The sequence below is a fragment of the Takifugu rubripes genome, chromosome 7, assembly GCF_901000725.2.
Source record: "Takifugu rubripes chromosome 7, fTakRub1.2, whole genome shotgun sequence".
Lineage (NCBI taxonomy): Eukaryota > Metazoa > Chordata > Actinopteri > Tetraodontiformes > Tetraodontidae > Takifugu > Takifugu rubripes.
The window spans coordinates 2847087-2915078 of record NC_042291.1 but is presented as its reverse complement, the minus strand read 5'-3'; the positions used below and the strand labels follow the sequence as shown (position 1 = coordinate 2915078).

Genomic DNA, 67992 nt, shown 5'->3' with positions numbered 1-67992 from the left:
GTCAGGTCAGCTATACAAGAGTGAGGAAAACTTGAATACAAATGTAATTAAATGCATCTTTCACACTCATTACAATGCTTGCTAAACAAGGAAACTGTTGCTGCAGTCAAACGTTTCTTACAATATCTATTATGTTGCAGATTATTTTAAACAAACTATTTAAACTTTCCACCCGGCCGACACCCTTGCTGGGATTGAGTAACAGATGGACCAACTGCTGAACAGTTAAAAAAGCCATATACCTGCAGATGACGAGTGGTGTCCAGGTTATCTCTGACTTTTATCTTTACTGCTTCTCATATGTTCCAGCTGATTACATTATCTTGAATATCTGGTAATATACTTGCACAACAGAATAGAAATGTAGGACTGTAATATATTAATTTAAATGACACTTTTCACTCACATCTAGGGGGGATGAGACCTTAGCTAGGTTTGGGCAGATAAATGATCCATTAAGAGGTTCATCAACCTTCCACTGTGATGTGGAAAATCCCAATAGAGAGAAACATTGCCATAAAACAATCCACCAGGATGAACATTCCTCAAACAAAAGTCTCCTCCTCACAATCCCTGAAGATCCCATCTCTCCTGCACGGATCAGGAGCCTCCCCCTCGGAATAACTGGTCCCTTCAGATGAAGGTAACGTTGTGGTGGATTTTATAAACGTAGGTTTTTTTGCATAAAGTATAGACATACATAGAACAACTGTTGACATTTTAATGTTGTTTTTACTGATGTATTTTTTTTTTAAAAATACCCACAAAACTAGGAAGAAAGCAGAGGACTGCGGAGCTCTGCAGGTCCTTGTGTATCCTTAGCTTAATCTGAGGAAATTAACACAATAAAATAACAACTCTGACATGAATAAAACATAGTTGCAACCTTACAGTTTAAAAAAAGAGTGGAAACATGAAACAGGCATACATCTCGATCTGCAGGATAAGAATTAATCATTTGAATTATTCTTTTATTTTATTAACGGTTGACTTCTAAAACACAGCTGATTATTGTACACGTGCAACAGCAGAGGGGGTGGAGGAAACAGCCAGTGACGTCAGTGGATCAGTGAGCTTTAGGGCAGAGTAGAGACACATATCAAGGTATCAGCTGCTAAGTCTATTTAAGAATACCGTGTATCCTGTTAGCACGGTTTGATGTAGGCTCTTCGCTAAAGGGTGCCCAGTAAAATGTTATTTTAACATATTTTATTTAAACCCAATGGGCAGATACATGTTTGGTGGAATTTTCCACGCTTCAATGGCAAAAACACGCTTTCCTTACAACTGTTGTCCCTTTAATTTCTATAGATAGCCATGTGTACACCTGTGAGACCACAATCTGAGCCCTTTGATCTGAGATTAATGACAGGAGTCCTGTATGGAGATTAAGATCTGCAGCAGCTCGAAGGCTCGCTGGAAAAGAAGTGGTTAAAACAACGAAACACAAATGGAAAGGTAAAGCTTTTAACCCGTGTAAATAAATACCTGCAAAAGCTGCACCAGCACCCCCAGACAAATGGGCGTGAAGGGTTTCCCCACCTGTGGTCCCGCTGAGCTTCCAGTGTTCCAATAACAGACCCTGACGTGTCATTTACACTATATATCAGTGTTTGCTGTCACATATACAAGTAGAATTAATCCTGCTGATCCCAAGACAACTTAATGTATCTGGCGCTTTGAGCGACGTATTCATATCTAAATATAGCCGGAAACATGTGGCGCTGACATCATTTCTGCATCTCACACAGGCAAATGTGGGAAAGATCTCCGCTTTAGCGTCTCTGTGGATTCTCCCGAAAGAGGGAAACAACATAATTAGATCAATAAATAGGAAGCACGCAGCTAACCCTTCCAGGGAACAGGGCGCACGCGGCAGGTCCACCGGACAGGCGTCACCCTCCTCCGCGTTCTGTGCAACGTGACCGCTGCAACGGTTCCCCGGTTACGTCGCAGGCGCGCGGCTTGGCTCCGCCCCCTTGTGTTCTGAAAGTGTGTCACTGGGTTAAAGTGGCTCGCGCTGCCGCGCGAAGGGGCGTGGCCAGCAAGTGGGTCACATGGGCGAACACACGCTCGAGAACATTTAGTTCTTTTGACGACCCGCAGTCACACACAACAAGGAGGAGTTCTCCCATTCACAACGCCCTTGTTCGGCGTCATGTTCCAATCTGCCCGGACGAAACTCTGATATGAGCTTCAGTAGCGTCGTTCGCCGCCTTACAGCTGCACCAGTTTAGAGAGGCTTTCCTGAGAGGTGGCAGATAATAAGCAGTGAAAACCGACTTTTTCCTCCCGCGGAGATGCCTGAAGACGTTGGAACAGCCAAAGCTGGTAAGATGACAGTTTTTGGTTTATTAGTGCGGTCTGCATGCAGGGCACAAACTCAACACACTCCTGTGACATGTCAGCTTTTTGTGAGGTTAAACAGCACTCGAGAGAATCAGGACAGGTCTACCTTTAAAGTGACCCATAATGTGAACAAGTCCCATCTTTTAGTGGGGGGAATAAAAGCTAAAGTACTGTGGTTGCACAAGTGTTTCCAGCCTGCAGTAACTGGGAGGTTGGTGTGTTCAGACCATCAGACTCCTGCTCAGCAGTGGTCTGTCCATCATTCCTGGGTTGAGCTCTTCCAGGAGGATCTTCCTGACTTGTCCTTAGTTAGATGAGACAGCAAAGCCACGGTCCACAGAGAGCTTCCAGAGCATCAGAGGGGTCTCACTGTTGGAGGGATCAGTCAGGAGAAGAGAAGAAAAGAGTTTCCAAGGCTTCAGATAGACCATGGACCTCAGTGAGGACATGTGGCTCCACAGGGACACGACCGAGAACTGGACGTCCCTCCAAAACCCATGAGGAGACCAGGAGAAAATGGGTCAGGGAGGCTTCCAGGAGGCCGACAGCAACATTAAAGGAGCTGCTGGAAGGTCCTGGAGGTGGGCTACATGTGACAAGAACCTCCAGGGTTCTTCATAGGTTTGGGCTGGGAGGGGGGGGGTGGAGGGGCAACACAGAAGCCTTTTCTGGTGAGGAACATCCACTACTGAAGATGAGGATATCCTCACAATCCAACAGGTTTATTGGAGCACCAGCCAGGATGTGATGTTAAAGGCTGAGTTCTGTAATAAAGTCAAAAGGTGCTTTAGGTATGTGTAACTTTAAGGGTGTGTGTATTTTTTATATTTTTTTAAAATTATATTTCCCCCTAAAACATTTTGTTTTTCAATCGGCTGACATGATTTCTCTTGGACCCATTTTGCTCGAGCAAGTGTGGAGACCTTCATGTCCTCTGTATGTAGGTGAAGCTTCACATCTTTCATACATATTTGACTGGTTCTGCTACTTTTGATGGAAGCAGTGGGGGAAGAACCCACCAGTCGGTCTCACTGAATGTGTCATAAAGGTAGAAAGAAGGACTGAACTCAGTGAATTACCTTCTACTTTTTATTTTAAATGTATTTTTCCCGTCGGGGAAACGCACATTTAACACGACAACGTGTGAAAAGTGGGGTCTTTTAAAGCGTATTCTGAAATGGGGTTAGCAGCGCCACCGCTGCCTTGGACACAACAACAATGTTTATGTTCCTCCGACTGTACTCACATGGACAGCGTAGCCCGGCCACGTGCGCCTGTGTGTACGCGCCTCAGCAGCGCGCCTCTGATTGGCTGAGAGGCGTTCGTGTCCTGGCCACGTTTTAGCGAGGCGCGCCTGTGATTGGCTGGAGCCGGTCCCGAGGCGCCGCGTGTTGCATAATTTAGTGTGTTCCCTGCGAGGTCCACGTGAGCCGCAGCGCTGACCCAGATCTGCTGTTGTTACAGGGAATTCATGACAGGTCCACGTGTGGGCGGGCTGTGAAGCCTGGCTGAGGACACCAGATATCTCTTTAAAATGCAAATGGATTTGACACGATCTTAAAACCAAAACAAAACGAAGCTTCCAAAAAATGACTCATCGCAACACAACCCCCGGTTTGAGGCGGCGCGCTCTCAAAATCTGGGAATCTGGGAGTAAATCGTCTGATAATGTTGTGGCGGTTTGGTGCACGTAAACAGATGTTCCCCTTTCAGTGTTTCTGACGTTCTTCTGAACTTCTGATGTTGCTCCAGTGCTTCAGTGACCCCGTCTGGGTAGTTGGGTCAGCAGAACATACTCCCACAGCATGTCCAGTGTTACGTAAGGGGTTATCCAACCAGCATATGCTGGGATTGATAACGGGTCGATCACTGACGGCACTGAAAAGACGCCAGCACGGGCGTGTCAGGAACATCTTTTACTGCAGGGACTTTTATGTGCGTGGGCAGTTCTTGTACATGTTCGTAGTATCGCGTCAGGGCTGCTTGTTTTGGTGTTTGTCTCAGAGCGACAAGAAATGTTAATCATACGTTTGACAAGTATTGGGTCAACTTTTGGATTATCTTGCCAGTGTAGTTGTCACCATAGTTACCACCCTGTCTAGGTGTATAATGAAAACTTGCTTTTTGTTCACAGGAGGGGTCATTGCCTATATTTCCTCTGGCTCCACTTCCATCCCAGAGTCCTGTAGGAGCGGTAGCCCCAACAGCAGCTACTTGTCCACATCACCATCGCTGTCCCGCCCCGCGCTGCCCAGCAGAGCCATCGGGATGGTGGTGGACATCTCTCCCCCTACCAAAAGTTCCCAACAGCGTAGTCATGGCGTGGAGAAGCCAGGACGTTCCTCATCATCCAGCAAGACCTGCGTTACCAGTAAGCACAGGACTGCTATGATCAACATGTCCTCCTGATGTGGTCCAGGATGCTAATTGCAGGTTGTTTATTTAATTATTTTTTTACAGAGATTAATGGTATGGTGCTGCTCTGCAAGGTGTGTGGCGACGTGGCCTCTGGCTTCCATTACGGCGTCCATGCCTGTGAGGGCTGCAAGGTAACACAAGTTCCCACTAGAAAGGCCTTTCTACCGCCTTTTACCTCCCTTTGATTTCTGACTCTGCACTCCAGCCTGATTCATTCTCCTGTGTGGGTCCTGCAGGGTTTTTTCCGAAGGAGCATCCAGCAGAACATCCAGTATAAAAAGTGTCTTAAAATGGAGAACTGCACCATCGTCAGGATCAACAGAAACCGCTGTCAGCAGTGTCGCTTCAAGAAGTGCCTCGCTGTCGGCATGTCCAGAGACGGTGAGGAGACGGCGCCTGGTTCCTTTTGAATAGCATGCAGGCCTTGTCCGATCGCCTTCGCAAGCTAACCACCGGCATTTTTCTCTGACTCTTAGCTGTCCGATTTGGTCGAATCCCAAAGAGGGAGAAGCAGAGGATGCTGCTAGAAATGCAGAACGCCATGAACAACATGATGAGCAACAACAGTCAGCTGCACACAATGCTGCACAGCCACCAGAGCCCCTCGCCGCCGATGGAGGCCAGCGATGCCAGCTCTGCACCATCCTCCTCCTCCTCCTCCTCCTCCTCTTCCTCCTCCTTCTCTGCTTCTGATTCTTCATCCTGTTCCAGCCCCTCCTCCCCACAATGTCCCCAAGACTCTGAGTCTGTCATTTCAATGGACACGAACTCCAGCTCGGCCTCTTCTTGCGCGTCGGACAGTGGTGAAGATGAGGCCGTTGTCACCGGAAGTGGACAGCGCCAAAATGCCTTCGCCTACCGCCAGCAGAGCCAGGCCTCGTATTCCCTGGTCACCGTGCCGACTGAGGCGGGATGCATGGAGGTGCCAGCAGAGCAGGAGAACTGGAACTGCTGGAACAAGAACACCGGTGTGGAAGCCTACCAGTACAGGTCGCACAGCCCACATGTCAGCAACGCTGCCTACAGGGAGGAGCGTGGAGACTACCAGCAGCAGTGCCACAGCGCCCCCAGCAGGAAGCCTGCAGAAGATGCAAAATCGTGGCGCGAATTCAAGAGGCTCCCGAGCTGCAGGGGTCCTCAGGAACCCAACAGCTGTCTGCACAACAGGACACGCCTGGTGACTGACTTTTGCATCCCTAAAAACAATCTTTGGTTTTAAAAATCCTTTTTGAAAATTCACTAAAGGCCGTTCCTCTTCCTTCTGTCCGCGCTCAGGTCTGTCCCATGAACACGTCGCCATACGTGGGGCCCAACAAGTCGAGTCAGGAGATCTGGGAGGAGTTTTCCATGAGCTTCACCCCGGCGGTGCAGGAGGTGGTGGACTTTGCCAAAAGGATTCCGGGCTTCCGGGATCTCCCCAAGAATGACCAAGTGAGCCTGCTGAAGGCTGGAACATTCGAGGTGAGGAGGGGGCGCCATTTGTCTGTTCTTTTTATACACACACACACTTGGTAAATCTGACTATCAAAACAACATTTGATTTATGTAGGGCGCTGTCGTGCTGTATCTAAATTCCCTTCTGTGGATTCCTAGGTGCTAATGGTCCGATTCGCCTCCCTCTTCAATGCGGCCGAGCGTACCGTGACCTTCCTGAGTGGAAAGCGTTACAGCCTCGACACGCTGTGCTCGCTGGGCGCCGGCGAGCTGCTCCTCTCCATGTGTGAGTTCAGCGAGAAGCTGGCAGCCCTGCGGCTGGACTCTGACGAGATGAGCCTCTTCGCCGCCGTGGTGCTCGTCTCAGCCGGTGAGAAAGACGGACGTCGACGTCAGATTCCTGTGCACCTGCACTATTATTTACACATGAATAATAACAATAAGATCTCTCTGGTCTTCAGATCGCTCAGGCATCCAGGACCTGAACGCCGTGGAGGCTCTGCAGGACCAGCTGATCCGGGCGCTGCGGAACCTGATCGGCGAAAAGCACGGCGACGAGTCGGCCACCACCTTCACCAAGCTGCTGCTCAAGCTTCCTGAGCTGCGCTCGCTCAACAACCTGCACTCAGAGGAACTGCTCTCTTTTAAAGTTCACCCGTGAAGGGTCATCGGTGCCCTAACCACACACCTCCACCATTACCTGCCTCGAAACGCCCCCCCGACCCCCACCTCAGCCTCTGCATTCAACCCACCCGTTTGTGCATTTTGTTCCTAGAATGTATCATTATTGTTTTGATTTGTCTGTTTTTGCTAAGGAGGCCGGACGGCGTCTGGACTCATTTGAAAACGGACTGTATGACAGCACTAGCTTTTGCTTTTTACACACATGTATATATATTTCAGATGTTCGGCTTCTTTGCGTTGGGCTGATTTTTTTTCTATTTTGAGAGGATGAGCGGAACGAAACATGGTGCAGAAAGGAATCGGTCCACCCAAAAGCCACTTAATTCCAAAGTGATGAATGATTGCCAGTGATGTAAACCATCCATACCGGGTTTCCATTCACTGACTGACTTTTTTATTGAGGACGCCTCCATCTGTCCCTCTACGAATGTGTGCGACTCGCTGCTAATGCAAGGCTGTACCTGGTGTAAGCAAGCGGATGTCCCCGAAGCCTCGGAAAGGTTCAGTGTGTCCGTGTCGGATCTCTCCACAATGACTGGGGGAGTTTCCGGGGGAATCCACGTGTACCTTTTTTCCCGGCGCCACTCCTTTTGCTCGTTATCCCCGGCAGAAGCGAGTGAAGCTCAAACCGCAGCTCGAGTTTCGGCATGAATCTGCGTTATTAGCGCGTAAAGGTGGAAGCGTCAAGGTGTTTTCTGACTTTTTGTTTGTAAATTTCTTTTTAAAATCAACCCCAACATAGCACTGAGTTAAACTTGTTTTATTGTTTGTTGAAATATCGGTTTGACTGGTTCTGTACATATCTACATATATAAATATATGAACATAGAATATAAATATATAGTATGAATAAATTTAAGTGAAGACTAACTTTGGTCTGTTGTTTTTTTTCACATTGTACAGTTAATGTCTGACCTTCTCTCCACCCATATGAGCACACACGTAAATAGAAATAAAGATGTAAACAGATATGGATATGTCTCCACCTTCACAGGTCAGTGAACACCTCGGTTTGAATGAAGCAAAACAGATGCAAACTAGCGTTAGCATGAGGGGGTGATGGACGCTGTTTTCGCTCCGAATCGGTGTGCTACATTCAGAGAAACCTTTAAATCGCTGTTACAAACACTGTTTCTCTTGCAGCTTCTTTTTTGGTCTTAATATGAACATTTTGGCCATTTCTTTTTAGCTCTTTTCTTGAAATAAGCTTTAAAAAAGGTAAATTCTTATACCGGTGTGTGTATATATATATATATATCTTCGCAGATTGCAGATATCTGCTGTTTCCATGGAGATTTAAGAAAAACACAGTCAGTCTGGTTTATTTATAGTGAAATAAAGTGAATGGATTCAAGGTGTGAGATAACAACAAACAGTTTAACAATTATTTGCATGTGCTTTTCCAAACTTTACATATAAAAACCAACGTCGTCGTCGTTCACGACCCTGTTGGCGTTTGTATTTTTCTTTTGTAGTTAAATTAGTAATTAAGGTAAAAGACTGCAATGTTTTTTACATTTTGCTATGATAAAGCTTATTCTGGAGCTCCAAGCTGTGAAACATGGCAGCTGGACAACACTGGGTTTTTCATAAATGGCTGATTGAAGAGATCAAACAGGACACAGATTGCAGGAGGTGTTCACGCTGTGTGGTGATCAGAACATTAATAAAAACCTGGGATTACGTTTTAATAGTTGCACACTTTAAAACAGGAGACTGAAAGATGTTTTTTTTTTGCTCTTTGTTCTCTTTCTTTGTATTGCTTCTTAAGGAATCTATCCTACATTTGGGAGCTTGTGTGTATTATTGACCTCGGTCCTTCTCGCTCTGCAGTGGCCCTTTAATATGGATCGTTGTGTGATTCTGATGCTCTTCACGTCAGGTAGGAACCAGAACATTATTATTGTGTATTCTTGACCAACACTGAGCCTAAAAAGACACAAATACCCACATATGACAGGTCCAACAGATCCCCAATTACCCAGCCACTAAACCATTAAACCACTGGGATTTTTTTTGTTACACTCCTAAATTTTTGCTGTTGGACATTCTTGGAGAAAGCTGTTTTTGGGTTTCACTTTTCTGCACCTGCTGCGTTTGTCCTCAGGCTTCGGCTTCAGCTGCAGCTCTCACCTCTCGCTGAGAACATATCACATCATTACCAAAGGTCTGACTTGGGAAGGTGCTCAGCAATACTGCAGGGAGAATTTCCAAGACCTGGCGACCTTTGAAAGCATGGACGACGTCAACAGCATTACAGAGCTGTATGACTGGTCCTGGATTGGACTGCACGAATACTCCAAATCCTGGAAAACCATGAGCAAGGACATCAACTCCTGGAGATGGTCGCTGACCGGGGAGGGGAGCCGGACTGGGTACTACAAATGGATGGACTCTGAACCAGATAACCACATGCTGATGGAACATTGTGTCGGCATGAAGCCTGGCGGGTATTGGTTCGACACCTCCTGCCAGAAGGAGAAGAGATTTGTCTGTTACGATGGTAAGAAAATGATAATCAAATCATGAAAAGTTCACTTTCCCCCTGAAACTTTGCCCTCATTTACGGGGGTTAACGAATGGCGGAGGGAAAGAACGCCTACGTGCACGTCTCAGAAGTGAGATCCTGGTATTCTGCTCTGACGTACTGCAGGCAACACCACATCGGCTTCCCGGTGATAGAAAACAGTGATCAACAGAAACTGGTCCATTCTGCCATCCCGTCATATAGCGACGCTCCCATTTGGCTCGGGCTGTACAGAGTACCCTGGGTCTGGTCTGACGGAAGCCAAAGCTCCTACAGAAATTGGAGCAGCTCCAAATCTGAAAATTACAAGGATGAAAAGTTTTGCGTATCTGCCAAGTCTAATTCTGAATGGTCTGACTTCAACTGTAGCTCTGATCGCCCGTTCATCTGCCAACAAGGTGACTCAGAGAGCAGGTGGACTTGCTTTGGGTTTGGTTGGTGGAACCCGGCCGACTGATCCGTGGGTTTGTGGTTAAGTTTCAGAATTGACGACGCTGGTCAGCTTGAGGATGGAGAGCTCGGCGGACTTATCCGACTCAACCATCAACCAGCAGCTCCTGCACCAGGTAAAGCGACTTCTGTGCTTCTGTTATTTCAACAGGTGTAAATTGATTGTTTCCCTCTTGAGCTGGGAGCAGCGTTGCTACGTCTGGGATGGACGAACGTCCATCTGCAGTGGAAAAGTGGGCCCAGCCAGCAGCAGAGCCTCACATCCCCTGAATACTCCCCCTCATGCTGAAGCTCACGGGCTCTTGGATAACAGGATGAGGGGGACGCCACCGGAGCGTCGACAGCGTCTGAACGGGCTCCATCTGATGATGCTTTTCAAGTGTAAATGAACTGAAATGTGATCATTTACTGTGTTGGCTGTTGTGACTCCTGCTGTCCTTTCTCCTCCTTATCCCCTTTTGGTTTGCCTTTGATCAACAGACGTTTTGATCCTTGCCTGGATTTTCTTTAAAGCTGTTGTCTGATCTAGTGTCACTGCAAGTTTCATGAATCCTCAGACAGACAGATCCATGCACTTCTATCCTTGTGGGGACACTCATATACATAATACATTCCCCAGCTCTTTACCCTGACCTTGACCCCCAATGTTTTCATTCACTGACTGACTTTTTCCATTGAGGACGCCTCCATCTGTCCCTCTACGAACGTGTGCGACTCACTGCTAATGCAAGGCTGTACCTCATGTAAGCAAGCGGATGTCCCCGATGCCTCGGAAAGGTCTCCTTTGCTGTGCGGAGTGTTGTTATTTAGCGTTCGGTGTGTCCGTGTCGGATGTCTCCACACTGACTGGGGGAGTTTCCGGGGGAATCCACGTGTACCTTTTTTCCCGGCGCCACTCCTTTTGCTCGTTATCCCCGGCAGAAGCGAGTGAAGCTCAAACCGCAGCTCGAGTTTCGGCATGAATCTGCGTTATTAGCGCGTAAAGGCGGAGGCGTCGGGGTGTTTTTGTTATGGTCGGTTGTACCAGGACCTGAAAGCAGGCAACACGCAGTGGAGGATGGAGTCCAAGAGACGCCTTTATTGAAGGTTAACAAGAACAGTTTGATCCAAGAGAGGTGTAGAGACCTCAACAGAGTCCAAAGTCCACGAAGAACAACTCACCACAATAGTCTAGTAACAAGAAGTCAGGGTTTCGCGAAGGGAACAAAAAACACTCCAACGCTGGCAAACGGGAGTTCACTCTTTAAATAAGAGGCTAGAATGACGATAGACCGCAGGAGCATCAGCCTTCAGCACTAGCTGCAGCTGGAGAATGGCTCCACCATGCCCCCTGAAGGAAGAAACCCACAACGAAGCTCCCAGAAGCTGGGAACCCAACACTTACCACCCCCCACGGGAGCCTCCGGGTGTCCTTCCAGGCTTGTCTGGGTGGGCGCGGTAGAAGTTGTGGAGGAGGCTGTTGTCCAGGATGAACCGGCAGGGAACGCATGATCGCTCCTCTGGACCATACCCCTCCCTGTCGACCAGGAACTGGAAACCACGACCTCGTCGGCTGACGTCCAGGATACTCCAGACTGTATAGGCAGGCCCTCCATCCACAATGCGGGGAGGGGGTGGAGGTTTGGACGGGGGGAACCAGATCTGACTCCGCGACTGGCTTCACTTTGGAGACATGGAAGGTGGGGTCTATCTTAAACGCTGGAGGAAGCTTCAGACAGACGGCTGCGGGGTTCACCATCCGCTCCACCTCAAAGGGCCCCACAAAGCAAGGAGCCAGCTTCTGGAACTCGACCTGGAGTGGGAGGTCCTTGGTGGACAACCAGACCTTCTGACCTGGCTGATAGGAAGGAGCTGGCGTCCGGTGTCGATTTGCTTGTCGTTGCGAGCGACGAGAGGTCTGCAGGAGTGCTGCGCACTGCCTCCACACCCTCCTGCAACGGCGCATGTTGGCCTGCACCGAAGGTACTGCAACTTCGTCCTCCTGGACCTCAAATAACGGAGGCTGGTATCCCAGGCAAGCCATGAAGGGGGACAGACCAGTGGATGCAGAGACCAAGGAATTGTGGGCGTACCCCACCCACGGCAGGTAGGTGCTCTAGGAAGATGGGTTTTGAACCGCCACAAACCTCAGGGCCTCCAGGCTGTGGTTGGTTCTCTCTGCCTGCCCGTTGGCCTGTGGGTGGTACCCCGACGTAAGGCTGATTGACGCTCCCAGCGCAGAACAGAAAGCCCTCCAAACCTGTGAGCAGAACTGTAGGCCACGGTCAGACACAATGTCCTTAGGAAACCCGTGGAACCGGAAAACGTGCTTAACTAGGAGCTCCCCGGTCTCTGCTGCTGACGGAAGTTTAGGTAGGGGAATGAAGTGGGCCGACTTGGAGAAATGATCGATCACGGTGAGAACGACCTGATGACCCTCGGAAGGGGGAAGGCCAGTGACAAAGTCCACTGCAATGTGCAACCACGGCTGCCGAGGAATCCCCAGGGGCTGGAGGAGTCCTGCCGGCGGCTGATGGGATGCCTTCCACCTAGCACACACGGGGCAGGCAGCAATGTATTCTCTGGTGTCCCGGGCCATGGAGGGCCACCAGAATCACTGCTGGAGGTACTGTAATGAGCGGCTGATCCCCGGGTGGCAGGTCAATCTCGAGGCGTGGGCCCAGGACCTCCAAACGCATCGCCTCCGGGACGAACAGCCGGTTTGGTGGACCTCCACCCGGATCCGGGGCTTATTGCAGGGCCTCGCGAACTCTCTCCTCCACCTGCCAGGATGTGGCCCCCAGGATGCAGGAGAGGGTTAATATGGGGTCCGGGTCTGCCTCCACTGGCTCGGAGGCGAACTGGCGGGACAGGGCGTCAGACTTCTGGTTACGCAAGCCAGGGCGGTATGTTGGCGTGAACTGAAATCTTCCTAGGAACAGAGCCCATCGAGCCTGCCGGGAGTTGAACCTCTTGGCATTCCGGAGGTATGTGAGGTTCTTATGGTCGGTCCATACGATAAACGGTTGAGTGGCGCCCTCCAGCCAGTGCCTCCACTCCTGGAGCGCCAGGACCACGGCCAGGAGCTCCTTGTTTCCCACGTCGTAATTCCGCTCAGCGGGTGAAAGCCGGTGACTGAAAAAGGCGCACGGATGGAGCTTCAGGTCCTCTCCGCTCCTTTGTGACAGGACAGCCCCGACTCCCACATCTGAAGTGTCCACCTCCACCACAAACTGCCGACTGGGGTCGGGGTGAGTGAGGATGGGCGACGACGAAAACAGGCCTTTCAGCCTGTTGAACGTGGCTTCGGCTTCGGGAGTTCAGCGGAAGCTCTGTAATGTGGAGGTGAGTCTGGTGAGCGGGGCGGCCACCTTGCTGTAGTCGTGGATGAAGCGGCGGTAGAAGTTGGCGAAGCCCAGGAACTGTTGCAACTGTCTATGGGAGGAAGGAGTTGACCACTAAATTACTGCCTTCACCTTGGCCGGATCCAGCGAAAGCTGTCCCCGCACCACCACGAACCCCAGGAAGGAAATGGAGGAGGTGTGGAACTCGCACTTCTCGACCTTAACAAAAAGCCGGATCTCCAGGAGCCGTTAGAGAACAAGCCGGACATGCTAGACGTGCTCCTCCTCTGACTCAGAAAAGATCAATATGTCATCCAGGTAAACAAAAATGAACTTATTCAGCATGTCCCAGAGCACGTCATTGATTAGGGACTGAAACACAGCGGGGGTGTTGTAAAGTCCGAAGGGCATCACGAGGTATTCGAAATGTCCCAACGGGGCATTGAAAGCCGTCTTCCACTCATCCCCTTCTCGAATCCGCACCAGATGGTACGCACTGCGAAGATCCAGCTTGGGAAAAACCTGGGCCCAGTGGAGAGGGGCGAAGGCTGCGTCGAGGAGGGGCAGTGGATACTTGTTCCTAATAACAATCTCATTCAATGCCCGATAGTCGATGCAGGGGCGCAGCATATCATCTTTCTTTTGTACAAACCCAACTGGAGAGAAGGAGGGCCAAATCAGACCGGATGCTAGGGACTCCCCTATATAATTCTTCATCGCCTCTCATTCCACCCTGGAGAGGTTGTATAGCCGGCTTGACGGTAAGGTGGCCCCGGGGAGGAGATCAATGGCACAGTCATACGGGTGATGGGGTGGAAGGGAGAGTGCACGCTGCTTGCAGAAAACCTCACCTAGGTCATGGTACTCCTTCGGGACCTGGGGCAGGTCTGGGATCTCCTGGGTGGGAACCGAGGCCCCTGACAAGGGGGTGACCACCAAACGAAGACAGTTGGTGTGGCAGGCCACACTCCAGCTCACCAGTCTCCCGGTCGACCAGTCGAACTGAGGGTTGTGTCGGGCTAGCCACGGAGCCCCGAAGACTCCTGGGGATGAGGAGGACCAGATGAGGAAGAAACTGATTTGTTCACGATGAGACGACGAGGGTGATAGTCTGGGTCCGTTGCGTTATCCTGGCCAGAACCTCCCCGTCGAGACCCAGAATGGTCTTCGTTTCAGGCAGCGTGTCGACGGGAAGGCAGGCCTGCTGGGCCAGGTCCTGGCTGATGAAGTTGTCATTCATGCCCGAGTCCACCAGGAAAGCCCTAGACACAGTCTCATGCCCCCAAATGAGCGTGCTAGACAGGGTTAGACGGGCCAGAGGTGAGCAGGATGAGGAACCGCTCGCCAACACTCCTGCCGGTGTTGACGAGCTTAATCTCGGTGAGGAGCTGGTCGTGCTGGCCCAGCAACCTTCCCAGAGCCTCCAACATACAGCACACTGCGTCCTGATCCGCCGGGTCCATACTGGTTGGAGTGTGATGTTATGGTCGGTTGTACCAGGACCCGAAAGCAGGCAACACGTAGTGGAGGATGGTGTCTGAGAAACACCTTTATTGAAGGTTAACAAGAACAGTTTGATCCAAGAGAGGCGTAGAGACCTCAACAGAGTCCAAACACAAGTCCACAAAGAAAAACTCACCACAATAGTCTAAAAACGAGAACTCAGGGTTTCGCAAGGGAACAAAACACTCCAACGCTGGTAAACGGGAGTTCACTCTTTAAATAAGAGGCTAGATTGCCGATAGAAAGCAGGTGCGTCAGCCTGCGGCACCAGCTGCGGCTGGAGAATGGCTCCACCACGCCCCCTGCAGGAAGAAACCCGCAACGAAGCTCCCAGAAGCTGGGAACCCAACAGTTTTCTCACTTTTCGTTTCTACATTTTTGCGACCCCAAAGAGGGAAATCAACCCCAAAAAACAACAAACTTGTTTTATTGTTTGTTGAAATATCGGTTTGACTGGTTCTGTACATATCTACATATATAAATATATGAACATAGAATATAAATATATAGTATGAATAAATTTAAGTGAAGACTAACTTTGGTCTGTTGTTTTTGTTCACATTGTACAGTTAATGTCTGACCTTCTCTCCACCCATATGAGCACACATGTAAATAGAAATGACCTTAAAGATGTAAACAGATATGGATATGTCTCCACCTTCACAGGTCAGTGAACACCTCGGTTTGAATGAAGCAAAACAAATGCAAACTAGCGTTAGCATGAGGGGGTGATGGACACTTTAAATTGCTGTTACAAACACTGTTTCTCTTGCTGCTTTCTTTGGGATCAGCTAGGATTTTTTTTTGGTCTTAATATGAACATTTTAGCCATTGTTTTCTTTTTAGCTCTTTTCTTGAAATAAGCTTTTAAAAAGGTAAATTCTTTTCCAAACTTTACATATAAAAACCAACGTCATCTCCTTAGTTCATGGCCGCCAAGTACACAGGTGGAGCCACGACGTCGGAGCACCTGTTGGCGTTTGTGAGTATTTTTCTTTTGTAGTTAAATTAGTAATTAAGGTAAAAGACTGCAATGTTTTTCACATTTTGCTATAATAAAGCTTATTCTGGAGCTCCAAGCTGTGAAACATGGCAGCTCGTCAACACTGGGTTTTTCAAAAATGGAGGCAGGAGGTGTTCACGCTGAGTGGTGATCAGAATATTAACAAAAACCTGGGATTAATAGTTGCACACTTTAGAACAAGAGACTAAAAGATCTTTTTTTGCTCTTTGTTCTCTTTCTTTGTATTGCTTCTTAAGGAATCTATCCTACATTTGGGAGCTTGTGTGTATTATTGACCTCAGCCCTTCTTCTCGCTCTGCAGTGGCCCTTTAATATGGATCATTGTGTGATTCTGATGCTCTTCACGTCAGGTAGGAACCAGAACATTATTATTGTGTATTCTTGACCAACACTGAGCCTAAAAAGACACAAATACCCACATATGACAGGTCCAACAGATCTCCAATTACCCAGCCACTAAACCATTAAACCACTGGGATTTTTTTTGTTACACTCCTAAATTTTTGCTGTTGGACATTCTTGGAGAAAGCTGTTTTTGGGTTTCACTTTTCTGCACCTGCTGCGTTTGTCCTTCTCTCTCCTCAGGCTTCGGCTTCAGCTGCAGCTCTCACCTCTCGCTGAGAACATATCACATCATTACCAAAGGTCTGACTTGGGAAGGTGCTCAGCAATACTGCAGGGAGAATTTCCAAGACCTGGCGACCTTTGAAAGCATGGATGACGTCAACAGCATTACAGAGCTGTATGACTGGTCCTGGATTGGACTGCACGAATACTCCAAATCCTGGAAAACCATGAGCAAGGACATCAACTCCTGGAGATGGTCGCTGACCGGGGAGGGGAGCCGGACTGGGTACTACAAATGGAGGGACTCTGAACCAGATAACCACATGCTGATGGAACATTGTGTCGGCATGAAGCCTGGCGGGAATTGGTTCGACACCTCCTGCCAAAAGGAGAAGAGATTTGTCTGTTACGATGGTAAGAAAATGATAATCAAATCATGAAAAGTTCACTTTCCCCCTGAAACTTTGCCCTCATTTACGGGGGTTAACGAATGGCTGTTATGTTGCAGTGGTGGAGGGAAAGAACGCCTACGTGCACGTCTCAGAAGTGAGATCCTGGTATTCTGCTCTGACGTACTGCAGGCAACACCACATCGGCTTCCCGGTGATAGAAAACAGTGATCAACAGAAACTGGTCCATTCTGCCATCCCGTCATATAGCGACGCTCCCATTTGGCTCGGGCTGTACAGAGTACCCTGGGTCTGGTCTGACGGAAGCCAAAGCTCCTACAGAAATTGGAGCAGCTCCAAATCTGAAAATTACAAGGATGAAAAGTTTTGCGTATCTGCCAAGTCTAATTCTGAATGGTCTGACTTCAACTGTAGCTCTGATCGCCCGTTCATCTGCCAACAAGGTGACTCAGAGAGCAGGTGGACTTGCTTTGGGTTTGGTTGGTGGAACCCGGCCGACTGATCCGTGGGTTTGTGGTTAAGTTTCAGAATTGACGACGCTGGTCAGCTTGAGGATGGAGAGCTCGGCGGACTTATCCGACTCAACCATCAACCAGCAGCTCCTGCACCAGGTAAAGCGACTTCTGTGCTTTTTTGATTTGAATTGATCGTTTCCCTCTTCAGCTGGGAGCAGCGTTGCTACGTCTGGGATGGACGAACGTCCATCTGCAGTGGAAAAGTGGGCCCAGCCAGCAGCAGAGCCTCACATCCCCTGAATACTCCCCCTCATGCTGAAGCTCACGGGCTCTTGGATAACAGGATGAGGGGGACGCCACCGGAGCGTCGACAGCGTCTGAACGGGATCCATCTGATGATGCTTTTCAAGTGTAAATGAACTGAAATGTGATCATTTACTGTGTTGGCTGTTGTGACTCCTGCTGTCCTTTCTCCTCTTCATCCCCTTTTAGTTTGCTCTTAGTTTGCCTTTGATCAACAGATGTTTTGATCCTTGCCTGGATTTTCTTTAAAGCTGTTGTTGTCTGATCTAGTGTCACTGCAAGTTTCATGAATCCTCAGACAGACAGATCCATGCACTTCTATCCTTGTGGGGACACTCGTATACATAATACATTCCCCAGCTCTTTACCCTGACCTTGACCCCCAATGTTTTCATTCACTGACTGACTTTTTCCATTGAGGACGCCTCCATCTGTCCCTCTACGAACGTGTGCGACTCACTGCTAATGCAAGGCTGTACCTCATGTAAGCAAGCGGATGTCCCCGATGCCTCGGAAAGGTCTCCTTTGCTGTGCGGAGTGTTGTTATTTAGCGTTCGGTGTGTCCGTGTCGGATGTCTCCACACTGACTGGGGGAGTTTCCGGGGGAATCCACGTGTACCTTTTTTCCCGGCGCCACTCCTTTTGCTCGTTATCCCCGGCAGAAGCGAGTGAAGCTCAAACCGCAGCTCGAGTTTCGGCATGTATCTGCGTTATTAGCGTGTAAAGGCGGAGGCGTCGGGGTGTTTTTGTTATGGTCGGTTGTACCAGGACCCGAAAGCAGGCAACACGCAGTGGAGGATGGAGTCCAAGAGACGCCTTTATTGAAGGTTAACAAGAACAGTTTGATCCAAGAGAGGCGTAGAGACCTCAACAGAGTCCAAAGTCCACGAAGAACAACTCACCACAATAGTCTAGTAACAAGAAGTCAGGGTTTCGCGAAGGGAACAAAACACTCCAACGCTGGCAAACGGGAGTTCACTCTTTAAATAAGAGGCTAGAATGACGATAGACCGCAGGAGCGTCAGCCTTCAGCACTAGCTGCAGCTGGAGAATGGCTCCACCATGCCCCCTGAAGGAAGAAACCCACAACGAAGCTCCCAGAAGCTGGGAACCCAACACTTACCACCCCCCACGGGAGCCTCCGGGTGTCCTTCCAGGCTTGTCTGGGTGGGCGCGGTAGAAGTTGTGGAGGAGGCTGTTGTCCAGGATGAACCGGCAGGGAACGCATGATCGCTCCTCTGGACCATACCCCTCCCTGTCGACCAGGAACTGGAAACCACGACCTCGTCGGCTGACGTCCAGGATACTCCAGACTGTATAGGCAGGCCCTCCATCCACAATGCGGGGAGGGGGTGGAGGTTTGGACGGGGGAACCAGATCTGACTCCGCGACTGGCTTCACTTTGGAGACATGGAAGGTGGGGTCTATCTTAAACGCTGGAGGAAGCTTCAGACAGACGGCTGCGGGGTTCACCATCCGCTCCACCTCAAAGGGCCCCACAAAGCAAGGAGCCAGCTTCTGGAACTCGACCTGGAGTGGGAGGTCCTTGGTGGACAACCAGACCTTCTGACCTGGCTGATAGGAAGGAGCTGGCGTCCGGTGTCGATTTGCTTGTCGTTGCGAGCGACGAGAGGTCTGCAGGAGTGCTGCGCACTGCCTCCACACCCTCCTGCAACGGCGCATGTTGGCCTGCACCGAAGGTACTGCAACTTTGTCCTCCTGGACCTCAAATAACGGAGGCTGGTATCCCAGGCAAGCCATGAAGGGGGACAGACCAGTGGATGCAGAGACCAAGGAATTGTGGGCGTACCCCACCCACGGCAGGTAGGTGCTCTAGGAAGACGGGTTTTGAACCGCCACAAACCTCAGGGCCTCCAGGCTGTGGTTGGTTCTCTCTGCCTGCCCGTTGGCCTGTGGGTGGTACCCCGACGTAAGGCTGATTGACGCTCCCAGCGCAGAACAGAAAGCCCTCCAAACCTGTGAGCAGAACTGTAGGCCACGGTCAGACACAATGTCCTTAGGAAACCCGTGGAACCGGAAAACGTGCTTAACTAGGAGCTCCCCGGTCTCTGCTGCTGACGGAAGTTTAGGTAGGGGAATGAAGTGGGCCGACTTGGAGAAATGATCGATCACGGTGAGAACGACCTGATGACCCTCGGAAGGGGGAAGGCCAGTGACAAAGTCCACTGCAATGTGCAACCACGGCTGCCGAGGAATCCCCAGGGGCTGGAGGAGTCCTGCCGGCGGCTGATGGGATGCCTTCCACCTAGCACACACGGGGCAGGCAGCAATGTATTCTCTGGTGTCCCGGGCCATGGAGGGCCACCAGAATCACTGCTGGAGGTACTGTAATGAGCGGCTGATCCCCGGGTGGCAGGTCAATCTCGAGGCGTGGGCCCAGGACCTCCGAACGCATCGCCTCCGGGACGAACAGCCGGTTTGGTGGACCTCCACCCGGATCCGGGGCTTATTGCAGGGCCTCGCGAACTCTCTCCTCCACCTGCCAGGATGTGGCCCCCAGGATGCAGGAGAGGGTTAATATGGGGTCCGGGTCTGCCTCCACTGGCTCGGAGGCGAACTGGCGGGACAGGGCGTCAGACTTCTGGTTACGCAAGCCAGGGCGGTATGTTGGCGTGAACTGAAATCTTCCTAGGAACAGAGCCCATCGAGCCTGCCGGGAGTTGAACCTCTTGGCATTCCGGAGGTATGTGAGGTTCTTATGGTCGGTCCATACGATAAACGGTTGAGTGGCGCCCTCCAGCCAGTGCCTCCACTCCTGGAGCGCCAGGACCACGGCCAGGAGCTCCTTGTTTCCCACGTCGTAATTCCGCTCAGCGGGTGAAAGCCGGTGACTGAAAAAGGCGCACGGATGGAGCTTCAGGTCCTCTCCGCTCCTTTGTGACAGGACGGCCCCGACTCCCACATCTGAAGTGTCCACCTCCACCACAAACTGCCGACTGGGGTCGGGGTGAGTGAGGATGGGCGACGACGAAAACAGGCCTTTCAGCCTGTTGAACGTGGCTTCGGCTTCGGGAGTTCAGCGGAAGCTCTGTAATGTGGAGGTGAGTCTGGTGAGCGGGGCGGCCACCTTGCTGTAGTCGTGGATGAAGCGGCGGTAGAAGTTGGCGAAGCCCAGGAACTGTTGCAACTGTCTATGGGAGGAAGGAGTTGACCACTAAATTACTGCCTTCACCTTGGCCGGATCCGGCGAAAGCTGTCCCCGCACCACCACGAACCCCAGGAAGGAAATGGAGGAGGTGTGGAACTCGCACTTCTCGACCTTAACAAAAAGCCGGATCTCCAGGAGCCGTTAGAGAACAAGCCGGACATGCTAGACGTGCTCCTCCTCTGACTCAGAAAAGATCAATATGTCATCCAGGTAAACAAAAATGAACTTATTCAGCATGTCCCAGAGCACGTCATTGATTAGGGACTGAAACACAGCGGGGGTGTTGTAAAGTCCGAAGGGCATCACGAGGTATTCGAAATGTCCCAACGGGGCATTGAAAGCCGTCTTCCACTCATCCCCTTCTCGAATCCGCACCAGATGGTACGCACTGCGAAGATCCAGCTTGGGAAAAACCTGGGCCCAGTGGAGAGGGGCGAAGGCTGCGTCGAGGAGGGGCAGTGGATACTTGTTCCTAATAACAATCTCATTCAATGCCCGATAGTCGATGCAGGGGCGCAGCATATCATCTTTCTTTTGTACAAACCCAACTGGAGAGAAGGAGGGCCAAATCAGACCGGATGCTAGGGACTCCCCTATATAGTTCTTCATCGCCTCTCATTCCACCCTGGAGAGGTTGTATAGCCGGCTTGACGGTAAGGTGGCCCCGGGGAGGAGATCAATGGCACAGTCATACGGGTGATGGGGTGGAAGGGAGAGTGCACGCTGCTTGCAGAAAACCTCACCTAGGTCATGGTACTCCTTCGGGACCTGGGGCAGGTCTGGGATCTCCTGGGTGGGAACCGAGGCCCCTGACAAGGGGGTGACCACCAAACGAAGACAGTTGGTGTGGCAGGCCACACTCCAGCTCACCAGTCTCCCGGTCGACCAGTCGAACTGAGGGTTGTGTCGGGCTAGCCACGGAGCCCCGAAGACTCCTGGGGATGAGGAGGACCAGATGAGGAAGAAACTGATTTGTTCACGATGAGACGACGAGGGTGATAGTCTGGGTCCGTTGCGTTATCCTGGCCAGAACCTCCCCGTCAAGACCCAGAATGGTCTTCGTTTCAGGCAGCGTGTCGACGGGAAGGCAGGCCTGCTGGGCCAGGTCCTGGCTGATGAAGTTGTCATTCATGCCCGAGTCCACCAGGAAAGCCCTAGACACAGTCTCATGCCCCCAAATGAGCGTGCTAGACAGGGTTAGACGGGCCAGAGGTGAGCAGGATGAGGAACCGCTCGCCAACACTCCTGCCGGTGTTGACGAGCTTAATCTCCGTGAGGAGCTGGTCGTGCTGGCCCAGCAACCTTCCCAGAGCCTCCAACATACAGCACACTGCGTCCTGATCCGCCGGGTCCATACTGGTTGGAGTGTGATGTTATGGTCGGTTGTACCAGGACCCGAAAGCAGGCAACACGTAGTGGAGGATGGTGTCTGAGAAACACCTTTATTGAAGGTTAACAAGAACAGTTTGATCCAAGAGAGGCATAGAGACCTCAACAGAGTCCAAACACAAGTCCACAAAGAAAAACTCACCACAATAGTCTAAAAACGAGAACTCAGGGTTTCGCAAGGGAACAAAACACTCCAACGCTGGTAAACGGGAGTTCACTCTTTAAATAAGAGGCTAGATTGCCGATAGAAAGCAGGTGCGTCAGCCTGCGGCACCAGCTGCGGCTGGAGAATGGCTCCACCACGCCCCCTGCAGGAAGAAACCCGCAACGAAGCTCCCAGAAGCTGGGAACCCAACAGTTTTCTCACTTTTCGTTTCTACATTTTTTTTTAAATCAACCCCAAAAAACAACAAACTTGTTTTATTGTTTGTTGAAATATCGGTTTGACTGGTTCTGTACATATCTACATATATAAATATATGAACATAGAATATAAATATATAGTATGAATAAATTTAAGTGAAGACTAACTTTGGTCTGTTGTTTTTGTTCACATTGTACAGTTAATGTCTGACCTTCTCTCCACCCATATGAGCACACATGTAAATAGAAATGACCTTAAAGATGTAAACAGATATGGATATGTCTCCACCTTCACAGGTCAGTGAACACCTCGGTTTGAATGAAGCAAAACAAATGCAAACTAGCGTTAGCATGAGGGGGTGATGGACACTTTAAATTGCTGTTACAAACACTGTTTCTCTTGCTGCTTTCTTTGGGATCAGCTAGGATTTTTTTTTGGTCTTAATATGAACATTTTAGCCATTGTTTTCTTTTTAGCTCTTTTCTTGAAATAAGCTTTTAAAAAGGTAAATTCTTTTCCAAACTTTACATATAAAAACCAACGTCATCTCCTTAGTTCATGGCCGCCAAGTACACAGGTGGAGCCACGACGTCGGAGCACCTGTTGGCGTTTGTGAGTATTTTTCTTTTGTAGTTAAATTAGTAATTAAGGTAAAAGACTGCAATGTTTTTCACATTTTGCTATAATAAAGCTTATTCTGGAGCTCCAAGCTGTGAAACATGGCAGCTCGTCAACACTGGGTTTTTCAAAAATGGAGGCAGGAGGTGTTCACGCTGAGTGGTGATCAGAATATTAACAAAAACCTGGGATTAATAGTTGCACACTTTAGAACAAGAGACTAAAAGATCTTTTTTTGCTCTTTGTTCTCTTTCTTTGTATTTATTCTTAAAGAATCTATCTTAAATTTGGGAGCTTGTGTGTATTATTGACCTCGGTCCTTCTCGCTCTGCAGTGGCCCTTTAATATGGATCGTTGTGTGATTCTGATGCTCTTCACGTCAGGTAGGAACCAGAACATTATTATTGTGTATTCTTGACCAACACTGAGCCTAAAAAGACACAAATACCCACATATGACAGGTCCAACAGATCTCCAATTACCCAGCCACTAAACCATTAAACCACTGGGATTTTTTTTGTTACACTCCTAAATTTTTGCTGTTGGACATTCTTGGAGAAAGCTGTTTTTGGGTTTCACTTTTCTGCACCTGCTGCGTTTGTCCTTTTCTCTCCTCAGGCTTCGGCTTCAGCTGCGGCTCTCACCTCTCGCTGAGAACATATCACATCATTACCAAAGGTCTGACTTGGGAAGGTGCTCAGCAATACTGCAGGGAGAATTTCCAAGACCTGGCGACCTTTGAAAGCATGGACGACGTCAACAGCATTACAGAGCTGTATGACTGGTCCTGGATTGGACTGCACGAATACTCCAAATCCTGGAAAACCATGAGCAAGGACATCAACTCCTGGAGATGGTCGCTGACCGGGGAGGGGAGCCGGACTGGGTACTACAAATGGAGGGACTCTGAACCAGATAACCACATGCTGATGGAACATTGTGTCGGCATGAAGCCTGGCGGGTATTGGTTCGACGACTCCTGCCAGAGGGAGAAGAGATTTGTCTGTTACGATGGTAAGAAAATGATAATCAAATCATGAAAAGTTCACTTTCCCCCTGAAACTTTGCCCTCATTTACGGGGGTTAACGAATGGCTGTTATGTTGCAGTGGTGGAGGGAAAGAACGCCTACGTGCACGTCTCAGAAGTGAGATCCTGGTATTCTGCTCTGACGTACTGCAGGCAACACCACATCGGCTTCCCGGTGATAGAAAACAGTGATCAACAGAAACTGGTCCATTCTGCCATCCCGTCATATAGCGACGCTCCCATTTGGCTCGGGCTGTACAGAGTACCCTGGGTCTGGTCTGACGGAAGCCAAAGCTCCTACAGAAATTGGAGCAGCTCCAAATCTGAAAATTACAAGGATGAAAAGTTTTGCGTATCTGCCAAGTCTAATTCTGAATGGTCTGACTTCAACTGTAGCTCTGATCGCCCGTTCATCTGCCAACAAGGTGACTCAGAGAGCAGGTGGACTTGCTTTGGGTTTGGTTGGTGGAACCCGGCCGACTGATCCGTGGGTTTGTGGTTAAGTTTCAGAATTGACGACGCTGGTCAGCTTGAGGATGGAGAGCTCGGCGGACTTATCCGACTCAACCATCAACCAGCAGCTCCTGCACCAGGTAAAGCGACTTCTGTGCTTTTTTGATTTGAATTGATCGTTTCCCTCTTCAGCTGGGAGCAGCGTTGCTACGTCTGGGATGGACGAACGTCCATCTGCAGTGGAAAAGTGGGCCCAGCCAGCAGCAGAGCCTCACATCCCCTGAATACTCCCCCTCATGCTGAAGCTCACGGGCTCTTGGATAACAGGATGAGGGGGACGCCACCGGAGCGTCGACAGCGTCTGAACGGGATCCATCTGATGATGCTTTTCAAGTGTAAATGAACTGAAATGTGATCATTTACTGTGTTGGCTGTTGTGACTCCTGCTGTCCTTTCTCCTCTTCATCCCCTTTTAGTTTGCTCTTAGTTTGCCTTTGATCAACAGATGTTTTGATCCTTGCCTGGATTTTCTTTAAAGCTGTTGTCTGATCTAGTGTCACTGCAAGTTTCATGAATCCTCAGACAGACAGATCCATGCACTTCTATCCTTGTGGGGACACTCGTATACATAATACATTCCCCAGCTCTTTACCCTGACCTTGACCCCCAATGTTTTCATTCACTGACTGACTTTTTCCATTGAGGACGCCTCCATCTGTCCCTCTACGAACGTGTGCGACTCACTGCTAATGCAAGGCTGTACCTCATGTAAGCAAGCGGATGTCCCCGATGCCTCGGAAAGGTCTCCTTTGCTGTGCGGAGTGTTGTTATTTAGCGTTCGGTGTGTCCGTGTCGGATGTCTCCACACTGACTGGGGGAGTTTCCGGGGGAATCCACGTGTACCTTTTTTCCCGGCGCCACTCCTTTTGCTCGTTATCCCCGGCAGAAGCGAGTGAAGCTCAAACCGCAGCTCGAGTTTCGGCATGTATCTGCGTTATTAGCGTGTAAAGGCGGAGGCGTCGGGGTGTTTTTGTTATGGTCGGTTGTACCAGGACCCGAAAGCAGGCAACACGCAGTGGAGGATGGAGTCCAAGAGACGCCTTTATTGAAGGTTAACAAGAACAGTTTGATCCAAGAGAGGCGTAGAGACCTCAACAGAGTCCAAAGTCCACGAAGAACAACTCACCACAATAGTCTAGTAACAAGAAGTCAGGGTTTCGCGAAGGGAACAAAACACTCCAACGCTGGCAAACGGGAGTTCACTCTTTAAATAAGAGGCTAGAATGACGATAGACCGCAGGAGCGTCAGCCTTCAGCACTAGCTGCAGCTGGAGAATGGCTCCACCATGCCCCCTGAAGGAAGAAACCCACAACGAAGCTCCCAGAAGCTGGGAACCCAACACTTACCACCCCCCACGGGAGCCTCCGGGTGTCCTTCCAGGCTTGTCTGGGTGGGCGCGGTAGAAGTTGTGGAGGAGGCTGTTGTCCAGGATGAACCGGCAGGGAACGCATGATCGCTCCTCTGGACCATACCCCTCCCTGTCGACCAGGAACTGGAAACCACGACCTCGTCGGCTGACGTCCAGGATACTCCAGACTGTATAGGCAGGCCCTCCATCCACAATGCGGGGAGGGGGTGGAGGTTTGGACGGGGGAACCAGATCTGACTCCGCGACTGGCTTCACTTTGGAGACATGGAAGGTGGGGTCTATCTTAAACGCTGGAGGAAGCTTCAGACAGACGGCTGCGGGGTTCACCATCCGCTCCACCTCAAAGGGCCCCACAAAGCAAGGAGCCAGCTTCTGGAACTCGACCTGGAGTGGGAGGTCCTTGGTGGACAACCAGACCTTCTGACCTGGCTGATAGGAAGGAGCTGGCGTCCGGTGTCGATTTGCTTGTCGTTGCGAGCGACGAGAGGTCTGCAGGAGTGCTGCGCACTGCCTCCACACCCTCCTGCAACGGCGCATGTTGGCCTGCACCGAAGGTACTGCAACTTTGTCCTCCTGGACCTCAAATAACGGAGGCTGGTATCCCAGGCAAGCCATGAAGGGGGACAGACCAGTGGATGCAGAGACCAAGGAATTGTGGGCGTACCCCACCCACGGCAGGTAGGTGCTCTAGGAAGACGGGTTTTGAACCGCCACAAACCTCAGGGCCTCCAGGCTGTGGTTGGTTCTCTCTGCCTGCCCGTTGGCCTGTGGGTGGTACCCCGACGTAAGGCTGATTGACGCTCCCAGTGCAGAACAGAAAGCCCTCCAAACCTGTGAGCAGAACTGTAGGCCACGGTCAGACACAATGTCCTTAGGAAACCCGTGGAACCGGAAAACGTGCTTAACTAGGAGCTCCCCGGTCTCTGCTGCTGACGGAAGTTTAGGTAGGGGAATGAAGTGGGCCGACTTGGAGAAATGATCGATCACGGTGAGAACGACCTGATGACCCTCGGAAGGGGGAAGGCCAGTGACAAAGTCCACTGCAATGTGCAACCACGGCTGCCGAGGAATCCCCAGGGGCTGGAGGAGTCCTGCCGGCGGCTGATGGGATGCCTTCCACCTAGCACACACGGGGCAGGCAGCAATGTATTCTCTGGTGTCCCGGGCCATGGAGGGCCACCAGAATCACTGCTGGAGGTACTGTAATGAGCGGCTGATCCCCGGGTGGCAGGTCAATCTCGAGGCGTGGGCCCAGCGTGGGCCCAGGACCTCCGAACGCATCGCCTCCGGGACGAACAGCCGGTTTGGTGGACCTCCACCCGGATCCGGGGCTTATTGCAGGGCCTCGCGAACTCTCTCCTCCACCTGCCAGGATGTGGCCCCCAGGATGCAGGAGAGGGTTAATATGGGGTCCGGGTCTGCCTCCACTGGCTCGGAGGCGAACTGGCGGGACAGGGCGTCAGACTTCTGGTTACGCAAGCCAGGGCGGTATGTTGGCGTGAACTGAAATCTTCCTAGGAACAGAGCCCATCGAGCCTGCCGGGAGTTGAACCTCTTGGCATTCCGGAGGTATGTGAGGTTCTTATGGTCGGTCCATACGATAAACGGTTGAGTGGCGCCCTCCAGCCAGTGCCTCCACTCCTGGAGCGCCAGGACCACGGCCAGGAGCTCCTTGTTTCCCACGTCGTAATTCCGCTCAGCGGGTGAAAGCCGGTGACTGAAAAAGGCGCACGGATGGAGCTTCAGGTCCTCTCCGCTCCTTTGTGACAGGACGGCCCCGACTCCCACATCTGAAGTGTCCACCTCCACCACAAACTGCCGACTGGGGTCGGGGTGAGTGAGGATGGGCGACGACGAAAACAGGCCTTTCAGCCTGTTGAACGTGGCTTCGGCTTCGGGAGTTCAGCGGAAGCTCTGTAATGTGGAGGTGAGTCTGGTGAGCGGGGCGGCCACCTTGCTGTAGTCGTGGATGAAGCGGCGGTAGAAGTTGGCGAAGCCCAGGAACTGTTGCAACTGTCTATGGGAGGAAGGAGTTGACCACTAAATTACTGCCTTCACCTTGGCCGGATCCGGCGAAAGCTGTCCCCGCACCACCACGAACCCCAGGAAGGAAATGGAGGAGGTGTGGAACTCGCACTTCTCGACCTTAACAAAAAGCCGGATCTCCAGGAGCCGTTAGAGAACAAGCCGGACATGCTAGACGTGCTCCTCCTCTGACTCAGAAAAGATCAATATGTCATCCAGGTAAACAAAAATGAACTTATTCAGCATGTCCCAGAGCACGTCATTGATTAGGGACTGAAACACAGCGGGGGTGTTGTAAAGTCCGAAGGGCATCACGAGGTATTCGAAATGTCCCAACGGGGCATTGAAAGCCGTCTTCCACTCATCCCCTTCTCGAATCCGCACCAGATGGTACGCACTGCGAAGATCCAGCTTGGGAAAAACCTGGGCCCAGTGGAGAGGGGCGAAGGCTGCGTCGAGGAGGGGCAGTGGATACTTGTTCCTAATAACAATCTCATTCAATGCCCGATAGTCGATGCAGGGGCGCAGCATATCATCTTTCTTTTGTACAAACCCAACTGGAGAGAAGGAGGGCCAAATCAGACCGGATGCTAGGGACTCCCCTATATAGTTCTTCATCGCCTCTCATTCCACCCTGGAGAGGTTGTATAGCCGGCTTGACGGTAAGGTGGCCCCGGGGAGGAGATCAATGGCACAGTCATACGGGTGATGGGGTGGAAGGGAGAGTGCACGCTGCTTGCAGAAAACCTCACCTAGGTCATGGTACTCCTTCGGGACCTGGGGCAGGTCTGGGATCTCCTGGGCGGGAACCGAGGCCCCTGACAAGGGGGTGACCACCAAACGAAGACAGTTGGTGTGGCAGGCCACACTCCAGCTCACCAGTCTCCCGGTCGACCAGTCGAACTGAGGGTTGTGTCGGGCTAGCCACGGAGCCCCGAAGACTCCTGGGGATGAGGAGGACCAGATGAGGAAGAAACTGATTTGTTCACGATGAGACGACGAGGGTGATAGTCTGGGTCCGTTGCGTTATCCTGGCCAGAACCTCCCCGTCGAGACCCAGAATGGTCTTCGTTTCAGGCAGCGTGTCGACGGGAAGGCAGGCCTGCTGGGCCAGGTCCTGGCTGATGAAGTTGTCATTCATGCCCGAGTCCACCAGGAAAGCCCTAGACACAGTCTCATGCCCCCAAATGAGCGTGCTAGACAGGGTTAGACGGGCCAGAGGTGAGCAGGATGAGGAACCGCTCGCCAACACTCCTGCCGGTGTTGACGAGCTTAATCTCCGTGAGGAGCTGGTCGTGCTGGCCCAGCAACCTTCCCAGAGCCTCCAACATACAGCACACTGCGTCCTGATCCGCCGGGTCCATACTGGTTGGAGTGTGATGTTATGGTCGGTTGTACCAGGACCCGAAAGCAGGCAACACGTAGTGGAGGATGGTGTCTGAGAAACACCTTTATTGAAGGTTAACAAGAACAGTTTGATCCAAGAGAGGCGTAGAGACCTCAACAGAGTCCAAACACAAGTCCACAAAGAAAAACTCACCACAATAGTCTAAAAACGAGAACTCAGGGTTTCGCAAGGGAACAAAACACTCCAACGCTGGTAAACGGGAGTTCACTCTTTAAATAAGAGGCTAGATTGCCGATAGAAAGCAGGTGCGTCAGCCTGCGGCACCAGCTGCGGCTGGAGAATGGCTCCACCACGCCCCCTGCAGGAAGAAACCCGCAACGAAGCTCCCAGAAGCTGGGAACCCAACAGTTTTCTCACTTTTCGTTTCTACATTTTTTTTAAAATCAACCCCAAAAAACAACAAACTTGTTTTATTGTTTGTTGAAATATCGGTTTGACTGGTTCTGTACATATCTACATATATAAATATATGAACATAGAATATAAATATATAGTATGAATAAATTTAAGTGAAGACTAACTTTGGTCTGTTGTTTTTGTTCACATTGTACAGTTAATGTCTGACCTTCTCTCCACCCATATGAGCACACATGTAAATAGAAATGACCTTAAAGATGTAAACAGATATGGATATGTCTCCACCTTCACAGGTCAGTGAACACCTCGGTTTGAATGAAGCAAAACAAATGCAAACTAGCGTTAGCATGAGGGGGTGATGGACACTTTAAATTGCTGTTACAAACACTGTTTCTCTTGCTGCTTTCTTTGGGATCAGCTAGGATTTTTTTTTGGTCTTAATATGAACATTTTAGCCATTGTTTTCTTTTTAGCTCTTTTCTTGAAATAAGCTTTTAAAAAGGTAAATTCTTTTCCAAACTTTACATATAAAAACCAACGTCATCTCCTTAGTTCATGGCCGCCAAGTACACAGGTGGAGCCACGACGTCGGAGCACCTGTTGGCGTTTGTGAGTATTTTTCTTTTGTAGTTAAATTAGTAATTAAGGTAAAAGACTGCAATGTTTTTCACATTTTGCTATAATAAAGCTTATTCTGGAGCTCCAAGCTGTGAAACATGGCAGCTCGTCAACACTGGGTTTTTCAAAAATGGAGGCAGGAGGTGTTCACGCTGAGTGGTGATCAGAATATTAACAAAAACCTGGGATTAATAGTTGCACACTTTAGAACAAGAGACTAAAAGATCTTTTTTTGCTCTTTGTTCTCTTTCTTTGTATTTATTCTTAAAGAATCTATCTTAAATTTGGGAGCTTGTGTGTATTATTGACCTCGGTCCTTCTCGCTCTGCAGTGGCCCTTTAATATGGATCGTTGTGTGATTCTGATGCTCTTCACGTCAGGTAGGAACCAGAACATTATTATTGTGTATTCTTGACCAACACTGAGCCTAAAAAGACACAAATACCCACATATGACAGGTCCAACAGATCTCCAATTACCCAGCCACTAAACCATTAAACCACTGGGATTTTTTTTGTTACACTCCTAAATTTTTGCTGTTGGACATTCTTGGAGAAAGCTGTTTTTGGGTTTCACTTTTCTGCACCTGCTGCGTTTGTCCTTCTCTCTCCTCAGGCTTCGGCTCCAGCTGCAGCTCTCACCTCTCGCTGAGAACATATCACATCATTACCAAAGGTCTGACTTGGGAAGGTGCTCAGCAATACTGCAGGGAGAATTTCCAAGACCTGGCGACCTTTGAAAGCATGGATGACGTCAACAGCATTACAGAGCTGTATGACTGGTCCTGGATTGGACTGCACGAATACTCCAAATCCTGGAAAACCATGAGCAAGGACATCAACTCCTGGAGATGGTCGCTGACCGGAGAGGGGAGCCGGACTGGGTACTACAAATGGAGGGACTCTGAACCAGATAACCACATGCTGATGGAACATTGTGTCGGCATGAAGCCTGGCGGGAATTGGTTCGACGACTCCTGCCAGAGGGAGAAGAGATTTGTCTGTTACGATGGTAAGAAAATGATAATCAAATCATGAAAAGTTCACTTTCCCCCTGAAACTTTGCCCTCATTTACGGGGGTTAACGAATGGCTGTTATGTTGCAGTGGTGGAGGGAAAGAACGCCTACGTGCACGTCTCAGAAGTGAGATCCTGGTATTCTGCTCTGACGTACTGCAGGCAACACCACATCGGCTTCCCGGTGATAGAAAACAGTGATCAACAGAAACTGGTCCATTCTGCCATCCCGTCATATAGCGACGCTCCCATTTGGCTCGGGCTGTACAGAGTACCCTGGGTCTGGTCTGACGGAAGCCAAAGCTCCTACAGAAATTGGAGCAGCTCCAAATCTGAAAATTACAAGGATGAAAAGTTATGCGTATCTGCCAAGTCTAATTCTGAATGGTCTGACTTCAACTGTAGCTCTGATCGCCCGTTCATCTGCCAACAAGGTGACTCAGAGAGCAGGTGGACTTGCTTTGGGTTTGGTTGGTGGAACCCGGCCGACTGATCCGTGGGTTTGTGGTTAAGTTTCAGAATTGACGACGCTGGTCAGCTTGAGGATGGAGAGCTCGGCGGACTTATCCGACTCAACCATCAACCAGCAGCTCCTGCACCAGGTAAAGCGACTTCTGTACTTCTGTTATTTCAACAGGTGTAAATTGATTGTTTCCCTCTTCAGCTGGGAGCAGCGTTGCTACGTCTGGGATGGACGAACGTCCATCTGCAGTGGAAAAGTGGGCCCAGCCAGCAGCAGAGCCTCACATCCCCTGAATACTCCCCCTCATGCTGAAGCTCACGGGCTCTTGGATAACAGGATGAGAGGGACGCCACCGGAGCGTCGACAGCGTCTGAACGGGCTCCATCTGATGATGCTTTTCAAGTGTAAATGAACCGAAATGTGATCATTTACTGTGTTGGCTGTTGTGACTCCTGCTGTCCTTTCTCCTCTTCATCCCCTTTTAGTTTGCTCTTAGTTTGCTCTTATTCACACGTGATCGTCGCTCCTGGTTCCACGTGATCGCCTTTGATCAACAGATGTTTTGATCGTTGCCTGGATTTTCTTTAAAGCTGTTGTTGTCTGATCTGGTGTCACTGCAAGTTTCATGAATCTCAGACAGACAGACAGACAGACAGACAGACAGACAGACAGACAGACAGACAGACAGACAGACAGACAGATAGATAGATAGATAGATAGATAGATAGATAGATAGATAGATAGATAGATAGATAGATACATAGATAGACAGACAGACAGACGTATCCATTCACTTCTATCCTTGTGAGGACCCTCATATACATATTACATTCCACAGCTCTTTACCCTGACTCCCTGACCTTCACCCCCCGACTCTGATCCTGACCTAAACTCTACTCGAACCTCAACCTTAAATCCAGGTCTTGATCCTCAAACAGCCCTTTGCTGTCGTGATGACCGGTCAAAATGTCCTCACCTCTCAAAAATGTCCTCTGTTCTTTGTTAGTAGAATGTGGATTTTGGTACTCAGTATGTAGCAAATACATGAACTCACACACTCACACACACATCGACAAAAGCAGGCCTTGTGTTCAGGGCTCAGGCAGTATTGCCACATGGATCAGGCTTAAGATCCATCCCTGGACAGCTTTGACACACGTCTTGTGTCCCTGCTGCAATAAAACGTCCCTCAGACATGTTGTGAGCTGCAGCACACTGACTGGAGAACTGACTTCAGGCCCAGTTGTTTGCTTTACCTAGAAGTGTAGTGACCTACATAGAGGAGCGTGTGTTATGTGGAGGCGGCCCCGGGCAGCGATAGGGCGACGGTGGCGGTTCCTCCCATCCACATGTTCCTGCTCCTCTTGCACACATTATATAAATACGTCACATGTTGCAGACAGGTGGCTGCTATGTAACCGCTTCCTGGCGGCTGAGTAATAAGATCTGGCCTGCGATGTTTGCACGCTGGTGATGTAGGGCAGCCAGGGCGGGCGAGGAAGGCTGAGGCTGAGCTCTTACATAACGCAGAGCAGCTCTCACGTGCACGGCTGCATGAGTCCAGTCAGTAGGACGCACAGAGACACGCTGACACTGTTACCACAGCAGGAGGATCAAGTCATTCACACCGCTCATTCCATCCATCTTGCAGAAACAACTATTTATACTTGATTCCATAATGCTGTTGCCATGGTGATATTGGATTCACATAGTCTATCCAAAGACGAGGGGAGCAATGAGGAAAAGTGTTACTGTCTCTACTACGTCATGGCAGCCTTTTAAACCCATTTCTGTGTGCAGATTATAGAATTAAGTGGATTTACCACCAGTTGTGTTGTCATACACATCTGCTTATTGACTTTATACCAAATCCACGTTTATTTACGCACGTTCTGGGCCAGTGAATAATTATCTTACAAATCTATACGACTTCCCCTCAGTGTCAGCATTATTGACGGTAGACACCAGGGTCAACCTGATACAGAAACGCTGAAAGTAAATAAAATCTAATATAAATACTGGGCTCAGTGAACACAACAGGCGTGAACAGAACAGAAACGGGATCCCGATGACGTCACACAGTGCAGGTATATAGTTGGAAACAAAGCAGCATCAGGTTTGTAATCCCATTTATTAATTGACACCCCCCACCACCACGCACACAGACACACAGACACAGACACAGACACAGACACAGACACAGACACAGACACAGACACAGACACACACACACACACACACACCCACGCACACGCACACACACACACACACCGCCACTCCTCCCCCTGTGTGTGTCAATGCTGGTTCCTACTTCCTCGTGTGGCGAATGTGTGGTACTGCAACGCAAATGGCTATTACTGTATCATACAGAAGAGATAAAAAGTTTGTTTCTAATTTGAAAAATGACAAAACTTTAATTAAGTATTAAATTTGGTAATTTTTCTGCTGTGATAAGATTAAGCAGGTAACTTAATTCTTCTTTCCTGATAGCTGGCTTACTGGACCTTTGTCCCATCTGCACATGGGATCTCTGGAGATCTGTCAGAGCCACTGGATTCTCAGTTGCCTCTGTTTAGGTTATTAGATCCTCTTCTCCTGAGGGTTCAGGTTGCGCTCTCAGGACGTGGGTTTCACTGCCAAATGTGAGAGACCTTGAACAGACAGGAGAGTGTCTACTTGGAGTTGACCTCAGGTGGACTTTAGTGAAGATACCTCTCAAATACGATCAAGGTCCTGGAGCTTAAGGTCCAGGGGCCTCTTAAAGTTCAGATTTGACTCATCTTATTCTGGAATGCTGGGTGTTGACATGTTGTGAGATCCACCCGAATCCAAACGGATCTCAAAATATCAAACAATGGCAATGGCGACAAATCCCGCAGAATCTGAACAAGTACAAGAGCAAGTACAGGCTCACAAGTACACTTTGTTTTTTAAATTAAAAATAAAATCCCTCAACTTCAGTATAGTTTTCACATGCGTTTGAGGAAGGTGCTGCTGTTTTAACTGAGCTCCACCTTTGGGTGAGTAGAAGAAGCCGGTGGAGGAGGGTGGGGGCCCTCAGACCTGCCAAATGACGGTTCAGGTGATGACCTGGGTCCTCAGGTGAAGCAGTTCAGGCGTGTCTGACAAAGGTTGTTATTATTAGCAGTATTGTTGGAAGGTATAGGTGGGGGAAACCTGTTGACCTGGATGTTTGGGTGTGTTCTGGCTGAGCACAATGCAGAAACCGTTGGGCTTCTTTGAATTTTTCACGTGCTGCAAAACACAAAAGGAAAATCTATTTGTGGAAAGAAGCTTGCAGACATTTGAAATTAGCTTTGGCAGCCAGATGGAATATTTCATCTCTCTCTCTCTCTCTCTCTCTCTCTCTCTCTCTCTCTCTCTCTCTCTCTCTCTCTCTCTCTCTCTCTCTCTCTCTCTCTCTCTTGGCACAACCGCAGCTGGACACGGATGTGCAATCAGACCAAAACAGCAGGCTCACAGCTCGTACATTTACACACGCACGTCTGACTATTTCTATCCTCAATCACATCAAGCCCAAAGACCAGGAACATTTGACGTACTCATGATTCTGGAGGAACTAAAGAAAAACAATTAGAAGAATGAGAACTCCAAAGTACAGCAAGCCCAAAGCAGAACAACTGGAAGAACTGAACGTCCATCTAAAAATAAAAACGAGCTTATTCTGCTCTCATAATCAGCATTCTTATTATAAAATATGTACTGCACTCATCATTTTAACACCAGATGTATTTCTGTGACTGTACTCTAATATGAGCTGAAAAGCCTTCAGCAAGCAGAGAGCCCTCAATTTTATTTGAGCAATTATTAATTATATCTATTTCCTTCCATGTGCTTTTGAATCTGCTAAATCATGTCTTTTTGTTGTAATGGTACAGTAAAATATTAATTCGCTTATAATCTTTCTGATTTAACTGCAATTTTGTAAAATTGATTATTGCACCCAGAGGGAGAAAAATACAAATATGTGACAGGTGTTTAGGAATTTAATGTTTTATTAATAAAAAGTCAAAACATAATTTGAACACATCCTTCAGAAAAATGTAGTTTCTTCGAGGCAGAAAAGCTTGACTAAAAGCACTCTGGAGCCTTTCAGAGGACTTGATATCTGATAGCTGCACGTTTTCTGACTGTTGATGCAACAGGCTGCAACACACAGGGTCATCTTACCAACTACTACACACACACAAAAACACACACACCCACACAGAAAGAGAGAGAGAAATGTGATCTGGATTGTACCAAACACATCTGAACACATGGCTGAAGTGGTGTGCATCTGAGCAGGGCCCAAAGATCCCTGAGATAAACCCTAAAAGCTGTTCTTCAGGTCATTTGATAACCTTGAGCAGGGGCTCCGTTACTTTTCCTGCCGGCTTAATTTAAGGCAGTTACATATGAAGTTTGTTTTCATTCTTTTACCTGTTGCTATCACGTTCTTACGTAAAAACTGGAAACAAAAAGAACTAACTGAAGATTTAACCAGCAGATACACACGAAAAACTACCGAATGTAAATCAGTGTCGCTGGAATATCGCGAGAACAGGCGGAAACAAAAAGTTATCGCGATGCTGCTGCGTCCCCACTTTGAAATTCACCAAATATCTACGCCAGTAATTTGGCGTAACCGTCTCGATCCTCGAGGGCGCTGCGAGCCTCAAACTGCGTAACTCAGCCCAATGTCGCGATTTTTTAAATCGTGACTTTCCTTTGTCAAACCCGGCTAATCTAAACATCTGTAGTGACGTTTCCCGGTGTTGTTGGAGACTTTTCTTCTGTTTCTGCCCTCAGCCAGCAGGGGGTGCTGCCGTGAGCTCCTCCCCCGTTTCAACGCGCTCATAGGCGGTCAGGCTCCCAGCAGCGTCCCGCTGTGTGAAATCCAAGGCGCACAGTCTGTCATCCTGTAGGCTCTAAAAATAATAATAATAAAAAGCCAGACTTATTATTTCGTTTCAATTTCAGTAGCATCAAAAACTATCATAGAAGCTTTGATGTTTAAGATCTCAATGAGTATCCAAGGTAGTTTTCTTTGTCAGCACGTCAGTTCAGAACTGAAGAAGCCTTCTGGATAGAAGGTGAAACGTCTTCAAAGAGAAGAAATACAGTCCAGTTGACAAAGAAAACTACCTTGGATAACTATGACCTGGATGATTAGAATCTACACAGACATATCTCAATGAGCAAAGGCCCGAGGTCCTCTTAAAGTCTGGCCTGTGGAGAGGCTGTAATTGAAAAGTAGCGAACCTTTGGCCAACGCTGGGCATTACAGGAGTGTTCATTAGTGTGCGCGGACCTCCGACGAAATCAATAAAAGAAAACCTAGGTAAGATATTGGAAAGAGAAGACACGGTCATGTTTTCCTCAATCCCAGTCGTGGTATGTCCCACTGTGCGGTAGTGTAGCATCTAGAATAGTATCCCACCCTCTGCTAAAACGAATAAAGGACGGCCAAATATATAACGCGGGGATATAACGTGCGGTCATTAATTGCTGATGTGTAATTATACAAAGCATTAGCAGGTTGACCTAATTCAACGGCAAAAATCAACCACAAACAGAATTAACATGTTAAAAGTTTACATGCAATTCAAGACACATTTGAGGTTGGTTTCTTTTCCCTAATTTTTGTCTCTCCCGCATGAATCTTCTTGCCAATACAATAACCCGCAAATCGATGATTATGCAAATATGACGATGACGTCACGCAGCGCCGCCCGGACAGCCAATCAGGGCACAGCTTGTTGAGGAGTTGGCAACGGCGCGTTCGGAGGCGGCAGAAAGTGTCAGCGCTATGGGTAAGACTGCTGCTCCTATATTCTCGTCGATTTTTTTCCTCCACCGAGCGGTCTCGTAATCTTTAATCGGCCACGGTTTGTCTCGTGTTATTAGACGACGGAACATTTGTGGTTTGCCGCTGTTGGGCTTGTGCAGTTGTCTGAGCAACCAACGCCCAGTCGTCCGCCTCCACTTTGAGGGCTAGCTAGTTAGCTCGTTAGCTGTTAGCTTGAGCTCTGGTATGAAGCTGCGTGAGCTAACCGGAATGTCATTTCCTGTCTTTAGCTATTTTAGTGTGTCACTTGCGGGGTGACACGGTAATCGTCGTTAAGTTCCATTTGTAAAGGACGTTGTGTTTTTAAAGGGTCTTCGAATACCAGCAGTGCAACTAAAGGGACACTTTATTGTTGTGTTGGGTGAAATAGCTCGGGTTCACGCTGTCTCGTTTAGCCCCGAGTAGACGCGAAATATCATCTTATTGTGCGGTGGAATGCTCCTTAAACATAGTTTGTGCTCAGCCCCCATCGTGGACAGGGCTAAACCCCGCAGAAATATCCTCCTGCAGAGTTTTATTTCGAATGCTGAAATCAATCGGTAAAGTGGGTCAACCACCACCACATCAATTGCGTTGTTAAAATGGTCGACTGCATCCATGTGTGTGATCAATACAGCCATTAAAGCCACATAACGTGAGAATTTAGATTAGGCATGCAAGTCAAGAGGACGCTTCCCGTTAGGGTATAAAGAGGTTAGTGGTGCCATGTAATCTGGATTAAAGCGGATCTCAGAGGGTATGTTTTGACTCTCAGGTCGATGTCTGCAGCCTGACCTGTAACTTCAGTCCCAATAGTGGACGTGGTGGAGTTTATTTCACCTGGAATGAGCAGAATGGCGTGTGGAGGAAACCATTTTGAACCGTGCACAGAGTGTTTTATCATTCTTTCAGCTGCCACCACTTCCGCTGTGAGAGGTGACAGTCAGGAAACAGACGGTCCTGGTGAAATAGCAGCTCAGCTTCAGCCGTAAGGATGGAGGCCCACATTCAGGCCCATCTGATCCATAACTAATCAAATAGGCACCTTAGGGAGTCAGGATGGGTGAAGGTTGAATATAGAACAGGTGCTCGTCTGCTTTTGTTTGTGGGGTGGTAATAAATATGGGCCACCATGTCAGAAATGTTCTTTCACTGGTGTGTGTGTGTGTGTGTGTGTGTTTGATTGATTGCCAGACATTGATTCTCAGTTGCTTTTTTTTTTTTTTTTCCTTTTTTTTTCCGGCCCTGAAAATACTGGCTGTCACGATCATCCTGCACCAACCTCCATGAAACAGCTGTAAGTATTCAGAAATCACCCGGCGTGGGATTCATTTTAGATCTGATAAATCAGCAGAGCGTTTGTGCCTGTGAACTGTAAAAGCATCAAATCAAAATAGAATACAAGTCACCCGTGAAATGAAGTGTTTAGTAAATCAGGATGGGCTCTATTTCCAACTGTAATTAGGCTTCAGATTTAGAGGCTTGTTGATCTACTAAACCAAAAAGCATGAAAAGTTTAGGTCTGATTCAGGTGCGAAAGAATCTATTTCTCTGTGGGTTTGATGTGTTGTTTTTTTTCCCTCTCCCGCAGCAGCAAAAGAATCTGGAGGGATATGTTGGCTTTGGAAACCTCCCCAACCAAGTGTACAGGAAGTCTGTGAAGAGGGGGTTTGAGTTCACCCTCATGGTTGTTGGTAAGAGCTTGAGGCTTTGTTCTCACACTTGCTTTAAAGCAATCATTGAGGTTGTGTTTATTACACCAGAAGGTTTTCCTGTATGTATGTGTGTGTGTGTGTGTGTGTGTGTGTGTGTGTGTGTGTGCGTGTGTGGGATGATTGTGCAGACAGCTCCAGGCTTTGTGCTATTAACTGCTGATTTGGAGAGAAGGAGAACATTACTGCCCTGTGATTTCAATTAGTCTTGAGCCGTTTCAGAAGATTTACTTGAGGCAGCAGCAAATGAATTGAAAATGCAAACGGCCCCTTGAAATGCTTGGTTGTGATGTTTGACAACTGGCCAAGACCCTCTTTGACAGATCAGTCCCTATTTGGAAGGAAAATGTGTCCTCGGGTCATAATCGTTTCCTGTGGCGGGGCCAGCAGAATTTCTACCCAGCATGCATCTAAGAATGTATCCTCTGGTGCATTCGGCGCCTCATTTTTGTTGATTTTGGGCATTCTTGTGCGAGATTTCAGCTGGTGTGTAGCTTTGTTCTGAGAGCATTCAGAAATGTCCTCTAAGTTTGGTCTTTTTAAGAGAAAAGCTTTCATTAAATTAAGTTCAGAAAAGCAGCAGGGGGGTTTTTGGGAGTTGTTGAATGTGGCCCTTGTTTTCAATTTTTACAATTTCCATATTCTGGGGATAAAAGCAGCAAAGCAGCAGCTCTGCTGGGCTCTGCAGAGCCGTGAGCCCACAGGAATGTATAGATTTTCACATCTGTCGGGGACTTCATCTATTAACCCTTCCTCATCCTCACCTCGGCACTCTTCTGTTGTGCTAGTGGGGTTGGGAGAATGTTGAATGGACTTGTGACAGTCAGCCAAGGCCGTGAGCCTCGCTGCTCATTTCCACTCGTGATTGTTCTCATTGAGTTTGGAAATGTGAGAACAATGACCAAGCCTTCCGGAACGCTCCGCAGCACATGACGAGAACCATTGTCTCCGCTCCGGCTGTTCAGCCCAATCCAAACTAATTTATGAATGACTTTCTCAGTAAAAGGCTAATTGTGTATACATAGTTTGCTTTTGGTTTGATGTGAACGTTGTCAAATGTTCAAGACTTTAGTCCAGGACTACAGATACAGAGATTAGCCAGATGACGCTCACTATGTCTGAAGTGCTGATTTGTCTTTTATGTTTCTTTTTTTCCAGGAGAATCAGGGCTGGGCAAGTCCACCTTGATCAACTCTCTGTTCCTAACAGACCTGTACTCACCAGAGTTCCCTGGACCTTCCCACCGGATCAAAAAGACTGTTCAGGTACGTTCAGGACTCCACTAGCGCTCAGGTCAGATCATTTTATTACTGTGCTTAAAATGAGGCCAGTAAAGGCGGATTACTGAAAGTACTCTGAGACTGTCTGTTACAGCTCACTTTGTGGCTCCAAGGTCATTTCCTTGTTCTTAAACAGACATTTTCTTCCTTGATTTTCTTTTCTTCCCTGAGCAGCAAGCGTAGCATACATGGCGCTAGCATGGGGTGGTCCGTGTTACAGCGTTTTATGTGGATATAAGGGAGTTGACGCTGATGCTAACACACGAGCACTTTGTCATTCGGTTCCTGTCTCAGGTGGAGCAGTCCAAAGTTTTGGTGAAGGAGGGAGGCGTCCAGCTGCTGCTCACAATTGTCGACACTCCAGGGTTTGGTGATGCTGTTGACAACAGCAACTGGTAAAGAGAACCAAGACCTTAGCTCAACGCGTTGCGGTCCTCTGAGTTCTAACCCTTAACTGCTGTTGTTTGTGTAATGCAGCTGGCAGCCTGTCATTGACCACATAGACAGCAAGTTTGAAGACTACCTGAACTCAGAGTCCCGGGTGAACAGACGCCAGATGCCCGACAGCAGAATTCACTGCTGTCTGTACTTCATTGCTCCTTCAGGACACGGGTAAGTCCAAACTCCAAATGAGCCCTGCTACCATTAACATACCCCTATTGGCCCCGTAGGGCAGACTTTTCTGGCTAAAGATGCAGGCACAGTCATGTCGTGCCACTCATACCTTAACGGCCATCAGCATATGCGTGATATTGATATGTTTTCTCTCTACTTCCTCCTTTGAGGCGCCATCTGATCACGAGAGACTAAGATAAGACTTTTAAAACATACTGGAGGAATGTAGATTTCAGTAGGATGGAGCTCAGCCTTAACTACTTTCCTTTAAAACCTCTTCATCTGAGTTGGATAGAGTTGAATCAGTTCAGGATCTTTAGGTTTATTTATTTTAATGTATTTAGGAATGCTTTTTTTTATATAATCATTCTTTCAATAATGGTGGGATAGTTTTTTCTTTTAATGTTTTTCCGTAATACTTGGCTACAGGGATGGTGAGGAGGACGGATCCATTAAAGAACTGCTCAGGGTTAGACAGACTAAAATAACACGGCAGCCATTCTAAAACACACATTCGCTCCCGTCTCCACACAGATTGAAGCCATTGGATGTGGAGTTCATGAAACGGTTGCATGAGAAAGTTAATGTCATCCCGCTGATCGCCAAAGCAGATACCCTCACCCAGAGGAATGTCAACAGTTCAAGAAGCAGGTCAGTAGTTTCCCTGGCTCGACGCTGCCTGCCGGAGCTGCGCACAGAAAAGGCCCGCTTTCTGCGCTTCATAACACGAACCCGTTACCGCTGTTAAAAAATAGCCCCCCCCTGCCTCGGCAGCCGAGATGCTGCGTCCCATCTGTGCAGAACCCTTAAAGACGCTCTCTTTTGCCAGATCATGCGAGAAATTCAAGAGCACAAAATCAAGATCTACGAATTCCCCGAGACGGGTGATGAAGAGGAGAACAGGCTAGTGAAGAAGATAAAGGTACCGACCCCCCCCCCCCCCCCCCCCCCCCCCCCCCCCCCCCCCCCCCCCCCCCCCCCCCCCCCCCCCCCCCCGCCTCACCTTTATGATGCGCACTCATCAAGTCAGTCCTGCTTCAATATAAAACTTTTTCTTTCCCAAGGACAAGCTGCCACTGGCTGTAGTGGGAAGCAACACCATTATTGAAGTGAACAACAAGAAAGTCAGAGTAGGCAGTACCCCTGGGGGTCGCAGAAAGGTACTGGAACCATCGACTTTAGCAGAAACATGTGCAATATATGTAGTGACACCATAATGATATGAATTACTCTCCATTGTAGTGAAAACAGTGACCACTGTGACTTCACCATCCTCAGGGACATGCTCATCAGGTCCGAAGCACTTGAACGGTCAATCCCAGCACCGTTGTGCCGCCCCAAACCTAACGTCATTTATTTGTGTCTCCAGAACTCACATGCAAGACCTGAAGGATTGTGACAAACAAACGTCCACTATGAAAACTACCGCAGCAGGAAGCTCGCTGCGGTCACCTACAACGGCGTGGACAACAACAGAGCTAAAGGTCCAATGTCCACCAAGTAAGTCCTGACAGACTCCCGCACAGAGAGCAGTCGCATAGAAGACGGGCGTATCGAGGCCTCCGCCGCTCCGTTCACACATGAAGCGCGGAGCAGCATGCAGCTACTCTACGTGCTCAGCCGGTCCAGACCCGAGCCGTTTTATGGGGCCAAGCTCCTGTGACGTGACACGCTTCGACTATCAAAGCTGCCACTCGCAGTAGCGCTGGGGCCAAAGTGGTGATAGTTGAATCCTTAATTAGGTTAGGTTTGCAGGTGTCCTGGATGAGAATGTGACGGAGTCGTACTGCGCTCAGCCGTGCCGCGGTGCAGAGGAAGGAGCTGGGCGTCCCGCTGTGGCCACGGCTTCAGATTATGTGTCACCGTTTAGGAACACTTTCATTCAGGGAGCTCCTTTGTCGTCCATTTTGATGCCTCTAATAAGTGTGGATGCTTCAACGTTTCCTGTTAATGAGTAATCGCTAACTCGCTGGGCAAACGTCGGAGCGACACACATCCCACAGGCTCTCGCGCTCCACTAACACACAGCTGAGTAGCGTGACCGTTGGCTTCATTCATTCACTCATTCACTCATTCATTCGACTGTTTGTGGAAACGTTTTGCTTAATCACACATTTCAGTGCATGCCCTCATTACTGCATGTTGTCTGTGCGCCTGTGATTTTGTTTGTTTCTGTTTTTTTAGAATTGACACAGTTGACGGAATGTAAGTGGTTTTTAAACTTACTTCTCAGATCCTTATTCCGTCCCCTTCCTCCGCACTCTCGTTTTCGTTGATCTCTCACCCCTCGCTGTTGATTTGGTCTCCTGGATTCCTGCTGTTCTTACATGTTTTCAGGATGTGTAAGTGGAAAATGGTCACTTTAATGTAGCTGAGAGAACAGTTGCTGGTGTTTTATTGTAGTTCTCCCCCAAACATCTGTAAAGAAATTCTTCTCTGCAACTTGATCTGCAGCTGCAGCTGCTGCTGTTTGTCACAGCTGGTGTCGGAGACCTGACCATGCAGCTCAAGTGCTTCAGTCCTGGGGGACCCTGGGGGACCAGACTTGGTCCAGTTACCCTGGAGAACTTTGACAAACATGTCATCTGAAATCAGATGGATTTAAGTATTTAGCCCCAATTCTGTAGTGAATTATTCACGATAACTGTGCAAGTATCCACCAGTAACTCGGCTAAATGGCTGCGCAGAATCAAAAATGGTTCTCGATCTCTCCGGAGAGCTGAAATATGATGACGGTAAAATTCCTGATTAGGTACAAACCAGAATCACAGGGAGCCTCTCATGTGTCAGGTCTCTGTTCACACTGCACCAGAGCATCAGTCGGCTTCACTAATATTTAACCCAGCAGCTCCGCTTCACCTGCTCCTTTCATTTAGATCCTACTGGTTGGTCCCTGTTGACTTCTCTGTCACCCTTTATGGAGCCCCCCCTGCCCCAATTCTACCCCCACTGCTGTGGTGCTTCTATAAAAGGGGGCTTGTGATGTGATGTAGTGCTGGTGTAAACTGTGTCCAGGAGTCCTTTGGCCCAGATGGAGGAAGAAAGACGGGAGCACGTGAATAAGATGAAGAAGATGGAGATGGAGATGGAACAGGTGTTTGAAATGAAAGTCAAGGAAAGGTGCAGAAGCTGAAGGACTCTGAGGCTGAGGTGAGCGACACCAAACACATGGAATGGACATCACTTCATAATGTCATGCTAACTAAGTGTTAGCTACCATACTTGGAAATGAAAGGTCACGTGATGCCAGTTGCACGTCCGTCGACTCCAGAGGGTCTCCTGTAGTCTGATGTGTTCCACTGTCCTGCTTGTCTCTCCCTGTAGCTTCAGAGACGCCATGAGCAGATGAAGAGAACTTGGAAGCCCAGCAACAAAGAGCTGGAGGAAAAAGAGGCGCGTATTTGAGGAGGAGAGAGCAAACTTGGGAGGCCCAGCAGCGCATGGAACAGCAGAAACTTGAAGCCTCCAGGTAGATGCTTCACAGTGACACCATGTTGTGGATACGCGAACAACATCATGTGGGTTTCGAGCAGCAAACATGTCAGCTTTTTGTGAGGTTAAACGGGACCCGAGAGAATCATGACAGGTCCACCTTTAATGGTGACCCATAATGTGGAACAAGTCCCATCTTTTAGAGGGGGGAAATTAAGAGCTAAAGTACTGTGGTTGCACAGATCAGTGGTGATCTGAAGAGCTGGGATTTCTCTCATTACAAGCTGCTCTTCTAATAAACTATAATGTATTTTGGTGCTCTTGAAGGAAGAATTGAATCTTTGCAGGGTTGGTTGCAGGATCAGCAGGTGGTAAATGTCCTTAGAAATGAGTGCAGATGATTGGTTGTGTGGATGTATTGAGACCGATGTTACAGCTTCTCTCTTTCCCTCCTTCAGGACTCTGGAGAAAAAACAAAAGAAAGGCAAAATCTTTAAGAGACAGTCGGCAGCAGCACCGCAGCTCAATTAATTGTTTGCCAACTTCAGGACACAACTTTTATGGCACTGACATCACCCTCCTCCTCCTCCTCCCTCCTCCTGCTCCTCGCCCCTTTTCAAACCGCTCCTGTGCGCCTGCTTCAGCCGCTGAAGGAGGGCACAGAGAGGAGTACGAGGAGATGGATGGTGGCCTTCATGTTCTACAGAAACCCCACAACGGAGCCCCCTGGCTGCCTCCTAATTGAAGAATGTGTCTTCCCTTGATCAGAGCAAAGATAAACCTCTTTTACAAAGGCCAAACGCATTCTTATGATTCTAGTTATTATTGGTTGTTACTGTTGCATACTGTAAGGACTCCCACTTCCTGCTCTTTTTCGTTCATCCTAAGGGTTTGTTTTTAATGTACACAGTTTTCCAGAGCAGAAGTCCTCCCATGAGTCATATCTGTGTACAATCAAGTTGTGGTGACTTATGTTTACAGCAAAGCTTCCAAAATATAACCTGATCTTTAGTTATGTATTAAAGTATTGTTTTTGTGCATCTGGTAAAACTATTAACCCTCAAAGAAAATACAGAAAACAAGACAACACGTGCCATTTTTTAGATATTTTTAAAATGGCTAAACCCCTCTGAAATTTACTGCTTTCCTCTTGTGTTTAGCTATTTGCACTAGCCTTGGACCATCATTTATAACGTCATAAGTGTTAGTGTTTATTTTTATATACTGAGCCAGCTTAAGTCCTAACTTTTGTACGTTTGAAAATTCAGCGCCTGCTGTCGGGGCAACTTTTCACATATATAACGATCCCCGGTGCTTAAAAATATACTCTGGCAGCAATAGTTCAGTCAGTGGAACCAGCAGCAAACGAAGAGGCAACAAACACAATTTTGCTTTGGCCATATATTCCATTTCTGTATTTTTTGTATTGTACAAAGTTACCTAATAAACCAGTGATCATACTGAGACGAGGGTGGTTTATTGCGCAAGCGCCTGTGTTCAGGTACCAGGCTCACTCGCTCCTGCAGTTCTAATATTCGCCGCTAGTGGCGCCGAGGGCCCAGTGTCCTGATACCGACCTGACCGGAAGAGATGATCCACCAGAACCCCCCAGAAGCCAGTCTGAGTGGGGGATAAAGTTATTCGGGTTGCTGTGGAGATAAGAAGTCGTGTTTGTGTGACCAAACCCAGGGAAAACTGCCCCAGCGAACCACACAATGGTCCTAATGGACATTAACTGGCCGCGTGTGACATGAAGGCAGTTTGCCCTTTTTGTCCTCTCGAGGCCACCGTAGGCTGCCAGGACCTTCGCTCGGTTCGAACAGTTTGTTTACGTCCGGACATGGACAGAACCGAGTCCTGAGCTGTCACAGAGAGGGTCCAGTCCCTCTAAACATGGTTGTGTGGTGGTGGACGCTCTGGATGTGGTTTCTTGTTCCAGGTCCAGGAAGTTCAGTTCGAGCGAAACCGAAACTGATTGGCGATGAACTTTCCTCGGATTTTGAAGCCAATGCGCTCATGTTGCGATCCCCCCAAAAGGACCCTGACAGACTGGTCCAGACCAGGGGACCTCGCAGACTCCTTCACTGTCCGAACCTTGGATGGGCAGTTCTCGTATGAGCCCGGGCTCTCCGGGGGCCACTCATCATCCACACCTTCACCAACAAGTCTGGATTTCTGGAGTGCCTGTGGAGCTCCGAGTCTTCCCTGAGGAGCCTGGTGGAGGATCTGCCCGACAGCGCGCAGCTGCTCCTCCTCTCCCTCGACGAATCAGCCCTCAGCGATGTGACCTGGATGAGGGAGCAGGTTCTGCGGGTCGCCGCCGCGAGCAGGTGCCAACAGTCACCCCGCTACAGTCAGACACCCTTAAACTGGCGCACGCGGGCTTGAGGGACACTTCATGCACTTAACACGGTGCCATTTGTGCCCTGAATAAGTTTATGCGCGCTGTTGTGCATAAACTTGTAGTCCCGGTGCGTGCGTGTGCAAACCTGGACTCCTTGTGTGGACACAAACACGTGTAACATTCGTTTGATCAGCACCTGCTTTGATTCCTTTTGCTCGAGCCGTTTAAAGAAGGTGGTACACTGTCGGACCGCGGCATCATGCTTGTTCCCCCCTCCCGCCTGTTCCCACAGTAAGAAGGAGGTTCTGTCCAGGCTGCACTTCTGCCCCTTGCCGGTCTTCTCTCTGGGAACGGATCCCCCTTGTGTTGTATTCCTGGGGGCTGCGTGTCTCGCGGGCCTGCGGCCTCACCCAGGCCGTATTCACGTCAGATGGGTAGGAAGATGATCAGAATTACCAGCAGATTATCTGGAATCTCTAAACAGCTGCCCTCCCTCTGCCGCTGTAAATGTTACGGCTTTAAATCCCCATTTTGAAAACACCAAGACATTTTTAATGTTGAAGAAGAATCCTGCTGCCTTTGAAGCATTCCGACCTACAGAGAACCGATGTCCTCTGCTCCAGAAAGCACAACTGTGACAGTTGAAATGTTTACAGAATGGAAAATGCCTGTGATCTCCAAGAGGCCTGGACGCCAGGTATGACTGGCTCACCACGCGCTGGAGCCCGAAGTCCTATCAGCTGCTGGCTGCAGGTGGACGGCTGCAGTCACGTCCCCTCCGTGGCCCGGCGCCGTGGCGTGGCTGTCGGAGGGCAACTGCTCCTTTTTCACAAAGGTCTGTTCATGGTGTTCACCCAAACTGCTGCTGGAACATCCAGCTTGTCCTCTGCTCCCCCCCACCACCCTACAAGGCTTCATGTATACCGCTAACAAAGGCTGCTTTTGCTTCAGTTTTCTCTGCTAAAATGCCATTAAATCTGAGCGCATGCATCTAGTAGTTGCCTCTTAATGATCATTTTAAAATGGATGCTGGTACCGCTGCCACCGTTTTTTGTTCCCTGCAGGTGCAGAATATGGCCAACGCCAACGCCTCGGGGGTCCTCATCCACACGCTTGCTGGGGATCCCATCCAGGACATGAACTGTGTGGAGGAGGAATGCAACACCACGCTGCAGATCCCTGCTGCCATGGTGCACCCGGAGCCTTCGGTCGTGCAGGCGCTCCAGTAAGATCCACACTGCTCCGCTTCTCACACATGAACGAAGAATGTTAAGATCGACCGTGGGATTCTCCGTCCATCCTCCTCTTTGGTTATTCCTACGCTTCTGGAAGTAGAAGTAGAACTTCTTATTTGCTTCTGATTAAAGGTCTGGGCATCCGGTGTACGTGTCCTTCCAGATCACCCCATCCCCAAACACCTTCTTTGCTATTAACCAGCAGGGGGTTCTGGCAGAGATGGGCTGGTTCCTTTACCCCTCCTTCAGCTTTGTCAACTGGCAAGCTCAGTGGTAAGATTGAGGCTACTTTATTAAGCTAAGCTTTGGTTCTTACATGTCAGTGTTCACAAATGGCTTTTTCAGTACGAGAAGAGTACCTGGTGAACGCCATCCCAGTAGTTCCACCTGGTTTTCTCAACCACGAGTGAAAATGTCTTCACGTCTTCCGCCAGGTTTGATTTCTACACCGAGCTACAGACCAACTGCAGATGCCCGCAAAGGTCCGTTCCTGTCTTCGACAAAGTGAAGATGCAGGGGGGAGAGGGGCGCCGTGGCCACGGTCGACATGCCCCAGGGTTTGTTGCCTCACTGTTGTGAGATCACGTCACTTGTTGCCAAACCAGAGTTGAAAAACCATTTCATTCCCACTCAAAAGCCACCTGGAAAACCGCTGCTTCCCGAAGGTCTCCTTAATTCGAGGCCTTTAGGTGGCATCTGTATTTTCCAACAGTGTGGAAAAACCTGAACAGTCAGTATATTGGGGTTGTCAGCTGACCCTGTTGGCCACATTCTCAGATAAAAAATGGCTGTTTAACCCTGATTGACACTAAATGCAGAGCGATGAGGGGTCAGGTCAGATCAACGCGGCTTGTTTTCCTGCAGGACTGTCAGACTTCGCGGTGCTCCAGCTCGATGCGTCCCTCATGTGTCCGGGCAGGAGAGACTCGTCCTGTGCTCACTGGGATCGTACGGTGCAGCTCTTCGTCTGCTGTGATCAGCTCAGTCCATTCTGCAACACGGAGCTGGGCCCGGTGGATCACCGCCTTCCGAGGTCACATGTTCATTTAAAAACCATCCAACATTTACGGTCCTGCTAACATTAGGATGAACGCATCTTTTTCCTAACAGAGGGACTGGACGCTGGCTGACGGATGGTGTCTCCGTTGCTTCCCTCTGCTGGACGGGCCGAAGTGTACCCTGACCATTAAAGACGGCGCCATGGGCCATGCCCTGGATCATCTCCCTAACCTGAGATTCAGCATCGGCAATCAGACGAGTATTTAACTCGTACCACGATGATAGTCGATGACTCGACCTATAGTGCTATAATCGGCGTTTATGTCTCAGATGATGGGGAGGAGGTGCTCCGCCCCTTCAGAGTGATGTCACTGTACAGTGGGGGAACATTCGACAAAAACTACAACAGCAGATATGAGCCGGTCAAGTTCTTCGTCCCTGCACCCACCAGGAAGGTAGACAGAGGTCTCAGTGATGACTCTGTAAAAAGCTCCTTTCTGAGTGTGGGTTTGTTTTCAGGTGGAGCTCTATGCTGTTATCACGGCGCACGGCAGCGACGACCACAACTGTGGAGAGTTTTGTGTCACATCCCACCACTCCTGCTCAACGCTGCTTTTAATAACAGCCTCACATTTGACTCTGCAGGTGAGTAACGGCGAATGATGTCTGAGTGTGATGGGGACGGTTGAGCTGTCCAGGGCCCATCACTCTCATCTGGCGAGCCTATTAGGGGGGGTGTATAGCACTCTATCTTCAAACATTAATCAAATTTACCTGACGAGAAAAAAACTTGTGGATAGGCGTGTGATGAGGCTATGAACCACCAGGGGGCGGCAGAGACGTTTTCATCGCACAAAGATTAGAACTGGAAATCAGTTAATGACATTCGGGTGTTTTTTTGTTATCCTTGCAACTTTTGTCTTGTTTTTCATGCTTCATCAGGAACACCACTGGGCTGTACCACATGGGTGAAAGAGGGCGCTGTACCAAATGAGCACGGAACATGGCTGTATGGACGAGGTGGCTGGTGCGATGGACTACAGGTGGACCCCTGGAGGGTCGATGTCACCAAACAGGTACGGTCAGCCACGGAGACGAGGCTCATCCATTTTAGGGAACATAACTAGTGTGATTGAGTCAGCTGCACGCATCTTTTTTCTGTTGAAAATAATCTTACAGTCCAGCGGCTCCGAAAGATTCTTAAGTGAACATAAAAGCTTTCGAGTTGTGAGACAAACTCACTAAAATTAAACCTAAATTAGCAATTACAGATTCGATTGAGAAAATGAATCATCATAAATGATCTATTAACTGTATTTTCGGTTCTTGGCCTCCAGTTTTAAAGTTGTTTTTTCCATGAACAATCTACTGTACCTGTATCAGACCTGGTAAAGATAATGTTAACTAATCGTGTGTGATTATCTGAATGAATAGATGATTGTTGTGTCTTTTACCCCCAGAAATCTCAATAATAAGCATTTCAGAGACAGATAGTGGTAAAAATGCAATTGTCTGAATCTAATCCCTAGAAGGAATTCTAATTGATGATTTACTTAGTCGGCTACTTTGGCTGGTTGATTTGCCATATATTGAGTGACCATATCATCTAATTCCCTCATGTTGGTCAGTTTGTTTAGCTGCTGGGTGTGATGGGTGTGTTGAGCATGCGTCTGCTTCTGTCCTCCTGCAGCTCAACACCAGCGGGTCCAACTCCATCATCTACTTTGGCTTGTTTGAGGGACACGATCCTAGTCCATCCAAAGACCCTGGATACATCATCATGTCTTCTTTCCTTGTCTTTTACAAATGATTCCACTTTTACAGATGCAGTTTAAATGAAAGTTAATTTAAACCAAAGATGACAGCTGTCATTCTTGACTGTCTCCAGAACAAGTAGCCTTTGGAGTTGACACTAAATGTAACTGGGAAAAATCCAGTGTGGCTCTTCCTGTCTTATTCTGTCACAAATTTACGCCGATCACGAGATTATTCATTAAAACTTAAATCAAACTCAAAACAGCTGAGACATCATCACAGCTTTTTACTGTCTTAATAGCCCCGTATGGATTAACTTACTTTGTTTTTGTGGTGGTTTAAAACTTGATGTTTGAGGGGAAGTTCAACAGCTAAAATGGGATATTTTGTCCATGGATACACCCCCCTCTCCCCGTCCGTTGACCAGCTGGTCTCATTGTCTCAGTGGAACCATGCGAGAACAGAAAACTAATGCATTTAAGGGCAACACATTCAAGGTTTCAGTAAAATCGCACATTACCTGTCCAACCCAGAGAGTGTTTGAGATCCAACATTAGATAATATAGAATCTGAAGTGAAATCTTTACTGGACCGATCCACACTGGACCATCCACTTTAATATCTTTGAAGTACTTTACAATATTTAAAATAACATAAAATAGAATATAAATTTCTTTTCATTTTTCTCTTATCCTATATAGAGTGTTTGCTGATAGGCAGGCGATCAAAACAATTCCCGTGTCCCCGGTGTTGAAAAAGAACGTGAACCAACCAGGAACCAATGAGCAGCTGACGTGTCTCAGGCGTCGGAAGTTTTTGTGTGACACACAACAATCCTTCAGGCTCGAAATGATGTTTATGCTAAACCTACGCTAACTTTGCTGCCCTCTATTTGTCTTAGTAAGTAAAAGTGAATCGTTAAAACAATTGGTAGCAAGAGTTTTTTGTTTTTTTTTTACCAGCGAACTGAATCAGCATGAGATTATTTCTTCTTATTTGAACTCTTTCCAATCGTTAGCAATAGCTTAGGTTAGCACGTGTACAGAAGTTAGGAGCGCTGAAACACTTTTGACGTATCTCAACAATCTCGGATTGCTCTGATATATGTTTCAAGCAAATAAGATGCGATCTTATTTGTGTGTGTTTTTAAAGGTCCCTGCACATTGTTTTGAAACTTCACAATTTGACGTAGCGCTATTGTAACGCATTTCTGGAATTTTACACGATGTACTTGGTTTGTTTAAAGGACAAACCGCACTTTTTGCAGGACTATTATTGTGCATTTAAATACTCGTATCTCTGTCAGTTTTGTTTATTATCTAGGTTCAACCGTTCGCCTGTGGTCTCTGCGACATGAGTGGCTCCAAGCCGGACATTCTGTGGTCTCCCCACCACCCGGACAGATATGTCATCTGTGACTCTGAACTGGGACTGTATCGTATCGGACCAGTGGGCAGCGCAGAAACCAAAGTTGGCTCTCTTCCGCTGTCTGAAGAAACCGCTGCCACATTATTAGCCATCAACTCTGACACCCCGTATATGAAATGTGTTGCCTGGTACCCAAAACATGAGCCCGAGTGTTTACTAGCTGTGGGACAAGCTAATGGCAGAGTCGTGCTCACCAGCCTGGGTCAAAGCCACAACTCCACCTGCAAAGAGCTGGTGGGAAAAGAATTTGTTCCCAAGCACGCCCGTCAATGTAACACTTTAGCCTGGAATCCAGTGGACAGCAACTTGCTGGCCGCTGGCTTGGACAAGCACAGGGCAGATTTCTCTGTCCTGATATGGGACATCAGCACCAAGTTCTCACCAGAGGCCAGTGTCTCTGCGGAGAAGATTCGCCTCTCCTCTTTGGATTTAGACTCAAACTCGGTGGTGACAAAACCCTTGTATGAGTTAGGTCAGAATGATGCCTGCCTGTCCCTCTGCTGGCTCTTACGTGACTCCAAGCTGCTGTTGGCCGGCATGCACAGAAACCTCGCTATTTTTGACCTGAGGAACACAAGTCAGAAAACTTTTGTCAACACCAAGGCCATTCAGGGGGTTACAGTTGACCCACACTTCCATGACCGGGTGGCCTCTTTCTACGAGGGTCAGGTGGCCATCTGGGATCTGAGGAAGTTTGAAAAGCCTGTACTCACACTCACTGAGCAGCCCAAACCCTCACTAAGGTACACCGCTGTTACCTACCTATCAACACATTTTGCCCTGAGTTTTTTGGAAGTATGTTTAATATGCAGAGTGTTTTCTGTCATCGTGCAACTTCTTTTTCAGGTGGCATGGTGTCCAACACGTACTGGCCTGTTGGCCACGCTGACTCGTGACAGCAACATCATCCGTCTGTATGACATGCAGCATACTCCGACACCCATCGGTGATGAAACGGAGCCCACCATCATCGAACGAAGCGTGCATCCATGTGAAACCCAGATTGGCAGCTTTGCCTGGCACCCGTTCTCTCAGAACCGCATGGTGGTGGTGTCGGCGGCCAATCGGGTCATGACGGACTTTATCGTGTTTGAGCGCATCTCTCTGGCCTGGAGCCCCACCACAGCGCTGATGTGGGCGTGTGGCCGTCACCTGTATAACTGTGTGGAGGACGGGGCAGAGGGAGCAGAGAGCGCCATCGAGAAAGACATCGCCACGAAGATGCGGCAGAGAGCTCAGTCCAGGTACGGCCATGATACCGCCCAGGTGTGGAAAAACCACCTGCTGGCAGGAGGGAAAGACCCCCAGCTCAAGTCCTTGTGGTTTGACCTGTTTTATATCCTTTTGATTCAAACATCAAAGAAAAACATGCAGCAGACAAAGAGAGTCGGATCATTAATCCAAGCCATGTTCATCAGACACCGGGGGGGGGGGGGTAGAGGACACTTTGACAAAAGATAGTCTGGCACAGGAGGGCGGAAGGAGCAGGTGAGACAATACAGGTGAGACCCATGAGGGTAATTAGGTGAGGTGAGGTGTGCAGGGATAGGATGAGAAAAAAAGGGAGGAGGACAGGACAAGAGGAGCAGGAGTGAAGGAGGACAGGACAAGAGGAGCAGGAGTGAAGGAGGACAGGACAAGAGGAGCAGGAGTGAAGGAGGACAGGACAAGAGGAGCAGGAGTGAAGGAGGACAGGACAAGAGTACAGTGGCAGGATGGAAAAACCCAGTAAATCAAGGACACAGCAGAGGGACCTTAACAGTGGCCGTGCACTACTGGATTTTACACTATTTGCTAGAATCTGAATTAGGACTAGTCGCTGTGATCCTGAGGCCTCATCGTTCAATTTAAAATTTGGAGGTTTGTGCTTTTACTTGAACTAGTTTTGGTTCGTAGTTGATTTCAGCGTCCACCTGTTGTCTGAGTTATTCTGGATTTCCTATATAAGTGTCACATATGAAGCGATGTGCTGAGGACGTGGAGCTGAAGGTGCAGGGGAACAAACAGTCTGTGGTCTACTCTGGTATCAAGAACATTGTGAAGACCTCCTCTGGTAAGTCACAGTAAAAATGGCGTAAATGGTTAGCATGATTTAACGCCTCAAATATAGTTGACCTTGTCCTTGAATGAAGGAGTACGCAGTTCAGTCACGGCTCTTCTCTCAGGCACAACCGAGAGCCGTCGGTGCTGGAGTGGTTCGGACCGGCAGACGGATGTTTTGCGGTACACCAGCGAGGAACGCAGCCTGGCCCTGCAGCTCTGTGGCTGGATCAGCCGGGGGCCTGACATCGACGTGGAGGCGTTCCTGCGCTCGCTGGAGCAGGAGCGAGACTGGGAGCGAGCAGCTGCAGTAGCTCTGTTCAACCTGGACATCCGCCGAGCCATCCAGATCCTCAACAGGGGAGCCACTGATGAGAAAGGTCAGTAGAGTGGGAGGGGCTGGACGCAGGATTGATGCGTGATGACCCTGCAGCTGGAACACGGCTGGACTGAGCTGACCATCGGGGACTTTGACCTGTGACTTTCAAGGAGATGCAGTTTGTTTTCACAGGTTTTGGGCAGAAAATCTGAATAAAGCCAAGTGAAATACTCCTGTTACCCAAAGGATGGTTGAGGAGGACACTAGGACACTAGGACAACCTTAGGACAACCTTTATCCAGAAAAGCCTGTTTATGTCAACTCACTGTTTAAAACCAGGCTCAAAAGTACTGGAAAGAAATAAAGCAAATTCAGATATCCCAGATCTCCATAAATGGAGTATTCCAGTTAAAACGATTAATTAAATATTCTAATTACTTTGGAGCAAAATAATGTGAGTAAGATCAGTCGGAACCCAAATCCTGAAACCCACAGAGGACTAGATTCAGACTCAAAGTTGAAGGGGAGAAATTAGCCTGCCGCTGATCCAGCATCAGTGGAGACTGATGAGGCTCCGTTGTGTGTGGCACCTCCACGTGCCTGCATGGAGCCAAATAAACAGGACGTCCCAGACTGGTTTCAGCTGTCGGGACCTGCAGACACTCCAGCACATGTGGCTGGAGGTCTGACGCTGGGTCTCCGCGGCTCCTCGTGGTGCCTGGCAGCAGTCAGGGTTGCTCTGGCCACCACGAGGAGGTCTGAGGCTTTCCCCGACCATCACTGACCCGACCACAGTGTCTCCAGTTCTGGTCTTCTCTGCCTGGCTGATCAGGATGCACTGGGTGGTCAGAGGCAGGGAGACAATCCTTCACCTCTCAAAGCACCAGTTGCCCTGTTGATTGGAAGCTTTGTTCCGTTCATCTACAGCAGATACCATTGATCCACAATCATTACCGCTCCCTAACCCGACAGGTTGACGTACCAGCAGTGGGACGTTTCCTGATCGGTGTGTATCGACTGTTCCAAGCGTTCAGTTCAGTCCACGTAATCATTCACCAAGGTCATCGCAATCCATAAAGGTTTCGCGAAGAATCGAGGAGAGCGGCCAAACATCTTCCTGCTTCTTTCAGAGGTTTAATGAGCTTGTTGTTTGGGGTCGTAATGACTGCAGTAATAATGTCCTCTCCAACACAGGAAGTTGGTACATCATCAGTGTCGTCATTTTAATGTAGCAGATCAGCACTCAGATCTGCTTTTGATGTTTGTTTTGAGTCTTTTTGATGCCGAGACACTACAGATGGTTTCATTTCCATCAACGAACCCAGAAAGGTCGATGAATACTGAACGGTTTTCTTGGTTTTCGCAGGTGACCTGAACCTAAATGTGGTTGCCATGGCGTTGTCAGGCTACACCGACGAGAAGTCCTCTCTGTGGAGGGAGATGTGCAGCTCTCTGAGACTGCAGCTGAAGAACCCCTACCTTTGCGTCATGTTCGCATTCCTCACCAGTGAGCCTGGATCCTACGATGGCGTGCTGGTACCTGATCTCCTACCGGGGTGGAACTTTATGGGTTTTATTACAAACACATGCAGTGATGGAGAAACTCCCCTTTTCAATTAATAGCATTTGGTTTCTTCTTCCGTGAGATGTGCACCGATCAGGCACATGATGAAGTTAATGACCCTGATTTTCTCCTTGTGGTCTGAGTCACATCAGGCCTCTGCAAGTTGGACTGAGATGAGTGGGTCGACTTGAGGATTTGCTACCTCCACGCTGGTGTCAGACACCCCAGCAGGCCCTCGAGGGGCTCCAGGAGTCCATGACTCAAAGGGAGAAGCACAATAGTAGCTCATAATGTTGTGCCTGACCGGCGTTTGCTTTTAAAACTGCGGCGGTTTGATCTTCCCCCTGTCACAAATGTTCTAGCTGCCATCAGACCACCAACTTATTTACAGTTCAGATAAAAGCGATTAGTCAGCTTATAGTTTGTGTCCCGCCCTCTTAGCTGTTCCTGACAATCACACAAAACTAAAATCTCTTGATTACGAACACGATTTCTGACTAAACTTCTGACTAACTTTGTGTTCCAGTATGAAGGCAGTGTTGCTGTGAGAGACAGAGTTGCCTTTGCCTGTATGTTTCTTAATGACACACAGGTAACAACAATACCAATATGACTTTTCCCTCCTTCCATTTTGAAAGTTGTATTTTTTTTAAATTATTTGACAACTTACCTCAACTGCTTTTTTTTTGTCTGAAGTTGCCTCGATATATCGACAAACTAACCCATGAAATGAAGGAAGCAGGAAACCTGGAGGGGATCCTGCTGACGGGACTAACCAAAGAGGGGTGGAGCTCATGGAGACCTACGTGGACCGGACTGGAGACGTCCAAACCGCCAGCTTCTGCATGCTGAAGGTACACAGGCTAGTTAGACAAAACTCCCAGAGAAGTAGGAAATAACTTGGAATAAATCTTTCCGCAAGTGTTACTGAAAACAAGAATGCCAGTCTAGAAGCTGCTGACTCAGCAAGATTCTTTGACCAGGGGTCCGCGGGAGACGTTCTGAAAGACCCTCGCGTCCAGTGTTGGATTGAAAACTACCGCAACCTGTTGGATGCTTGGAGGTTCTGGCACAAACGGGCTGAGTTTGACATCCATCGAGGAAAGCTGGACCCCAGCTCCAAACCCTTGGCCCAGGTAAGACTGGCGACGGGTAAATACGTCGAATGGACTAACGAGCGCAGGATGAGTCCTTAATCCAGAGAAAGTCTAATGTTTCTGATCAAATGACCTCCTGCTGCCGTTTCCTGTCCTTCAGGTGTTTGTGAGCTGCAACTTCTGTGGGAAGTCCATCTCCTACAGCTGCTCGGCCATACCGCACCAAGGCCGTGGCTTCAGCCAGTACGGCGTCGGGGGCTCTCCCACCAAATCTAAAGTCACCAGCTGCCCCGGCTGCAGGAAACCTCTGCCCCGCTGTGCTCTGTGCCTCATGAACATGGGCACGCCTGTTTCCAACTGTCCAGGTAAACTGCAGCCGCGTGGGCCCGTTTCCCACCGAATTAAAGCCACTTTTTAGAAGAGAACTGCAGTTTGTTTCCTTCATGACATTAATAAAGTTAATAAAGTCAACCAGCTTTTATTCTCCACATTTAACAAATTATTTTGTGCCGAATAAAAAAGGCCGGCCTTTAAGGCCTCATGTATTTCCAACCAAAATATTCACTGTTGGAGTCTTTCCCCTAAAGAGAAATGCAGCAGGTTCACTGACATGAATGAGAGCAGCCAAGAGATGCCAGTTTCCTTATTTTGAAGAATGTCCGTTTCAGTTCCTTAATTTCCTCACGTGACATCTTCACGATAATATCTAGTTATCAGCCGAAGCTCCTTGATAACGTTTACTGGTCAAACACACGTTTCTTGGCAGGAACAGGGAAGTCCGAGGAGAAGGTTGGCCTGACAAGGGAGAACAAACTGGCCCAGTTCAACAACTGGTTCACCTGGTGCCACAACTGTCGCCACGGTGGCCACGCTGGTCACATGCTCAGCTGGTTCAGGTATCTTTATGCCCTTTTATGTTCATTCGCCAGGCTTTGTCCAGTCTGACCACACGTGAATCAATTATTCCAGCTCTCTATCGATGATATCGTGTGATTCACTGAGAACAGAATAACACAAGAACAATCAGAAGGAACTCAAATCATGAACCCACTGAGAACTTAATTTAGGCTCTTTATTAAAAGTAAGAGATCTCAGGCTCCAGGCAGCCCATAATCTAGTTAGAACGTCTGGGAATGCTGATAAGGAGCCTGATGGTCTCCTGGGGGTTGTCCTCCAGACCTGGTTTTGAGCCTCAGTCAGTTCCTGAACAGCTTGTTGTACAAAGTGGTGGCGTCAGTGCAACAATGTCTGATGTCCCAGAGGAGCTTGATTGGATTCAGCTCTGGGGAACCAGCGGGCTGGTCGATGGCATCGGTGCCTCTTGTCCCCCAGAACTGCAGATGTGGGCTCCTCTCAGTATGAATCAAAAGAACAATGAGGGGTCTCCTGGTATTCCTAAAATAGGAAGATAGTTCTTTATATTGTCTGTGTAACAGTGTTTGGTGTTTGTCTTCACAGAGACCACACGGAGTGCCCAGTTTCAGCCTGCACCTGTAAATGCATGCAGCTGGACACCACAGGGAACCTGGTGCCTTCTGACAGCAGCTAGACAGGAGATGTGAGAGCGAAGCCCACCCAGAGATGCCATGCTTTCGCTCCAAACCCCATGGCTGCAGCCCCTGGGTACAGGAGGGGGGGTCTACCTCTGGAGTGGTTGCCTTAACAATAACACCTGAGTGAATGTAAAGATGTAACAGATCTAATATAACTGAAGCTATAACACAAAGGGAGCCGAACGTGCTGATTGGAACCCGATTCAGGCGACTCATCTGGAGCTCTGAAGTTACCTCTGATTTACACCCGAACCAGCTGAATCAGTGCCTGTTTCACTTCAATCACTCGTGTAATTTTATTGCGATCTATCAGGATGGAAATGTCCTGGAACCTATCCAGGCTAAATCTGGAATCACCGGTGCTGATGGATCAATGATCTTTGTTTGATTTCAATATTTATCGTCTGTGTTGCGTCTTAACTAAGGATATTCACATACCTCATTAAAGCAGTATAGAGGAGCACTTGTCCTGTCCCACCCCTCCTTTGGCGTCCTACTAGCCTGGATGGGGAAACGCCCCCCCCAGCTCACTCTGGGCTCGTGGCTTTTTGAAAGGAGCTTGGCTGCAGGAGACCAGCTTCACACACCCACCTGCAGCGTGCACACCCCCCCGAGCACTCCCTTTCTCCCCATGTGGTGTCCAACTATGCGTGCACACCAGAACCGTCTGTGATGGCGAACGGCAGCATGTAAACTGTCCCTTCTCAGCCACCGTCCAGCATCTGGGCCCCTGCGTGGGAACATGCAGTGGCCGGTGGGAGTGACAGTGGTGAACTGTGTCATGTCAAGAAATAAAGTTGTTTGCCTTGGAAGCTTGGCCTGTTTCATATCTTTAGCTTCATATTAGATGAACTCAAATATTAAACGAGGATGTTTACATCAAATAACAAGTTTCAGCTCCTGATTAGTCGACGTATATGCACAATAGTCATGTTTGCACCACCCAATATTGTGTTGGTCCCCCTTTTACTGTCCAAACAGCCTGGACCCTTTGAATCATGGATCCTGGAGACCCCTGAAGGTCTGCTGGGGTATCTGACACCAGGATGGTGGCAGCAGATCTTAAGTTGAGGCGCCTCCATGGACCAGACTTGTTTGTCCAGCACATCCCCTAGAAGCTCGTAGGATTGAGTTCTGGAGTTTGGGGCCCAATCAACACCTCAAACTGTTGCTGTGCTCCTGATTCCTGGCAGGAAGCATCATCATGCTGGAAGGTTGGACATGGTCTCTGTTCAGGGGTCAGAAGGGACGTCCTGACCTCTCAGCAGATCCATGCGCCACAAAGCTGGATGTTCTGGCCCAATTCTCCCCAGACCAGCAATACCAGCAGATAATAATTGACATTTTATTTCAAAATGTGAGTTTAGAGGTCTCCTTAAACGCCACTGTGATGTTTCTTGTTTTTATGGAGAAAAAGGGGAAATAGTGACACCATTTCCTGTCTGATTTATTATCTGCTAAGGCCTTTTAGAAAATGCTCAGGGTGAAGCGACTAAATCTAAAAGTGAGGAACGCGTGATGATGATGAAGCAAGTTGAAACTCAATCCTTTAATGAAACGATCGGCTGAGGTGACAACATGAACAGGAAACACATGCTTCTTATTACCGATTCTTCTTGTAGGATATTTAAATATTCTGTTAAGATATTTGTCTCTCTAATTATAGTTAATGTTTATATACTCAAACCTTCTCAACACAGCTCAAACTAATATTTCCAAAAATCTCCCTGATGATTTTTGCCGTTGGCCAGAACCATCAGAACACCGGAGAGATCAGAAGCAGAGTTCTGCTGTTTTTATCCGCTTTAAATTTGAATATTTGCTTTGTCCACCTTCAGCAGCAGTTCCAGCAGCTCGTCTCTGTCTATGTCCTCCACACTGATGTCCTCTCATGGACGGACAACAGGTCCTCTGGATGGCTTGATCCCTGTACTGGGCCAGCCCATCACTCCCAGTATCCCAGCAGATTCTGTCCATCACAGCTGCTTCCAGCAGTAGTTAGAAGATTGTTTATTTTAAGGGCCAATTCAGCAAAATCTAAAGAAACTTGTTAAAAATGCCAAATGTTCTGATGGCTTTGGCCACCACCGTATATGAGATATATGTTAAAAAAACCAAATAAATTGCATCATCCACCATAATGCAAATCTGACATATTGTGTATTTAAACCTCATATTTGAATGTGTATTTTGAATGCATATTATGCAGGATTACTAGATTGATTCTTTTTAAAATGATCTTTGCATATTTCAGTCCTCAGACTGGATCAGTCACCCCCCCACCCCCAGCCTGTTTCTGCTCGGGTACTCTGCCTGGTAGCAGCTCCGACCTGCCCAACTCAGAGGAAGACTTATGCACTGTGAAGGTGTGTGTCAGTCCTGCCGACAGCATCGGGGTTGGACAGAGGGTCCAGATCTGCAAACAGGTTGAACCAAGCTGAAAGGTCCATGGGGCCGGTTCCTGGAGCCTCTGCAGGGCAATAAAGCCAACCATCAATGTCAATCAGCCCTTTAGGCAACAAAGAGGTTCAGCGTTTTGTCCAAGTCCCACCGAGTTAGTCTTACCTGTTGTTGGGGCTTTAGTCGGGTTCTGATCGGAACCAGATGTGTATCGTGCTTGTTGTGAGAAACACTGAGGAAACATCTCAGCCTGATCTGAAACTGTGGGTGGAGGACAGACAGACAGATGGACAGAAAGCATCATGTCCTCACACAATCGTTACTGATGTGGACACAGTCTGTCCAAAAGTATCACCAATGAAGTACAGTATCAGTACAGTAGTGATGAAGAGGAGGAGGAAGAGGGTTCGATGATTTCCACAGCAAACTTTCCTACCTGAGGAGGAACGCAGGTCAGTGTTGAAGCTGTTGTCCAGCAGCTGAGACGGCAGGAAGGAGTTGTCCTGCGGCTCTTCCTCAGCTGCCAAAGTCCAGCCGGTTGCGTCCTTGTTGTCTCCAAAGTCTGGATACAGGTCGCCTCCAACGGTGGCGGAGCAGCCCAGGATCTCCTGCAGTAAAGCCAGGCTGTCTTTTTCCCCTTCCAACTCTGGACAGTCATAGAAAGACCAGAATCAGCGAGGTGCTGGAGCTGGTTATCAAACCAGACTCCTGTTTTTACCGTCTCTTGTCGTGTCACTGGCATCTTCATCCCCTACCGGGACGAGTCTGTCGGCATAGCAGAAGAGAAAAGCAGCGTAGCTCAGCACGGTTCCTTGGTAACATCCAAATCGGGGTGGCTCACTCACCGGGCGGCTGTTTCCGAAGCATTTATTCCTTCCGGTGTTGCAGCTTTAACCTTTTCCTTCGCCGTCTTGTCTGTGCGGTCCTGTGGAGAGTGAGAAGGAACCTGCTTCAGAACAGACGGATGGACAGTTTAGAGGTGGCGGTGGCGGCCGTGCACACCCGCTGACCTGGACTGTGGAGAAGGCAGCATGGTGACTCCCCCTGAAGCTCTCATGAATAGCTGCCAGTTTGTGGGACGTCTTCTCCCAGAAGTGCAACAGTGTCGTCTGAAAGAGCAACAAAAGCCAAGAGGTCTCACTCTGCTCTTGCTTCATGAGACCATTAAAGGACCAGATCAGGTCCTGGAAATAAAAGCTGCCATGTTGATCTGGTGGGCCATCCTTTGATGTCAGCCCCAGATGTTCTCAGACTGAGGCCGTGGAGCGACATGGACCACGTGGAGCCTACCTGGGGTGGTTAAAACGTGAGACAGCAGGTTGCAGCGGCTGGCCCCCAGCAGGTCCACTTTCTGGCAGACGTCATTCTTCAGCTTGTCAAAGCTGGTTTTGGTGGAGCGCACCTGAGCTTGAACCTGAGGTACAAAAGAAAAGATGGTGACGTTGCTACAGTTGTGTCTTCTGACCTCTTGTGGCACGAACACGCTACTGTTGCTCCTTTCAACGATCAACGGGAAACATGGAACGCAGCACGATGGTGGTTTTGAGGTCGACGTCATCGGTCAAACCTTGCGGAACTTTTCCATCTGTTTGTGAGTGTCTGGATCGAGTTCCTGCGACACATCCTTCATCCAGAGCAGCGCTCCTCGGTATTCCGTCCTGGACTGCTCCATGTGGTTGACGGTCAGCCAGGTGTCTGAGATGGCTCGGTAGCGGAAGGTTTCCACCTCCTGGTACAGGCGGCACAGAGGGTTCCTCAGTGAGAGCCTGCAGGGTTCAAGGACGTGTTTGCATGTTTGGTTTGGACAGGCTGGAGCAGAAATGGCTGTTGCTCACCTCTGCTGGGAGGAAAAGCACAGAGCTTTTCCTGTTGCCTGCATGATCTTTCCGGCCCTGGTTTTGTCCCGGGAGCCCTGGGCTCTCAGGAAGACTCCCAGCTCGTTCTCCTCCTGAGAAAAATCTAAATAGAAAACATGGTTTATTGTGAAGCTTCACCCTTAAAGACCCAAGAAGCTCATGGATGAGCTCTGAACTGCTTCTGTTTTGGGGGTCAGGCAGGTCCTCTCCCTCCTGGAGGAGCTTAAACATTCCCGCACCGCTGCCTGTATTTATGCAGATGTTTCTGCACATCAGCACCATCAACAGATGTTTATATTTGTATCAGTACAGTTGTGGTTCTGGTTCTTTAAACGTACTGCAAATGCGCCTTTGATACTGCTCCGTAACCTTCAGCAGCTCCATGCATGTTCTCTGGATGGAATGGAAGACCTGCAGGACAGAAAACACATGTCAGCCATAAAACTGGTTCCAGGAAGGTGCTCCAATCATCTAGTAACAGTTGGATTGTTGGTTTCTCTAGAAGGTACATCAGGCAACCACTGATGTATGAAAACAGGCCTTTCAGCGTCTGCCTGGAGGACCAAATCTCCATCTGAGCTCTGGTCTACCAACACTACATCAACCACAGCTTCAGCCTTCTTCCTGACCTCTAACTTTCCATCCAGCTCTGCGTCGGACGCCACCACATGTTCATCCTCTTTCCTCCCGGAGACCTTGATGAGCGTCTGTTTGGTTCTCCAGTACTTCTGCTGGAACTTCTTCACCACCGACGAGTTCTGGTCTGGCATCAACCGGTCCAGAAGGTCCGGGGAGTAGCCGCTGCAACGTCACAGGAGTTAGCAACAGCGCGACGTGACTGCCGTGAGCGCTCAGAATGATTCAAAGAGACACTTACAGGCCTCCTGCCTCCATTTCTCAGGATTGACCTTTGGAGAAGAAGCAGATGTCAAATAGTTTTGTTTAGACCGACAGAGATCTACAGACGCACTTCAGAACACTTCATCTTCAAGGTTGAAGCCTTGTGCTAAAACAAACATCTAAACTAGTCCTTCATCCGCCCCCAAACACCCTGGAATGAATGCAGAAGAAGAGAAAATGTAACATGTTTAAGAAGAACTAAAACACAGCAAAGCTCAGCCTCGTTCCTCAGGAGCTGGTCGAAGCATGTTCTGATGTTCTGATGTTCAGATCCTCTCTGGTTCTACCAGGTTGGCTGGAGACGGTTGGACGGGGCATTTTCAGGTCTCTCAGGACTCCATGTCAGGACTCCTGAGTGTTCTTGGCTGAGTTTAAGCTGGTTGTCTTGTTGGAAGGAGAACCTTGAGCCCAGTCTGAGGTCATGGGAGGTCTTTAATCAGGTTTTAATCCAGGATCTCTCTGTTCTTTGGTCCATTCAGCTCCGCCCTGAACTGTCTTCCTGTCAGCCACTGAAAAACACCCCCACTGATGCTGCCCCCACCATCACTGATAGTCAGGAAGAAGGAAGTTCAACCTTGGCTCCATCAGAAAGAGAACCTGGTTTCCCAGTCTGGGAGACCTTTAGAAGCTTCTTCCTGGAAACACCAAATACTGATATGTCACCTACAAAGCTCAGATTGGTGTTGTGCTGCTGCGATGGTTGATCTTCTGGATCACTGGAGCTCAGCCAGTGTGATTGCTGAGTTCTTGGTTGCCTCCAGTTTGACCGCTGTGAGTCCTGGTTCTTCCAACCTTCTTCCACAGAGATCTCTGTGGAGGCCTCGGGGCTCTTGGGAACCTTCAGTCCTGTCTCTGAGCTCGCATCAGGTGGAGAAAACAGCTCAATGTTCCAGAGAAATGAAATCCTGCGCCACCAACGGGTGTCATAGAAAAGGTCTACATGAAAGCTTTCACATTTATAATATAATAAAAAAAGCAATAATCAGAAAAGCTGTTTCCCCTTCAAGCACATATCTTTATAGGTATTTAGATGTTTAGGTTCACGTGGTGCCACAACTGCAGATGCTTGATGGGAGATTTTGGGTGATCAACCCTCCTGGAGTATAATTCCAGCAGCATCGCGGTGGGAGGAGCTATAATCTAATGGATGAAAGGATCAAATGCCGCTATAGATTAACAGGTGAGCGGACGTATAGCCGCAGTTATGTTGCGTTATTCCAGGCCTGCAGATGAGTGCTGCAGCTGAAGCTCCAGCAGCAGATCGGGACCACCGTTCTTCTTCTAATTAAATCATTATTTTCGACCTCGAGCTTCGATCAACTTGAATTCGGTTCAATTAGAACCGAGTGAAAATGTAAAATGACCAACATTTCACATAACAGGACGACGCTCGGCGGCAGTAAAGAGGCGGCTCAGAAGCATCTCCCGTTTCATGTTGAGGAGGAAGAAAATGGATGAAAAGATGGAAATAAACAGGGTTGGTTGCTCACCTGCCTCTCTCGTGGATACAACAGAAAAGCCCGTTCTGTTCGGTTATCCTGTCGGTACATATAGATCCATATAGATCTGCTGCTCCGCGAATGTAAACACAGCTGCTGCGCCCTGCGCCCGGTGACGTCATCAGCGGGGCGGACAAACGGCCTTATTATTATTATAATTATTATAATTATAATAATAATAATTATTATTATGTTTCTCGGTGTGAGGCGGCACATTGTAAGTCGATGTTGAATCGTAGAGAGACGCTGAAATTGTCTTCAATAATTCATCCATTTGATATAAGATCAGATGTGAGTAGAAAGCGGAATCTGTGTAAATATATATACATTTTTATAATATTGTAATATTTTTTCCCGCAAATGCGCATTTTCCTTATATTAATGAGCCATAACACTGTTTAATATTCTAACACAACCCTGAGTTTTCGATTACATTTGACTACATGACGCCCATAGAAACGGAATGATGATGATGATGATAATGATTATGAAGAATATGATCATGATGATGATGCTGAAGATGATGCTGATGATGCTGAAGAAGATGATGATCATGAAGATGATGCTGAAGATGATGATGATGATGCTGAAGAAAATTAGGATGATGATATAGAAGATCGTGATGATGAGGCTGAAGATGATGATGCTGAAGAAGAAGATGATGATGGTGATGATGATGGTGAAGAAGACGATGAAGAAGATGAAAATGGTGATGATGATGATGAAGATGATGATGATGAAGAGTCTTTCCTGTCTTGAAGGATCATCAGGTCATTCCATAAAACACAGAACCAACTCATTTATTTTCTTTTATTACAACGTTTTAATGGTTTTGGATCAACGTGCAATAATCGACCAGCTTTTAACAGCTGTTTATCATAATAACATTCTCTCACTTTTTATAATAAAGACTCAAAGACTGCTGACAGGTGCAGTCGTTGTGCATGTATCTCCATGGAGACGTTTCTCCTCCCTCTTCCTCATCCTCACCACTGCAGCTGGACCCATGAAGGAGGCTCACCATCATCATCATCATCAGAGGAGGAGGAGGAGGAGGAGGAGGAGGAAGGGAGGAGAGGAGGAGGAGGCAGAACATTTGGAGCTACAAAAGTGGTTTGTTGTTAAATGTAGTAAAAGGCAAAAAAAATTAACTGTTGATGCTGCTGCTGCTGGTGATGCTGCTGCTCTGCTGTTGCTATGGTTGCTGTTACTGCTTTCACTTTCAGTTTTCTTTAAAAAAAAACTTTTTTAAACTCTAATTGTATTTCTATCTCTAATTAAAGTAAACATTCTCTGTAATGAGAAGACTGGAAACATCTTGGACCATCCAGGCTCAGAGAATAAACATGCCTTTACTCCATGTCACCCTTCACATTAACAATTAAAAGTCCACATGTTGGTGAGAGGATGAAGACTCAAACACGTAGCATCAGAAGAAGCCTGAAGACACAGGTGACAGAGCTCAGCTTCCTCCTCAGCAGAACCTGCCTGAGCACCACAGATGATGAGATCAGTAAAAGCATTGGCCAGGGGAGAAACTCAAGGATGATTATAGATGTTCCAGTATGTGGGATGTTTTAGTGGACCATCAAAACACCCCCCACCCCCCAAATCCCTCGGTCTCCTCTTCCTCATAGAGAGCCCATCTGAGCTGAAGACCAGCTAGAAAAGATCATCAGCAGTAATTAAAAGAACAAACTCACTCCAGCTTCCTCTTCCAATCCTTCTAATATTTTAATATATTGTGTAGAGTTTCAGGGGGTTTGTCTTGATTACAGAGACGTCGATCAAAATATGGGGATACCAAATTGGCATCAAATGAAAAGAAAAACCAAAAAACAGTTACTTGAGTAAATGCAGCTGATGATTTGTATTTTAACTATTGACAGAGGAAAAGTAAAACGTAAAAATAAGTAATAATGATTTTTAAATTGTAAACGTGACCTTGATTCCCTGGTTAGCGCGGGGCCAGCATGTAGTTCCGTATTTGACCGAAGGGGGGCAGTGTAAGACAGAAGCGCGGCTCCTCCTAATGTGTCCTTTCTCCTTTTCGCGGCCCGAAGCTCTCATCTGCTCGCTTCAATTTATTTCATCACACGATGCTGCAGCTGATCTAATAGCATGTACGTTTTGTTGTCACCTAAAGGGAATTTCTTGTCACACTCCAAATTGATGTACTGGTTCGCAGCCTTGGACAGTATTTGTGCTGCACAGTCGCAGTGAGGATGTGAGCAGCATACAGCTCAGAGAGCCTCACACATTTTACACAGACTCCTACGAAAACAGCCGATTATGGCTTATATTTAAAAGAGCATAAGTAAAGGTTTGCAGGCTTAATCTGGCGACGAA

At 48.5% G+C, this 67992-nt stretch overlaps 9 protein-coding genes across 9 annotated transcripts; 8 read left to right on the top strand and 1 right to left on the bottom strand.

Annotated features, from left to right (window-relative positions):
• Nucleotides 1-2078: 2078 nt before the first annotated feature.
• On the top strand, nt 2079-7755 carry nr1d2a (nuclear receptor subfamily 1, group D, member 2a). Its single transcript, XM_003965694.3, has 8 exons — nt 2079-2331; nt 4484-4720; nt 4810-4898; nt 5004-5148; nt 5244-5944; nt 6043-6228; nt 6361-6571; nt 6663-7755. Exons 1-8 carry the CDS (start codon nt 2301-2303, stop codon nt 6860-6862), a joined length of 1800 nt encoding a protein of 599 aa, XP_003965743.2. The 5' UTR covers nt 2079-2300; the 3' UTR covers nt 6863-7755.
• Nucleotides 7756-8724: 969 nt separating this feature from the next.
• Nucleotides 8725-10298, top strand: LOC105416623 (L-selectin-like). The gene is made up of 5 exons (XM_011605146.2): nt 8725-8767; nt 8993-9388; nt 9539-9810; nt 9890-9978; nt 10041-10298. The coding sequence occupies exons 1-3, from the start codon at nt 8731-8733 to the stop codon at nt 9562-9564; spliced, it is 459 nt and encodes a 152-aa protein (XP_011603448.2). The 5' UTR covers nt 8725-8730; the 3' UTR covers nt 9565-9810; nt 9890-9978; nt 10041-10298.
• Nucleotides 10299-14842: 4544 nt separating this feature from the next.
• Nucleotides 14843-17495, top strand: LOC115250320 (macrophage mannose receptor 1-like). Its single transcript, XM_029838403.1, has 5 exons — nt 14843-15354; nt 16298-16693; nt 16788-17132; nt 17212-17300; nt 17353-17495. The coding sequence occupies exons 1-5, from the start codon at nt 15261-15263 to the stop codon at nt 17461-17463; spliced, it is 1035 nt and encodes a 344-aa protein (XP_029694263.1). The 5' UTR covers nt 14843-15260; the 3' UTR covers nt 17464-17495.
• Nucleotides 17496-23601: 6106 nt separating this feature from the next.
• Nucleotides 23602-24956, top strand: LOC115250341 (macrophage mannose receptor 1-like; the record flags this gene model as incomplete). The annotated part of the gene is made up of 4 exons (XM_029838510.1): nt 23602-24001; nt 24096-24440; nt 24520-24608; nt 24661-24956. Coding segments are annotated over 4 exons (945 nt in total), but the record flags the coding sequence as incomplete, so codon positions are not given.
• Nucleotides 24957-29738: 4782 nt separating this feature from the next.
• LOC115250541 (macrophage mannose receptor 1-like) lies at nt 29739-32414 on the top strand. Its single transcript, XM_029839438.1, has 7 exons — nt 29739-29981; nt 30241-30297; nt 30638-30686; nt 30922-31317; nt 31412-31756; nt 31836-31924; nt 31987-32414. Exons 1-7 carry the CDS (start codon nt 29958-29960, stop codon nt 32095-32097), a joined length of 1071 nt encoding a protein of 356 aa, XP_029695298.1. The 5' UTR covers nt 29739-29957; the 3' UTR covers nt 32098-32414.
• A 5100-nt stretch (nt 32415-37514) lies between these two features.
• Nucleotides 37515-46118, top strand: septin7b (septin 7b). Its single transcript, XM_029838276.1, is given in 21 exon segments — nt 37515-37601; nt 37803-37804; nt 39207-39309; nt 40486-40592; nt 40902-41002; nt 41085-41219; nt 41757-41839; nt 41842-41873; nt 42052-42144; nt 42287-42350; nt 42353-42371; nt 42465-42515; nt 42592-42619; nt 42622-42722; nt 43407-43427; nt 44238-44335; nt 44338-44372; nt 44547-44609; nt 44611-44640; nt 44642-44691; nt 45113-46118. Coding segments are annotated over 21 exon segments (1293 nt in total). The 5' UTR covers nt 37515-37597; the 3' UTR covers nt 45186-46118.
• Nucleotides 46119-46439: 321 nt separating this feature from the next.
• LOC101063950 (uncharacterized) lies at nt 46440-51249 on the top strand. Its single transcript, XM_074084918.1, is given in 20 exon segments — nt 46440-46774; nt 46777-46984; nt 47291-47350; nt 47352-47432; nt 47656-47683; nt 47685-47753; nt 47755-47784; nt 47786-47833; nt 48063-48223; nt 48366-48506; nt 48668-48749; nt 48751-48790; nt 49098-49243; nt 49245-49256; nt 49344-49491; nt 49563-49687; nt 49752-49827; nt 49830-49877; nt 50175-50308; nt 50923-51249. Coding segments are annotated over 20 exon segments (1896 nt in total). The 5' UTR covers nt 46440-46635; the 3' UTR covers nt 51043-51249.
• A 100-nt stretch (nt 51250-51349) lies between these two features.
• Nucleotides 51350-59831, top strand: mios (missing oocyte, meiosis regulator, homolog (Drosophila)). Its single transcript, XM_029838275.1, is given in 13 exon segments — nt 51350-51887; nt 52294-53168; nt 53262-53751; nt 54370-54468; nt 54581-54835; nt 56141-56310; nt 56865-56930; nt 57035-57116; nt 57119-57192; nt 57322-57474; nt 57596-57800; nt 58202-58331; nt 58894-59831. Coding segments are annotated over 12 exon segments (2643 nt in total). The 5' UTR covers nt 51350-51887; nt 52294-52340; the 3' UTR covers nt 58985-59831.
• Nucleotides 59832-60852: 1021 nt separating this feature from the next.
• On the bottom strand, nt 60853-65767 carry ica1 (islet cell autoantigen 1). Its single transcript, XM_029838277.1, has 13 exons — nt 65635-65767; nt 64122-64152; nt 63874-64045; nt 63583-63655; nt 63224-63347; nt 62956-63154; nt 62684-62802; nt 62399-62504; nt 62234-62313; nt 62107-62153; nt 61825-62034; nt 61554-61649; nt 60853-61458 (listed from the first exon to the last, which is right to left on the bottom strand). Exons 2-13 carry the CDS (start codon nt 64136-64138, stop codon nt 61340-61342), a joined length of 1362 nt encoding a protein of 453 aa, XP_029694137.1. The 5' UTR covers nt 64139-64152; nt 65635-65767; the 3' UTR covers nt 60853-61339.
• Between the last annotated feature and the right edge of the window lie 2225 nt (nt 65768-67992).

Excerpts from the sequence above, each read along its gene's own strand:
- nr1d2a (XM_003965694.3), top strand. The coding sequence starts at position 2,301 with ATGCCTGAAGACGTTGGAACAGCCAAAGCTG. Across the intron at positions 4,899-5,003 it reads ATGCCTGTGAGGGCTGCAAG|GGTTTTTTCCGAAGGAGCAT; the intron begins GTAACACAAGTT and ends TGGGTCCTGCAG. Across the intron at positions 6,229-6,360 it reads TGAAGGCTGGAACATTCGAG|GTGCTAATGGTCCGATTCGC; the intron begins GTGAGGAGGGGG and ends GTGGATTCCTAG.
- LOC105416623 (XM_011605146.2), top strand. The coding sequence starts at position 8,731 with ATGGATCGTTGTGTGATTCTGATGCTCTTCACGTCAG. Across the intron at positions 8,768-8,992 it reads TCTGATGCTCTTCACGTCAG|GCTTCGGCTTCAGCTGCAGC; the intron begins GTAGGAACCAGA and ends GTTTGTCCTCAG. Across the intron at positions 9,389-9,538 it reads GAGATTTGTCTGTTACGATG|GCAACACCACATCGGCTTCC; the intron begins GTAAGAAAATGA and ends GACGTACTGCAG.
- LOC115250320 (XM_029838403.1), top strand. The coding sequence starts at position 15,261 with ATGTCTGACCTTCTCTCCACCCATATGAGCACACATGTAAATAGAAAT. Across the intron at positions 17,133-17,211 it reads CCCGTTCATCTGCCAACAAG|TTTCAGAATTGACGACGCTG; the intron begins GTGACTCAGAGA and ends TTTGTGGTTAAG. Across the intron at positions 17,301-17,352 it reads ACCAGCAGCTCCTGCACCAG|CTGGGAGCAGCGTTGCTACG; the intron begins GTAAAGCGACTT and ends TTCCCTCTTCAG.
- LOC115250541 (XM_029839438.1), top strand. The coding sequence starts at position 29,958 with ATGGATATGTCTCCACCTTCACAG. Across the intron at positions 30,687-30,921 it reads TCTGATGCTCTTCACGTCAG|GCTTCGGCTCCAGCTGCAGC; the intron begins GTAGGAACCAGA and ends CTCTCTCCTCAG. Across the intron at positions 31,757-31,835 it reads CCCGTTCATCTGCCAACAAG|TTTCAGAATTGACGACGCTG; the intron begins GTGACTCAGAGA and ends TTTGTGGTTAAG.
- ica1 (XM_029838277.1), bottom strand. Across the intron at positions 63,155-63,223 it reads TGCTTTTCCTCCCAGCAGAG|GCTCTCACTGAGGAACCCTC; the intron begins GTGAGCAACAGC and ends TGAACCCTGCAG. Across the intron at positions 61,459-61,553 it reads GACTAAAGCCCCAACAACAG|AGGCTCCAGGAACCGGCCCC; the intron begins GTAAGACTAACT and ends ATTGCCCTGCAG.